This window comes from Bufo gargarizans, chromosome 2 (genome assembly GCF_014858855.1).
Source record: "Bufo gargarizans isolate SCDJY-AF-19 chromosome 2, ASM1485885v1, whole genome shotgun sequence".
NCBI lineage: Eukaryota > Metazoa > Chordata > Amphibia > Anura > Bufonidae > Bufo > Bufo gargarizans.
This window is the reverse complement of record NC_058081.1, coordinates 54835138-54896085: the sequence shown is the minus strand read 5'-3', so window position 1 is coordinate 54896085 and position 60948 is coordinate 54835138. Positions and strand designations below refer to the sequence as shown.

General features: G+C 44.6%; 2 protein-coding genes across 2 annotated transcripts; one reads left to right on the top strand and one right to left on the bottom strand.

Annotated features, from left to right (window-relative positions):
• The first annotated feature begins 9043 nt into the window (after positions 1-9043).
• Positions 9044-27968, top strand: RTBDN (retbindin). The gene is made up of 6 exons (XM_044283081.1): positions 9044-9099; positions 15818-15971; positions 20963-21044; positions 21121-21249; positions 25241-25328; positions 27001-27968. The coding sequence occupies exons 2-6, from the start codon at positions 15824-15826 to the stop codon at positions 27277-27279; spliced, it is 726 nt and encodes a 241-aa protein (XP_044139016.1). The 5' UTR covers positions 9044-9099; positions 15818-15823; the 3' UTR covers positions 27280-27968.
• A 13544-nt stretch (positions 27969-41512) lies between these two features.
• Positions 41513-56525, bottom strand: RNASEH2A (ribonuclease H2 subunit A). Its single transcript, XM_044282916.1, has 8 exons — positions 56367-56525; positions 54340-54411; positions 49545-49671; positions 48918-49005; positions 46851-46988; positions 46228-46315; positions 43977-44100; positions 41513-42751 (listed from the first exon to the last, which is right to left on the bottom strand). The coding sequence occupies exons 1-8, from the start codon at positions 56491-56493 to the stop codon at positions 42613-42615; spliced, it is 903 nt and encodes a 300-aa protein (XP_044138851.1). The 5' UTR covers positions 56494-56525; the 3' UTR covers positions 41513-42612.
• Positions 56526-60948: the final 4423 nt, after the last annotated feature.

Genomic DNA, 60948 nt, shown 5'->3' with positions numbered 1-60948 from the left:
CTGCCTTTAAAACAGAAAAAGATACCGGTACCTCATAAAATAGTTATTACTTAACATTCCCCATAAGTCCACATTATGTTAGCATCATTTTGTAAATGTCATTTTAATTTTTTAAAAGCAATTCTTAAAAGAATTTCCCAAACCCACTTTTTAAGGACCAGTTCAGGTCTGAATTCACTTTGTGGGGCTTACATAGTGGAAACCCCCCATAAATGACCCCCCCCCCCCCCCCCATTGCAGAAACTAACCTCTAAACTGATTTTACAAACTTTGTTACCCCTTTAGAATTAAAGAAAAATGGAGATGACATTTCTAAATTTGACTTTTTTGGCAGATTTTCCATTTTAATCCATTTTTTTCTTTAACACATGGAGGGTTAATAGCCAAACAAAAATCAATATTTATTACCCAGATTCTGCAGTTTACAGAAATACCCCACATGTGGTCGTAAACTGATGTACGGGCACACTGCAGGGCGCAGAAGGAAAGGAGCGCCATATGGTTTTTGTAAGGCAGATTTTGCTGGACTGGTTTTTAGATGCCATGTCCCATTTGAAGCCCCCCTGATGCACCTTACAGTAGAAATTCCCAAAAAGTGACCCCATTTTGGAAACTAGGGGATAGGGTACCAGTTTTATTGGTACTATTTTGAGGTACATTTGATTTTTAATTGCTCTATAATACGTTTTTTTGTGTGGAAAGGTAACCAAAAAATTGCACCATTTTTATTTTTTACAATATATATCTGACAGGGTAGATCATGTGCTATTTTTATAGAGCAGGTTGTTACGGACGCAATTATTATCAAATATGTATACTTTCTTTGTTTGTTTGCTTCTGTTTTACATAATAAAGCATTTATGAAAAAAAAGAATATGTTTTTGTGTCTATTTTCTGAACACCTTATTTTTTATATTTTTCTGCAGACAGAGTTGACATTTTTATTGGTACCATTTTTGGGTACATATGATTTTTTGATCATTCATTATTACACTTTATGGGGCAAGGTGACCAAAAAAGTGGTTGTTTTGGAACAGTTTTTATTTATTTATATTTACAGCATTCACCTAAAGCGGTTAGGTCCTGTGACATTTTTATATAGCAGATCATCTCCATGTTCTGAGAGCTATATATTTTATTTTTTTAGCGATTTTCTTATGTAGGGGCTAATTTTTTGCGGGATGAGGTGACAGTTTTATTGGTACTATTTTGTGGGACATACGCCTTTTTGATAGCTTGGTGTTGCACTTTTTGTGATGCAAGGTGACAAAAATATATTTTTTTTACACAGTTTTTTTTTTTTTTATCGGACGGGGTGTATCATGTGATATATTTATAGAGCTGGTCGTTACGGATGCGGTGACACCTAATATTTTTTTCTTTTTTTAATCTTTTATAAATGAGCGGATATAGGAAAAGGCAATTTAGTTTATTTTCAATTTACATTTTTTCTATTTTATTTTTTTTCCACACCTTTTTATCAAGTCTCACTTGGATCTTGAAGATCCGGTGGGGCTGATGGCAGTACTATACTTTGCAATGCTCTTGCATTGCAAAGTATAAGACTATCAGTTTTACACTGGTAGATGGCAACACTAGACGCCTTTGCAAGGCATCCAGTTGCCATGGCAACCATCAGGCCGCTGCCATCTCAGAGCAGCAGCCCGATGGTTAGGAGAGGGAGCCCCCTCCCTCTGTTAACCCCTTGGATGCCGCTGACTGCGGCATCTAATGGGTTGCAGCAGAGTGTCAGCATACAGCTGACATTCGCTGCTGATGGTGGCGGCTCAGGAACGGAGCCGCCGCCATCAAATACAGCAGAGGAACGTATCAGGGGCAGGGCATTGCCGGAAAGGAGTGGGTACGGCCAGCATGGAGGGGGCACAGCACGAACAGAGGGGGCACGGCCGTCAGAGAAGAGGCACGGCCGGCACAGAAGGGGCACGGTAGGACACATGAGGGGGCACAGATCCGCTAATGCCTGATTTCAGGCTCTGATCTGCAGAGTGCAGATCAGTGCCTGAAACCAGCATTTTCTACACTGCCACTCACCGATTGGTTAGTCTGCATAGACTAACCAATTGGAGCGATCGCCAACAAGGGACAACTCTGATTGGTCCCTTGCCTACGTACTGGACTGTATGCTGTCCCTGACAGCAGCAGTGCAGGGGCAGAAGCTTTAATCCAAGCGCCCTTATTTGGAGATAAGGGTTATTAGATAACAAGCACTTTGTGACAGAATGGCTCAATATTTTTTCATAAAGGCCAATTGAAAAAAATAGTTTTAGCCCAAAATTAGTAAAAATACAATGCACATTTTAATAATAAAATCTGCTGATGTGCCAAATAGATAAAAGTTGATCATTCTGGGATGTCTTTGGAAAATCCATGCGCCGGGAAAAAAAATAAAAAACTTGGCGCAGATTTGTTTAATGTTCACTAGTATTCTGGAAGTGTGTCCAGGGAGATCCGAAAACACATCCGTGTTCCGGCTAATAAACTCCCTGGCCTCCTGAGCCTGCTTAGAGGAGAGGCTGTCAGCAATTCTTACTGTGGCAGCCGCTTCCCTTGCTTCAGACAGGGGGTCCGAAACTGCTTCCCCTAGAAAACCTGGCTGAGGGCTGTCTTCAGTACAGGTTTCACTATCCTTCCACGGTTTGAGAAGATTCACATGGTACACCTGCTCCGGCTTTCGCCTCCATGGCTGGTGTACTTTGTAATTAACCTCTTCAATTTTTTCAAGTACCTTGTAGGGCCCCTGCCATCTAGCCAGGAACTTACTATCCATGGTCGGCACCAGAACCAAAACCCGATCACCCGGGTTAAAGTTCCAGACCCGAGTCTGCCGATTATAGATCCGACTCTGGGCTCGCTGAGCGGCCTCCATATGCTCCCTGACAAGAGGCAAAACGGTCTCTATCTGCTGTTGCATCTTGGTAACATACTCAGGGACACTTTCATGTGGAGTGGGTTGCTGTTCCCACGCCTCTTTGGCGAGGATGTCTGCCATATAGCAATTTGAAGGGCGAGAACCCAGTAGAGGCCTGGGGCACCTCTCGCACAGCGAACATGAGATAGGGCAGAAGAAGGTCCCAGTCCTTGCCATCCTTAGACACCACCCTTTTTAACATGGTTTTTCAATGTTTTATTAAATCTTTCAACCAGATTCTTAGTAGCCTAGTAGCGCTCCACCAGGTCCAACATTTCCAGGGCATTGCCAGGAGACACCTGGCCAATCCAGTGCTGGAGAGGGTGTGGCAGAGCCCTCCAAAACACATCAGACAATAGTCTATCCAGCATAGCTGTGGGACTCAGGACATCAGGCAGTAGCCACTTTTGCAAGAGGTTGAATAAGTCATAATACTGGGGTCTCGCAGGCTCCGCCGGCTTAAACCCCCACTGATTACCCAGTCTTGCCAAAATCTCACCCTTTACTTTTTGGTAGCCGCTTGATCGTCCAGCAAGTCGAAATACACTCACTGGGAATCGGATGCCAGGAACAGAGTGACAACCTTAGCCCACTGGTCTCGGGGTAGCTTCTCCCTGATGGCCACTTTCTCGTACATCGCCAGGTAGGTTTCGATGTCGCCTGTGGGGGTAATCTTAGGAATCGCAGCACGGACTGCTTTCCGGGCATCGTGGACGTTCAGGTTGCTCCTGCTGTCTGCAAAGCCATTACATATTGTAGCAGCAACTGGTTGGTCTCCTGCTGCTGCTTATTAGCCTCACGTTGGTGCAGGTTTGTCTCTCGCTGCTGCAGATTAGCCTCCATGAGGGCCTTCACAACAGCCTCCATTTTGTTGTGGGGAACTGGTTGTAATACAGCTGGTTTAATGTACGACATACAACCGGGCCTGGAAAAATGCAGAACCCAAAAATATCGGCGTTCACACCAGCCTCACTGCTTTAGCCCGCATCCTCCACCAATTGTGGGGATTCGCTTTGGTAGACAGGGTGTGCGGACGCAGTACAGAGGCAAATTACCATTTCTTAAATCAAACTTCCGTGTTTATTCACACATAAAGCAAAAACAAAACATCACTTTGCAGTCATGGTGTTAGTTCACACACAAAGGAAAGTCTACATAGCAGAAATCGCCTTGTTGGCAGTTCTACCTCCAGCAGTCCAAACGGGTCTCAGCCCTCCAGCACGGCACAAGCCTCAGATCCCAGCACACACACCTCCTGAGCTCCACTGTCAGACTGAGGTAATCCTCCTCACCTGGCAGTGCTGGCTGTTTTTTAGGCCTGGCAAAACTTGGCCTGGAACATGGGGAGTAGTCACCCACCCAGCACTTTGACTACTCCCAGGATCAGCTATACAGCTATACTAAGTATTAAGGTGTGAAACAGCAACTGCTGCTGAGACATAAAAACCGGCTCTTACTCCACCGAGGCCAGGAACCTCGGTGACACGTACCCATCATCCACAATGATTCCTTGTACCTTCTTACAATACATATTACATTACTATTATATTTACCCCATGAGACCATGTGGTCATTGGGATCAGATCCTACCTTGAACTGATATCACAAAAAAATAAAAAAAAATAAAAAACACTTGGAAATGTTTTTTTTCTTTTTTATTAATGACTTACAAAGAGCCTGCTATTCCTCAGATAAACACCGGGTGGCAGTCTTGATTCACAATAATAATTTTGTGTCTACTTAGCGCCACCATATTAAATAGCACAGTACAGAGAACAGCTTGCCGCTGGTGAATGCGTCAGCAGAGCTAACAATCTAAACGGAAAGCTGATAGATTGGTGCATCAGTGTGTTTTGAAGATACCTTGTAAGGCTTCATCTGCCTAAAATGAACAGTATCTTTCATCCATTACAAGTAATCACAATCAGACTTCCGCAATAAGCTTATCAATAATAGGAGCCATCCTGGGCAGGGGTTGTCAAAAATGGACAATCCCTTTAAATGGCACCCCCTACCCTATTTTTGTCCAGTCCATACATGTGGTGGTAGTCTGCCATGTGGTCATGAAATGTGCGCCAAAACTTCCTGCGGTTTTATTTTTATGGGACAACCTAAGAGTAGCTGTTTCTGTTCAATTTCCTTAAATTGGCAATTTGTTACTTATATCGGGCCCAGGGAAAGTTGATTGACAACCAATATGGCGGCCACTTCAGCTTACAAAGATTGGGCGGGCTGAAAATATGTTACTGACCATCCGTGTCACATGATTCAAAAAAGTCACATGATACAAGTCTAGATGTACAGACCCTATATTGCAGGTTTTCTAAAATTTTGGAAAATCCATTTAAGCTGGGTGTCACATGGTAGAAGTCGCCGTAGTCCTAAGACTACAAGGACAACTCCATTACATTGCGGTCTACTACATGCACATTAACGTGAGAGAAAATCAGAAGTCAGCTCCAATCAGATATCTGCACATAGACCAAGAGTTAGTGACTTCTTTTTTTCTCTTTTGCACATAAACGGTTAAACTATATTCCTTAGTAAAAATGACCAGTCCACACAACACCATGAGGGCCCCCCCTGAGCAAAGGTTGAATTTAAAATAAACGTTACTTTTTTAAAAGCATTAACTTTGATTTCTTTCAACATATTTTTGGTTATATGGCAAAAAAAATATTGCTTCCGGGGGGGCGGGATCCAGGGGGTCCAAGTAAATTCTTGCCCAGGGTCCAATCAATATTAAAGACGGGTGAGGTACATGGTGACTGGTGACTCATGGTCTTCAGTCACCCTAAGGGGGAAAAACTGGTGTAAAGGAAAACTGGCTTAGTTACCCACAGCAACCAATCAGACCCCAGACTAGACCCGCTGATACAAAAAAAAAGACCTAGGATTCGTAAATTAAGACCACCGGACCAGGCACAGCCAAAGGGGCTCTAAACTAATACAGATCCCAGACTAGACCCTATAAATTAATACAGAATAAAACCCCAAAACGAACACAATACCCTGACTAGACCCAAAAAACTAATACAGACCGCTGACTAGACCCCTTAAACTAAAACAACTCCAGACTAGACCCCAAAAACTAATACAGACTTCAGACTAGACCCCATGAACTAATACAGACTCCAGACTAGACCCCAAAAACTAAAACAGACCCCAGACTAGACCCCAAAAACGAATACAGACCCCCGACTAGACCACAAAAACTAATACAGACTCCAGACTAGAACCCATAAACTAATACAGACCCCAGACTAGGCCCCATAAACCAATACAGACCCCAGACTAGACCCCATAAACTAATACAGTCTGCAGACTAGAACCCAAAATCTAATACAGACCCCAGACTAGACTACATAAACTAATACAGACCCCAGACTAGACCCCCATAAACTAATAAACTAATACAGACTCCAAACTAGACCCCAAAAATGAATACAGACTCCAGACTAGACCCCATAAATGAATACAGACTCCAGACTAGACCCCATAAACAAATGCAGACTCCAGACTAGACCCCATAAACAAATACAGACTCCAGACTAGAACCCATAAACTAATACAGACCCCAGACTAGAACCCATAAACTAATACAGACCCCAGACTAGACCCCAATAAACGAATAAACTACTACAGACTGCAGAATAGACCCCATAAACTAATACAGTCTCCAGACTAGACCCCAAAATCTAATACAGACCCCAGACTGGACCCCATAAATTAAAACAGACCCCAGACTACACCCCCCTGAACAAATATAGTTCCAGACCGCTAAAAAGATACAGATCCCCAAACCCCTCTGAGAAAATACAGATTCAAGTCAGACCCTCTAAATACAGAACCTCTTAAAGGGCTTCTGTCACCCCACTAAAGTGATTTTTTTTTTTTGGGCTGGTGAAATTAGTTATATTGCGATATATCACAATATAATTGTGTTACTTACTTTGATCCAGCAGTTTCTTCCAAAAACGAAGTTTTATCATATGTAAATTAGGTCTCTAACAGCAAGTAGGGCGGCTACTTGCTGCTGCAGAAATCCGCCCCCTCGCCGTGTTGATTGACAGGGCCAGCCGGGATCTCCTCCTCCGGCCAGCCCTGTCGGCATTTCAAAAATCGCGCGCCTCTGTGGGTTCGGCGCAGGCGCTCTGAGATGAGGAGGCTCGTCTCCTCAGAACTCCCTCAGTGCGCCTGCGCCGATGACATCACCGAAATAGAAGACGTCATCGGCGCAGGCGCACTGAGGGAGTTCTGAGGAGACGAGCCTCCTCATCTCAGAGCGCCTGCGCCGAACCCACAGAGGCGCGCGATTTTTGAAATGCCGACAGGGCTGGCCGGAGGAGGAGATCCCGGCTGGCCCTGTCAATCAACACGGCGAGGGGGCGGATTTCTGCAGCAGCTAGCAGCAAGTAGCCGCCCTACTTGCTGTTAGAGACCTAATTAACATATGATAAAACTTAGTTTTTGGAAGAAACTGCTGGATCAAAGTAAGTGACACAATTATATTGTGATATATCGCAATATAATTAATTTCACCAGCCCAAAAAAAAAAAAATCACTTTAGTGGGGTGACAGAAGCCCTTTAATTATTAGACAACAAACTAGACTCTCTAAACTAATTCAGACCCCACACCAAACATGAGACAGACAGATGATAGATAGATAGACAGATAGATAGAGCTAATCCAGACTCTCTAAACTAATACAGACCTCAAACTAGACCCTCTAGAGCAGGCATGCTCAACCTGCGGCCCTCCAGCTGTTGCAAAATTACAACTCCCATAATTCCCTGACAACCTACAGTCATATCCTACAGAAGGGCATGGTGGGAGTTGTAGTTTTACAACAGCTGGAGGGCCGCAGGTTGAGCATCCCTGCTAAAGAAATAAAGAACCCAGACAAGTCACCTAAATAAATACAGACTGTCATCTCAGCTCCTCTCCAGTGAATGAAGAGAGCTGCAGTACCAGATACAGCCCTCGGATAATAGTGGCGCGGTTTGTTAAGGAAAATTCTGGACATAGGACACTGATAGATAGATAGATAGATAGATAGATAGACATAGGACACTGATAGATAGATAGATAGATAGATAGATAGACATAGGACACTGATAGATAGATAGATAGATAGATAGATAGACATAGGACACTGATAGATGGATAGATAGACATAGGACACTGATAGATAGATAGATAGACATAGGACACTGATAGATAGATAGATAGATAGATAGATAGATAGATAGATAGATAGATAGATAGATAGACATAGGACACAGATAGATAGATAGATAGATAGATAGATAGATAGATAGATAGATAGACATAGGACACTGATAGATAGATAGATAGATAGATAGATAGATAGATAGATAGATAGATAGATAGATAGATAGACATAGGACACTGATAGATGGATAGATAGACATAGGACACTGATAGATAGATAGATAGATAGATAGATAGATAGATAGATAGACATAGGACACTGATAGATAGATAGATAGATAGATAGACATAGGACACAGATAGATAGATAGATAGATAGATAGATAGATAGACATAGGACACAGATAGATAGATAGATAGATAGATAGATAGATAGATAGATAGATAGATAGATAGACATAGGACACAGATAGATAGATAGATAGATAGATAGATAGATAGATAGATAGATAGATAGATAGATAGATAGACATAGGACACTGATAGATAGATAGATAGATAGATAGATAGATAGATAGATAGATAGATAGATAGATAGATAGACATAGGACACTGATAGATAGATAGATAGATAGATAGATAGATAGATAGATAGATAGATAGACATAGGACACTGATAGATGGATAGATAGACATAGGACACTGATAGATGGATAGATAGACATAGGACACTGATAGATGGATAGATAGACATAGGACACTGATAGATGGATAGATAGACATAGGACACTGATAGATGGCTCCTGTAGAGCAGGTGGCTTCTAGCGGCCGGTCCAGCAGGGGGAGGAGGAGGAGGAGATAAGGGGATATGATGTAGGGGGAGGGGGGATGCAGGAAATCTTTAGCTACAGGAGGCAGGATCACTGCATAGGGAAGACACAAGACAGTGACGACGCCAGGTGCCGGCCTGCAGCCCAGCAACACAGCACCAAGGTGAGAGCTGCATGGAGAAAATAAGAGTGGATGATGGGAGTGATGACACAGAATGCAGAATGTGGATGCTAGACAATAGGCAGCAGGTAGGAAATGGAGATTATTCTAAGGCATAAATATGCACAAAGGTCTCTGAATGCAGCTGAGGATCAGAGCAACAGGTGACTATCATACTGCTGTACAATAATAGCTACAAAATCAGCCATTTACCACCATAAGCTGGGGCTGTTCTGAGCCACAATGAGTGCGACTAGAGGACAGGTACTAAAAAACGGAGAGCATGACAAGTAGCTTGTATTAAAATAAATCCCAGTGTTAATCTGCAGGATAAAGTGTTTACAACCTGCGGTGATAATGTAGATAGATACGTCACATATGACTCACGGAGTATCACACAGACACTTCCTATAATACACCGGAGCTGGGTAACCGTTAGGGGTAAAAAGAGTCTGAGTGGCCAGGTTACTGTAATAATAAGGGGACTTTCACACTAGCGTTTTTCTTTTCCTGCATAGAGTTCCGTCCTAGGGGCTCTATACCGGAAAAGAACTGATCAGGCATATCCTAATGCATTCTGAATGGAGAGTAATCCGTACAGGATGCATCAGGATGTCTTCAGTTCAGTCTTTTTGACTGATCAGGACAGAGATAATACTGCAGCATGCTACGGTTTTATCTCTGGCCCAAAAAACTTAACACTTGCCTGAATGCCGAATTTTTTTCTATAAAAATGTATTAGTGACGGATCCGGCATTTATAATACCGTAATGCTGGATCCGTCCTTCTGGTCTGCGCAGAAGCAGACCGAATAAAATGTGAAAATAATATATGACGGATCAGTTTTTCCGGACAACACCTGGAAAGACAGATCTGCCATTTCAATGCATTTGTAGGACAGATCAGGATCCTGATCAGTCTTACAAATGCCATCAGTTGGCATATGTTTTGACGGATCCGGCAAGCAGTTCAGTCGACGGAACTGCTTGCCGGATCACTCTGCCGCAAGTGTGAAAGTAGCTTAACATGTTACTGGGGTAATAAAACACTTCATGCCCCGGTCACTGTAATAATATGTTACAGGGGTAATAAGAGGATCAGGAGTCGGGTTACTGTAATAAGATGTTACAGGGTAATAAGAGAATCAGGAGCCGGGTTACTGTAATAAGATGTTACAGGGTAATAAGAGGATCAGGAGCCGGGTTACTGTAATGAGATGTTACAGGGTAATAAGAGGATCAGGAGCCGGGTTACTGTAATAAGATGTTACAGGGGTAATAAGAGGATCAGGAGCCGGGTTACTGTAATAAGATGTTACAGGGGTAATAAGAGGGTCAGGAGCCAGGTTACTGTAATAAGATGTTACAGGGGTAATAAGAGGATCAGGAGCCGGGTTACTGTAATAAGATGATACAGGGGTAATTAGAGGATCAGGAGCTGGGTTACTGTAATAAGATGTTACAGGGGTAATAGGAGGATCAGGAGCCGGGTTACTGTAATAAGATGTTACAGGGGTAATAAGAGGATCAGGAGCCGGGTTACTGTAATAAGATGTTACAGGGGTAATAGGAGGATCAGGAGCCGGGTTACTGTAATAAGATGTTACAGGGGTAATAAGAGGATCAGGAGCCGGGTTACTGTAATAAGATGTTACAGGGTAATAAGAGGATCAGGAGCCGGTTACTGTAATAAGATGTTACAGGGGTAATAAGAGGATCAGGTGCCAGGTTACTGTAATATGATGTTACAGGGTAATAAGAGGATCAGGAGCCGGGTTACTGTAATAAGATGTTACAGGGGTAATAAGAGGATCAAGAGCCGGGTTACTGTAATAAGATGCTACAGGGTAATAAGAGGATCAGGAGTCGGGTTACTGTAATAAGATGTTACAGGGGTAATAAGAGGATCAGGAGCCGGGTTACTGTAATAAGATGTTACAGGGGTAATAAGAGGATCGGGAGCCGGATTACTGTACTAAGATGTTACAGGGTAATAAGAGGATCAGGACCCGGGTTACTGTAATAAGATGTTACAGGGTAATAGGAAGATCAGGAGCCGGGTTACTGTAATAAGATGCTACAGGGTAATAAGAAGATCCGGATCCAGGTTACTGTAACAAGATGTTACTGGGGTAATGAGAGGATAAGGAGCCGGGTTACTGTAATAAGATGTTACAGGGTAAAAGGAAGATCAGGAGCCGGGTTACTGTAATAAGATGTTACAGGGGTAATAAGAGGATCAGGAGCCGGGTTACTGTAATAAGATGTTACAGGAGAAATAAGAGGATCAGGAGCCGGGTTACTGTAATAAGATGTTACTGGGGTAATAAGATGCTACAGGAGTAATAAGAGTAATCCAGCTCCTGATCCTCCTATTACCCCTGTAACATCTTATTACAGTAACCCGGCTCCTGATCCTCCTATTACCCCTGTAACATCTTATTACAGTAACCCGACTCCTGATCCTCCTATTACCCCTGTAACATCTTATTACAGTAACCCGGCTCATGAGCCTCTTATTACCCTGTAACATCTTATTGCAGTAACCCGGCTCCTGATCTTATTACCCCTGTAACATCTTATTACAGTAACCCGGCTCCTGATCCTCTTATTACCCATGTAACATCTTATTACAGTAATCTGGCCCCTGAGCCTCTTATTACCCTGTAACATCTTATTCCAGTAACCCGGCTCCTGATCCTCTTATTACCCTGTAACATCTTATTACAGTAACCCGGCTCCTGATCCTCTTATTACCCAGTAACATCATATTACAGTAACCCGCCTCCTGATCCTCTTATTACCCTGTAACATCTTATTACAGTAACCCGGCTCCTGATCCTCCTATTACCCTGTAACATCTTATTACAGTAACCCGGCTCCTGATCCTCCTATTACCACTGTAACATCTTATTACAGTAACCCGACTCCTGATCCTCTTATTACCCTGTAACATCTTATTACAGTAACCCGGCTCCTGATCCTCTTATTACCCTGTAACATCTTATTACATTAACCCGGCTCCTGATCCTCTTATTACACCTGTAACATCTTATTACAGTATCCCAGCTCCTGTTCCTCTTATTACACCTGTAACATCTTATTACAGTAACCCGGCTCCTGATCCTCTAATTACTCCTGTAACATCTTATTACAGTAACCCGGCTCCTGATCCTCTTATTACCCCTGTAACATCTTATTACAGTAACCCGGCTCCTGATCCTCTAATTACTCCTGTAACATCTTATTACAGTAACCCGGCTCCTGATCCTCTTATCAGTGGCGTGCCTAGGGTGTTTGACACCCAGGGCGGGTCCTTTCTATGGTATTCCCCATCCCCCAATACTTTAAAAAATGTTTACCCCCTCACAGTAGTATTGCCCCCATTGTACAACCTTCACAGTAGTTTTCTACAGATGTGTACCCCCTCACAGTAGTTATGTCCACATTGTGCCCTCTCACAGTAGTTATGCCCACATTGTGCCCCCCTCACAGTAGTTATGCCCACATTGTGCCCCGCTCACAGTAGTTATGCCCTGTCTGTGCCCCTTTCACAGTTGTAATGCCCTCTTTGTGCCCCCTTCACAGTAATAATCCTCATTGTGTCCCCTTCACAGTAATAATGTCCATTGTGCCCCCTTAATAGTAGTAATGTCCACTGTGCTAGTAAAGCCCTCTGTGCCCCCTCCATAGTAGAAATCCCCATTGTGCCCTCTTCATAGTAATAATGCCCACTGTGCCCCCTTCGCAGTAATAATGCCCACTGTATCCCCTTTACAGTAATAATGCCCTCTGTGCCCCTTTGATTGTAGTAATGCCCTCTGGCTCTGTGCCCCCTCCATAGTAGAAATGCCCATTGTGCCCCCTTCACATTAGTAATGCCCTCTGTGCCCCCCCCCCCATAGTAATAAAGTTCTCTGTGCCTCCTCCATAGTAATAAAGTCCTCTGTGACCCCTCTGTATTAAAAAAACAAAAACAACAACACAGTAACTACTAACCTTGTCCCGTTCCTGAAGATCACAGTCCTCTCTTCCCTGCAGGCACAGATCGCTCTGCAGCACTGTGTGGGCGGAGCTTATGCAGACTTCCGGGCTTTAGGCTCCACCCACACAGTCTGGCAGCGCGATCTGTGTCTGCAGGCTGAATTGTGGAGTGGGGAGAAGTCTTCCTGCTTCACCATTCTGTGTGCCGCTGGCCTGAAGGAGGGGATCAGCGCGGGGAGCTGAGCGGTGTGTTACAGGACCGTAGCTCCCTGCGCTCCAGCAATGAGCGCTTCCATCTGTATTGATGGAAGCGTGGAAGTGCTCATTGCTTCTGGACTCTGGCAATCCCTGAGAGCCGGCACCCGAGGCGGACCACCCCCCCCCCCCCCCCCTTCCCCTTACTACGCCACTACCTCTTTTTACCCTGTAACTTTTTCTTACAGTAACCCAGCTCCTGATCCTCTTATTACCCTGTAACATCTTATTACAGTAACCCGGCTCCTGATCCTCTTATTACCCTGTAACATCTTATTACAGTAACCCGGCCCCTGATCCTCTTATTACAGTAACCCGGCTCCTGAGCCTCTTATTACAGTAACCCGGCTCCTGAGCCTCTTATTACCCCTGTAACATCTTATTACAGTAACCTGGCTCCTGATCTTCTTATTACCCTGTAACATCTTATTACAGTAACCCGGCTCCTGATCCTCTTATTACCCTGTAACATCTTATTACAGTAACCCGGCTCCTGATCTTCTTATTACCCTGTAACATCTTATTACAGTAACCCGGCTCCTGATCCTCTTATTACCCCTGTAACATATTATTACAGTAACCCGGCTCCTGATCCTCTTATTACCCTGTAACATCTTATTACAGTAACCCGGCTCCTGATCCTCTTATTACCCTGTAGCATCATATTACAGTAACCCGGCTCCTGATCCTCTTATTACCCTGTAACATCTTATTACAGTAACCCGGCTCCTGATCCTCTTATTACCCTGTAACATCTTATTACAGTAACCCGGCTCCTGATCCTCTTATTACCCTGTAACATCTTATTACAGTAACCCGGCTCCTGATCCTCTTATTACCCTGTAACATCTTATTACAGTAACCCGACTCCTGATCCTCTTATTACCCTGTAACATCTTATTACAGTATCCCGGCTCCTGATCCTCTTATTACCCTGTAACATCTTATTACAGTAACCCGGCTCCTGATCCTCTTATTACCCTGTAACATCTTATTACAGTAACCAGGCTCCTGATCCTCCTATTACCCTGTAACATCTTATTACAGTAACCCGGCTCCTGATCCTCTTATTACCCTGTAACATCTTATTACAGTATCCCGGCTCCTGATCCTCTTATTACCCTGTAACATCTTATTACAGTAACCCGGCTCCTGATCCTCTTATTACCCTGTAACATCTTATTACAGTAACCCGGCTCCTGATCCTTTTATTACCCTGTAACATCTTATTACAGTAACCTGGCTCCTGATCCTCTTATTACCCTGTAACATCTTATTACAGTAACCCGGCTCCTGATCCTCTTTTTACCCTGTAACATCTTATTACAGTAACCCGTCTCCTGATCCTCTTATTACCCTGTAACATCTTATTACAGTAACCCAGCTCCTGATCCACTTATTACCCTGTAACATCTTATTATAGTAACCCGGCTCCTGATCCTCTTATTACCCCTGTAACATCTTATTACAGTAACCCTGCTCCTGATCCTCTTATTACCCCTGTAACATCTTATTACAGTAACCCAGCTCCTGATCCACTTATTACCCTGTAACATCTTATTACAGTAACCCGGCTCCTGATCCTCTTATTACCCCTGTAACATCTTATTACAGTAACCTGGCTCCTGATCCTCTTATTACCCCAGTAGCATCTTATTACAGTAACCCGGCTCATGATCCTCTTATTACCCCTGTAACATCTTATTACAGTAACCCGGCTCCTGATCCTCTTATTACCCTGTAACATCTTATTACAGTAACCCGAATTCTGATCCTCTTATTACCCTGTAACATCTTATTACAGTATCCCGGCTCCTGATGCTCTTATTACCCTGTAACATCTTATTACAGTAACCCGGCTCCTGATCCTCTTATTACCCTGTAACATCTTATTACAGTAACCCGGCTCCTGATCCTCTTATTACCCTGTAACATCTTATTACAGTAACCCGGCTCCTGATCCTCCTGTTACCCCTATAATATTTTATTACACTAAACCAACTCCACCTCCTCTTATTTTAGGATAATATGAGGGTTTGGTTATTATTAGTGTTGATCGAATCAAACTTCAGATCACAGATCCGAAGTCTATTTGTTCAAACACCTCGTTTAATGCTGTACAGTCTAGCATTGAAATGTCTTGCCTCCGTTGAGGCAAAATTTGTTTCAGCATTAGTCGCGCGAGACTTCGGTGAATAAATTCGGTATTCAGTTCTACAAATTAGCAATTCGAAGTCGGGTTTGGGACCGAGGCAAGAGCCTGTACCAAACTCTACTTCGGATTCCGAATTTGAAATGTTTTTAAAGATGTAGAACTGAATACCGAATTCATTCACCTCAAGACAAGGTGTTTGAACAAATCGACTTCAGATCTATGATCCGAAGTTCTATTCGCTCAGTGCTAGTTATTATGATACAACATTACAGCGTGCATACTATTCTAATGTATCAGTATCAGCTTTAATAATATTTTCTTCTCCCAGGAAAGAATGTCTCCACTGTTCCTCTGCCTCTTCTCCTCGTTTCTTATATTCACCCAGTCCATTGGGTCTCCAGACACTTGCCTAGTAAACAGAAAGCAGAAGTTGACTGCCAGCCCTGAGCCCGGGCTGACCAAGTGCCAGCAGTATTCGAGCTGTGAGTATAAACTACAACATGGAGACTTGGGGGTTGGAGGCGGGAAGTGTTATTATAAACAGGCAGGTCACCCAGATGACATGTAGCTCTCTCATAGTGCAGTCAGTGTAGGTTACTTTACAACCGCACCCACACCCATAATTTCCCAAAAATCAACCTGTATACACATTCAATAGCTGTCGGGTGAACGATTCTTCTCTCCCAGCTTCCCCATACACACTCAGCTCGGCCGGATGTGTAAGGCTCACATCACCATTTTGTTTTCCGTTCTTCAAATCCTTTATTTTGTGCATCCGTTGTTGTCAGTTCCGTCAGAGATCCGTTATTTTAGACGACAGAACTTTTTCTCCAGTCTGAGGTCTGACATGGATGCAAAATGAAGGCACCAGAAGCTCAAAATAAAGAATGTTTTTTGTTTGTTTTTATTCTTCTGATGGATCAGAAAAACTGAAAACAAAACAGCGACGTGAACCCGGCCTTAAGTGTATTCTATGGGAAGAGGGTCTAGTAGCAGCATTTTGCCCGATCCTTGTCTCCCCCGATATCATCTGGGGAGATTTGGGAGCTCCCCACACTTTAGAGTGTCAGCCGGACCCGCCATTCTTGCTAGGTTCGACTGACAAATACTAATATGTATGGCCGGCTTTAAGAGGCATTTACATGAGTTAAAAATGGCTGTGTGATGGCCTTTATATTAAAGGCAGTTTTCAGAACAACATGGGGGGAATTTATCATCTCGTCGTGCCCGAAAAGTGGAGGAAAGTCTTTGTGTCTTTATGCCATCCTCACCACTTTTCCAAAAGGGGTAACGGCGAGGGTGGAGAGGGGCCGCAACAAGATCATCTTTATTTTCTCCAGTTTTCTGGAGAAAATGAAAACAGAAATCTACAGCAGGTCTGAGTTGTTATAGACTTCTGTTTAGTCGCATGGACTGCCGGAGGAGGCGCCTAATTGATGATGAGGCCTGCACCTCGTCATGTATTAGGCCCATCTTCCGGCAGCGCAGAAAGCACCAGTCTTGATAAGTCTCCCCCTATAACTCTATGGGTATATTCACATAGGACATGTCCTCCTTTGGCAGTTTTTTCTCGGACCGATAGCCCCCTTACATTTGAAGGGAGCTGTTTTTAATGCCAGTGTCTTAAAAATGGACAATTTAAAGGGTAAGGTCTCTTTCACACGAGCGTGACAGATTGGCTCCGGAGGGTGCATTCGGGAAAACTCGCACCATTTCGCAAGCAATTTCAGTCAGTTTTGTCTGCGATTGCGTTCAGTGGTTCAGTTTTTTTCACGCGGGTGTAATGTGCATTGAGGCGTTTTTCACGCGCGTGAAACTTAATGTTTACAAAGAACATCTCTTAGCAACCATCAGTGGAAAACACATCACATCCGCACTTGCTTGCGGATGCTATGCGTTTTTCAAGCAGCCCCATTCACTTCTATGGGGCCAACTTTGCGTGAAAAACGCAGAATATAGAACATGCTGCGATTTTCACGCAACGCACAAGTGATGCGTGAAAAACACCGCTCATGTACTCAGACCCATTGAAACGAATGGGTCTGGATTCAGTGTGGGTGCAATGCGTTTGCATCACGCATTGTACCTGCGCGGAAAACTCACTTGTTTGAAAGGGGCCTAACTGTCATATTTATTTTTATTTGCTAGTTTATTAGAGCTAGGCCTGTATACCTGAGTCAGTCTGTCAGTGATTGTCCAAAGATCTGTAATTACCCTATAATAACAGCTTTCATTAATGTCCTCTGTCCCTTTCCACTGCTCCCGTAAAAGACCGTTGCTATGGCTTGTCTGTCTCTGGCTAAGAAGACAGGAAGACAGAGGGGCGGTCCTTCACACTGCATGCCTGCATTAGGCTTCAGAGTGAGGAGGCGTGTCTCTCAGTATGGGAAGTGAGGGAAAGCAGTTTTGGCCTCAGAGAACTGGCAGCGGAGCCATCTTGAGAAGGTCCTCATATTGTAAATGTTTAAACAGCCGTAACTAAGGGGAAAACTCAAGGAAAACGGTGGTATGTGAAGAAACCAAAGATTGCTTTATGCATTATGCTGCTGCAGCAGTAACATATGCTAAAATAGATTTTTTTATAAAAACGTGACAGTTACCCTTTAAAAATTGACAGTTTTTGCCATTTTTAATGGCCACGGAAATGTACCCTAAGACTATATGGAAAAGCTCCACATACACTGCCACAGAGCTGCTCCAGCATAGTTACATCCATGAGGTAGGTGTCACGGATGATGTTGCAGATAGCTGGAAGTTATGAATAAATGTCCGACTGGCTTGATCCCAAACTAAGGAGCATATAGGTGACCCCTATAAAACCCTAAGAGCTCACCCTGACTGCTAAGCACATACAAGGGTCTCAGAGGTAGATGATTGCATGCCCACGTACCTAAGACTGTGTGACATCTGAAAACCCTATAATAGTGAGGGGACACGACGACACCGGCTCCCTGCACTTCATACGGAGGGAGTCAGGGTCACCTAGAATCAAGCCAGCAAGGAAACACAATATACGAAAGGACTTATCTGAACAAGCAGCAGCAGCAGCCTCCAGCAGTGAACACTTCATCCAGGAAGTGGTATAAACCGCAAAGTGAGGCAGTATGGGAGGGAATATAAAGGAAAGAGGATTAGTCTAAATAGGTGACAGCTGGGAGAAGGAAATGAGATGAGAAAGTGAAACCAAAACAAAGAACATCATGCAAGAGGTAGAAAAGGACGTCTGTCAGACCTTCTAACAGAAGTGGCGGTGACAGTAGGTCAGCTGGTCTTCAGTGTCCCAAGGCCAATGTGTGATAAGTGTATTGATATATTGATGAGATGCCTTGGAGTACTGACATCGTGCATGTCCTTAAAGGGCATCTGTCAGCAGCTTTGTCCCTCTGACACTGGCTGACCCGTTACATGTGCGCTTGGCAGCTGAAGGCATCTGTGTTGGTCCCATGTTCATATGTGCCTGCATTGCTGATAAAAATTATGTTTTACTATATGCAAATGAGCCTCTAGGAGCAACGGGGGCGTTACCATTATTCCTCGAGTCTCTGCTCTCTCTGCAACTGCCACGCCCTCTGCAATTTGATTGACAGGGCCAGACAGGAGTGATCACATTTACAGTGTCTGCTACTGTTAATCAAAGTGCAGAGGGTGTGGCAGTTGCAGAGAGAGCAGAGCCTCTAGGAGTAATGGTAACGCCCCCATTGCTCCTAGAGGCTCATTTGCATACATTAAAACATCATTTTTCTCAGCAGTGCAGGCACATATTAACATAGGACCAACACAGATGCCTTCAGCTGCCAAGCACACATGTAATAGATCAGCCAGTGTCATAGGTACAAAACTGCTGACAGATGCCCTTTAAAGGTGCCTTTAGATGGGACAATAGAAGTGTTTTTTTTCCCCCAGCAATCGCCTGGTAGTCAGCGGAGGAGACCACTGTATTTAAATGCAGTTGTCTCCTCCACAGTATGGGAAGCAGTAATCATTAATGCCATGGCTTGTCCCCATACAGACTCGTTGTTAGCTGGCAGCAAATTAAATTTACACAGCATGATCTGCTGTCGGCAAATGACAATTCTTGGGTCTGCACTAATAATCCATTACCCAATGAACGAGCGTTCATATGAACACTCGTTAGCGATTATCTGGCAGATACTCGGCCTGTGTAAAGGACCCTTTTCTATAAATAAGGGTCCATTCACTAGTCCGTAGAATGGGTCCGGGTCCGGATCCGTTCCGCAACGTTGTGGAACGAATCCGGACCTATTCATTCTCTATGAGGCAGGAATGGATGCAGACAGCACACAGTGTGCTGTCCGCATCCGCATTTCCGGAGCGCGGCCCCGAACTTCCGGTCCGCGGCTCCCGAAAAAAATAGAACATGTTCTATTTGCCGACAAGAATAGGCAGTTCTATGGGGTGCCGGCCGGGTATATTGCGGATCCGCAATACCATACAGACGTGTGAATGGACCTTTACACCTAGCACATAGTAGATGGCGTACATAGAGAAGGTCCCCATAGCAAGGATCAAACCAAGCCCCCCACACAGGGCAGAAGGGTTTCCGCCTAAACCCATTTCAATGATCCTTGGGCCATTATTCCACTGCTTCATTTGCTAAAAGCTGTCCCTTTAGAGGGTAGAGTCCTGACCAAGCTTTCACCCACAATAGAAGAGGAGAGGATCCCAACTAAGACTGGGCGCCATAGCAGTCGCATGGTCTGCCGCTATGGTAGTTACGCCCCTGCACATAGTGTTGTGGAGCCTTCAGTATCCTGTGTATAGGGGATAATTTAATATAACCGGAATTCCCCTTTAAAGACTGAGGCAGTAGAAGGATAGGACATTTCAGAAGCTCCCATTCCTGGGACCCTTAAGGTAATTTCCATCAATATCCTGAACATGGGGGTTGTGTGCTCAATTGTGTGAAAATGGGGGGTCTTAAAGAAGCTCCCTCCCTACTAAGGAGGTCTGCCATGGAAGGTTAATGGATTCAGTATTTCAGCCAGAAGCTAGGTGAGAACAAATCCTAAGGCCAGGATTAGGATGAGTAATAGGGGAAAATATTATCGTAATTCAGGAGATTTCATGGTAAACCGACCAAATTTAACCAGCACCTCTGGGGATGGAGGGAGTTTAGTCCAGAAGACAATATTAAAGAGAAGCTGATGACCATACACGTTAGTCGTGGTTGTCCATGAGCCTAGACCCTCAAGGTTCAATAGATCTTGGGTTTCACATGGCTAGTTTGATGGTGAGTAGACCACTCCCATGGAAAGTAATATCAGTATTGTTAGGACACTGTTTTACTTCTGCTTGTGACCACATTAAGGGTCCTACAAGAACATCCTGTCTTGGATTTGGATCTCCATCCATCTCGTTTCCATTCGTTCTCCCTTCTACCCACAAAACCTAAGACACCACCAAGTATAACTACCAGCCCGGTGACCATTATTCGCTTTTTCTCCCTCTCTAGATTCATGCTGCTCTCAGGAACATCTAGACGCAGCTTCTTCTGTCCGCTTCCCCTGGTCAGGCTGTGGATCCCTCAGTTCTAGGTAACTGTGCGTCTTTGTTGTTTCTAAAGCTTGCTTACATCATTTACTGTAAATGACCTCATGCTCTATGTTCTAGGTGTGAGGAATACGTCAGCCGAGTGCAATGTATGTATCTCTGCTGTCCACACATCTCCAAATGGAGTCTCCCTGGCTCTGCTGCTGGAATCCATGAGCTGCCCCTCTGTGATACCTTCTGTGATAAATGGTAAGACGCCGGCCCGCTCCTCTCACATACCGTTCCATGAGGGACAGTGTCCAGTAGTTGTATCATAGGACATAGGAGTCAGGATAAGGGTACATTCACACAGCAGTGTCGTTCATGCAGTTTTTTTTTCAAAATCAACGTTACTTCCAGATTTGGTTGCACCAGAAACTGCATTTTTTATGTCAACCGATCCGGGGATTGGGCTGGCCGCTCCATAACGTCAATCTTGTTGGTCTGGAACCAAGATGTTGCACGTTTACTGGTGTGTTTGGGGTCGTTGTCTTGTTGGAACACCCATTTCAAGGGCATTTCCTCTTCAGCATAAGGCAGCAGGACCTCTTCAAGTATTCTGATGTATTCACACTGATCCATCATCCCTGGTCTGCGATAAATAGGCCCAACACCGTAGTATGAGAAACATCCCCATATCATGATGCTTGTCCACCATGCTTCACTGTCTTCACAGTGTACTGTGGCTGGAATTCAGTGTTTGGGGGTCGTCTGACAAACTGTCCGCGACCACTAGACCCAAAAAGAATAATCTTACTTTCATCAGTCCACAAAATGTCTCTTTAGGCCGTCAATGTGCTCTTTGGCAAATTGTAACCCCTTCAGCACATGTCTTTTTTTCTTCAGTGGGACTTTGCAGGGGGCTTCTTGCAGATAGCTTGTTGGCTGAGTCCTTGCCATTATGGCTATTCTTCTATTCATTTGAATGGGAGTTTTTTGCTTTCTTCCATGTCTTTCAGGTTTTGATTGCCATTTTAAAGCATTTGCCATCATTTTAGCTGAGCAGCCTATCATTTTCTGCACTTCTTTATATGTTTTCCCCTCTCCAATCAACTTTTTAATCAAGGTACGCTGTTCTTCTGAACAATGTCTGGAGCGACCCATTTTCCTCAGAATTTCAGAGAGAAATGCACTGTAACCAGCATGTACAACATGGGCAATAATTGCCACCTGATTTTCAACGAATGAATGACCTCACTAATTGAACTCCACACTGCTATTATTTTGAACATGCCCCTTTCAATTAGTGATTCAATTACACAGAATCAGCAGCATGCATGTCATGACTGTTGGATTTCTATTACTCTACTACACCTGCTAGTAAGTTATTTGCCATGTAGAAATATCATTTCTACCAAAAACTGTGATTGATCAGGTTAGTGATGTCTGACTGCTATTATTTTGAACACAACTGTATATAGCGCTGACATATTCCACAACATGTTACAGACATTACCATTGCTTGCTGTCTCCAGTGGAGCTCACAATCTAAGGTTACTTTCACATCAGTGGCGTGTATTCTCTGCCAGAGCAGCCTGCCGGAATTCTCCAAATGTGACACTGCCGGATGCAAATGGAATGCCCGCTGGATCCATTAAGTATAATGGGGACTGGCAGAGATCCGGCCGCATTCCTGCAAAAATGCCGCTGCACGCTGTGGCTTGGGTCCGGCCGATTCTCAACATACTCTGCCGGATCAGGCAGCCGGATCGCACTGCTGTGGATGCAAAAGTAGTCTAAGTTCCCTATCAGTATGTCTTTAGAGTGTGGGAGGAAATCCCCGCAAACATGGGGAGAACGTACAAACTCCATGCAGATGTTGTCCTTGGATTGGATTCAAATCCAGGACCCTAAAGCTGCAAGGTACCAGTTCTAATCACTGAGCTACAAATTTTTGTACATAGGAGGCAGTATTATAGTAGTGCTATTCTTGTACATAGGAGGCAGTATTATAGTAGTTATATTCTTGTACATAGGAGGCAGTATTATAGTAGGTATATTCTTGTACATAGGAGCAGTATTATAGTAGTGCTATTCTTGTACATAGGAGGCAGTATTATAGTAGTTATATTCTTGGACATAGGAGCAGTATTATAGTAGTGCTATTCTTGTACATAGGAGGCAGTATTATAGTAGTTATATTCTTGTACATAGGAGCAGTAATATAGTAGTTATATTCTTGTACATAGGAGGCAGTATTATAGTAGTTATATTCTTGTACATAGGAGCAGTATTATAGTAGTTATATTCTTGTACATAGGAGCAGTATTATAGTAGTTATATTCTTGTACATAGGAGCAGTAATATAGTAGTTATATTCTTGTACATAGGAGCAGTAATATAGTAGTTATATTCTTGTACATAGGAGCAGTATTAAAGTAGTTATATTCTTGTACACAGGAGCAGTATTGTAGTATGTTCCTGTACATAGGGCATTCCTGTCAGAAGTGTTGTGCAAACGCTTTCTGCATTACATCTGTTTAGAATACAAGTAAATACAGTAAGGCTACATGCACACGACCGTATGTGTTTTGCGGTCCGCAAATTGCGGATCTGCAAAAAAAAAAAAAAAAAGGATGCCGTTCCGCTCCATTCACACATCCGCAATTCCATTCTGCATTTTGCGGAACAGAATTGTGGACCCATACACGTCGTGCGGCCCGATCCGGAATTGCGGCCCCACACTTCTGGGTCCGCAATTCCAATCCTGAAAAAAATAGAACATTGTGACGAAACCAACCTCGCCACAGTGTTTTGGAGGGGGCTGGTTGCCAGCCTCCTGCCTCAGGATTATGGCCCATACTAACTTTAAAGAAGACAGGCCGGCCGCACAGCTTAAATCTGTCTTTGGAATTGTATTTTGTTATGTGAGGGCACCCAGATGGCTAGTTTAATTGTATTCGTGTGGTCTGAGTGCCATTCGCCTAATGATATGCACTCAGACTTGAGCTATCTGGGAATATGTTAAATGTCTGTGGTTGCTGGGAGGGTGTGACATTGTGTGTTTAAATGGTGATGTCTGTCCTGTTGTCTCCACATGTGTATTGGCGATCTCCCCTTTGTCCTGAGAGATAATTGGATTATCCCTCGGTTGTCTCTGGGGCAGAGAGGAGGAAACCATGATGCATTGTGGGGATGTGTTGTATCTGTTCGGTGTGTCGCAGTCTCCATTCTGGTCCCCTGGGGGCGTGTCCACCAGATGGGGACCTGCATAAATACGGGCGGGTAGCCCTCAATAAAGGGTTCCTGTTTTATCCTTCATCATGCTGAGACTGGTGTTTGGATAACTGATCAAACTGGGGGATTGATATACGCTGAAGATTTGCTATACTCCCCTGGCTATTACTACTAGCTCTTGTAAGAGCTGTTCCTGCTCTCTGGCTGTAGGAGAGGTTCACCCACTGGAGCCTGGAGCCTTGTAGTAGGTCCAGCGTGGGTGGAGGACGGTGAGTCCCCAACCAAGCTACGGCGGTTCGTGGGGTCTGCAGTGCGTACGGTGTCAAGTGGAGTGCTTGGAGTCCTCGGAAAGCACTAGGAGCATCTAGCAACGGAGGCACTCAGTCGGGGTGCCAGGTGATCCGTTACAAACATGTCCTATTATTGTCCTATATTCTCTTAGTGCCGGCAATGTGCGGTCCGTAAAATGCGGAACACACATTGCTGCTGTCCATGTTTTGCGGATCCGCAAAACACACACGGATGTGTGAATGGACCCTAATGCCCATCCTTGTCCGCAAACTAGAAAAAAATAGGACATGCACTATTTTTTTTGCGGAGCAACGGAACAGACATACTGATGCGGACAGTATGATGCGGATGTTTTTTGCGGACCCATTGAAATGAATTCGTCCGCATCCTATCCGCCAAAAAAAAAATGGAACGGACACAGAAAAATACCTTCGTGTGCATGAGGCCTAACCTGTTACCTACACAGAATCTGCAAAACCATCAGCAGAACACAAGTGCAGTCTGTATATGATCTATAGAGCATTAACCACAGGCTGTAATAAAACAGTGATCAGTCTTAGATCTGCTGACAAATAGGAGGGGAACAGTCAGGAATTGGAAGTGTCTGCAAGTGTGGAAGTTGTTTTCTTGATTAAGGAGATTATGTTAAGTACAGTTTATGTTATATGGCAATTACTGTGTAAGCAGAGAGTAAACTGCACCGCTCAGCCATTCTATTCCTTCTCCCTTACAGGTATGACGCATGTAAAGAAGATTTAATATGTTCAGAAACTATAGAACTCAAAAGAAACTGCAGCAAAGGCTGCATCACATACAAACAGGTGGGTGCATGTACCCCATACAGAGATACATTTATATTCCCATCGTACTCGGCCATTTCCCATCTCAGGAGTAGTACTGCGTGCGTGCAGGCTGGGGCACCAGAAACCATTAGCTGACCAGTATCAGCCTCATCATCTCCAAAAGGAATTCTTACAACAATCCTAACATGCAGCATGTAGTTCTGTGTGATTCCATTAGGCCGGGTTCACATCACTGCTTCGTTTTATGTTCTTCTGATCCGTCAGAAGAGCAGAAACAAAAAAAACTAAAAAAAAGATTCTGTTTTTTAGGCATCCGTTTTACCCATTTCCGCCTGAAATCCGTTATTTTAAATGAACAAAACATCCTGCATGGATGCCTTTTTTTTCCCATCTACAATAACGGATCTCAGACAGAAATGGCTAAAAACGGATGTCAAATGTGCATGAATGAACATGATGGATGCTTAAAATAAATAAAGTTTTTTTTCTTTATTTCTATCAGAAGAATTGAAAAATAAACGGTGATATGAACCCGGCCTTATCCTAAAGCAGGGATGCTCAACCTGCGGCCCTCCAGCTGTTGTAAAACTACAACTCCCAAGATGCCCTTCTGTAGGATGATAGTTGTAGGCTGTCAGGGAATGATGGGAGTTGTAGTTTTGCAACAGCTGGAGGGCGGAAGGTTGAGCGTGCCTGTAAAACCAATCCTTTCTGTGAGTGGCACTTATCCCAGCCTGAGGATGGGGTGGTCTGGACCGCTGATCCTATTAGGGTCTTGGAACTGCAAAAGCCTTTTCTATCCCATCAGTGTGAAAAGCCTCTGTGCACCTTCTGCACAGTGTAGACTGGACACTGATCCCACAGAATCCCTTTTAGTTGTTTTTTTTTTTATTTTTTTTCTGGTGTTTGTTTAGGGGTTTCACTGTTTTTGGTGTGTTTCTTTGGCTGGCGGTTTCTGCATGTGTTTTTGTTAGGAAGGTTGTGTGGAAGTCTATGGGAAATAACGCAGGACAAATAGGCCTTATTTTTTTACATAGTGTTTTTTGGGGTCAGTGGTAGTTTTTTTTTAAATTTCAGCATGCTATGGGCCTGATCTATTTTTTTCAGAGCTTAAAAAAAAAAACATATGTAAAATCTGCATTTTTAATGGCATTATTGTACCAATGTAATTTTCCTTTATAGAGAAAGTGACAACACCTAATTTCCTATTTAGAAAAATAACAAAAAAATAAAGAAAAACACTAAGTAAGTCAGGCATTGGGCCTGTGTATGACAGCGCCCTAAAGGAACGCTCTGGGATTACAAACTAGGGAGGCTGTAAGCCTGTATGCAGTAAGCTCTTCAGCACCCTCTAGTGGAAGCCAGCATGTTGTCTTTCAATCTGATGTACAGGGAATATTGGAGCAGTGTATCAGAAAAACCGGTATCCGACTACAATAAAATTGACATAAAATTTTTGCTTTAAAAAAAAAATACATCTGTGGTACAACGTAAATGCAAGTGTGCTAGTACTGTCATAGAGAGATACATGGAGAGAATATTGTCATTGGCAAATGTAGCAATGGCTTGGCTTCGTGCATTTGTGCATTTGTCTGGAAATAACAGTTATTAATACAAGCAAGCGTTTGTGGTGAATTCAATTCAGGATGTCATTTGTTAATAAACCAATATCCCGATGATTCCCTTGCAGAAATTTAGATCAGGAGATCAGATGTGTGACACCATCTGGAAACATTCGTTTGTAACAATGACCGAGCAGTGCTTCTGCATCACCCCACCAGGAGAAGGAGCTGATGCTGCACAGCTAGGCTCCACCCATGCAGAGCTAGACCACACCCAGGAAGGGTCATCCGGATATCCAGAGATGTGTTTTCAGGACCCTCACAATATTCCACGGGTGAAAAGAGCTTTGCGTAAGAGAAGTGTCCAACTAGATCTGGATGGTAGTGGCAGCGGTAACGGCGTTTAATGGAAACCAGGTTCCTTGTTGCAGTCTCACCCACCTCCCCATTTCCTTCCCCAATACCATTCCCCTAAAAGACCTTCGCATTGCCTAAAGTTTTACCAAAGTTGAAGACAAGATAGACCTGACCGGACTCCAGCAGCAGAACCAAGACACATCTCTGCAAGCACAATCACAGCCAAAGAGCTTTTAATCATACATGCCAATGCTCTGTGTGACCCCCCTATTGCCCATTCATGGACTCCCCCCCCCAAGCAATCTCTTTGATCCTAAATTTTCACCAGCGAGCAGAGGTGGCCTGTAAAATGATGTTTGGAGGGACGTACATACCTCCATCAAATCAGAAAATATTAATAAACACATATATAATTGAAGTATGCTTCTGCCAAGCTTGGTCTTTTTCTAGCAAGCCGCGTCAGACATCGCACAGTGATCCTGGTGGGAACACCCCGGACTCATTGACCTCATGATGGGGCTGGATGTGCATAGAGGTGCTAATTAAAATGGCAGATTTTTTTCCGTGGGACAACCCCCTTAATTCTGTGGGCCACAGTTACGCCAGTCTAAATATAGATAGTTGCAAGTTTAGCACATGAGACCTGAAAATCAGAAAATTAAATCCAAGCCGACTGTGAGCAAAATATTTGCACCATCTTCTGGCTCTCTTCTCTAGACTTGTACCTATGAACCCGGCTGACCCGTTACATGTCCGCTTAGCAGCTGAAGGCACCTGTGTTGGTCCCATGTTCCTATGTGCCCGCATTGCTGAGAAATATTATGTTTTAATATGTGCAAATGAGTCTCTAGGAGCAACAGGGACGTTACCATTACACCTAGAGGTTCTGCTCTCTCTGCAACTGCCGTGCCCGCTTCATTTTGAATGGCAGGACCAGACAGTATAAATGTCATCACGCCTGGTCCTGTCAAAGTGCAGAGGGCGTGGCAGTTGCAGAGAGCGCAGAGCCTTTAAGTGTAATGGCAATGCGGGCACATATGAACCTGGTACCAACACAGATGCCTTCAGCTGCCAAGTACACATGTAGCAGGTCAGCCAGTGTCATACTTATAAGGGCTCATGCACACGGCCGTTGTGTGCCCGTGGTCGTATTGCGGACCGCATATGGCTGGTACGCAATACAGGGGCAACGGCCCGTGTGCACTCCACATCACAGATACGGTCCCATTCACTTGAATGGGTCCGCAATCACAGAGATGCGGAACGGAAGCACGGATCGGAGCCCCACGGAAGCACTACGGAGAGCTTCCGTGGTGTTTCTGTCCGTGCCTCCACACCGCAAAAAAAATGTTCAAGTCTGACTGGTGGTGGTCTGACCACAGGTGACCTCCACCGATCATGAAAATGGGGGTCTTAGGGCAATGCTGTCAAGGGATCCTGCAGACAGCACTGTATGCAGGAGTGCACAGACAGCACTGTATGCAGGAGTGCACAGACAGCACTGTATGCAGGAGTGCACAGACAGCACTGTATGCAGGAGTGCACAGACAGCACTGTATGCAGGAGTGCACAGACAGCACTGTATGCAGGAGTGCACAGACAGCACTGTATGCAGGAGTGCACAGACAGCACTGTATGCAGGAGTGCACAGACAGCACTGTATGCAGGAGTGCACAGACAGCACTGTATGCAGGAGTGCACAGACAGCACTGTATGCAGGAGTGCACAGACAGCACTGTATGCAGGAGTGCACAGACAGCACTGTATGCAGGAGTGCACAGACAGCACTGTATGCAGGAGTGCACAGACAGCACTGTATGCAGGAGTGCACAGACAGCACTGTATGCAGGAGTGCACAGACAGCACTGTATGCAGGAGTGCACAGACAGCACTGTATGCAGGAGTGCACAGACAGCACTGTATGCAGGAGTGCACAGACAGCACTGTATGCAGGAGTGCACAGACAGCACTGTATGCAGGAGTGCACAGACAGCACTGTATGCAGGAGTGCACAGACAGCACTGTATGCAGGAGTGCACAGACAGCACTGTATGCAGGAGTGCACAGACAGCACTGTATGCAGGAGTGCACAGACAGCACTGTATGCAGGAGTGCACAGACAGCACTGTATGCAGGAGTGCACAGACAGCACTGTATGCAGGAGTGCACAGACCGCACTGTATGCAGGAGTGCACAGACCGCACTGTATGCAGGAGTGCACAGACCGCACTGTATGCAGGAGTGCACAGACAGTACAGAAATTGGGACCTTTTAGATTAAAACAAAGTACTCATACCCCTTGAACTTTTCCACATTACACCCACAAACTTAAATGTATTTTATTGGGATTTTCTGTGATAGACATTTACAGAGAAAAAATATGGTGCACTACAATATGCAATTGACAATATATGGCTAAACCCTCACACTGATATTAAAATAAGACTTTTGACGATTTATATTCTTATATCAAGAACATACCGGAGCCCGCGCACCCCGTCAAGGTCTCTCAAAGTGGCACAGGACCCAACGCTAACCTATCTATGCCATATGAGCAAATATGGATAGGGGCATAGAGTCCGACTCACAGCCAGAAGCTCCCAGTTACCTCCAGCGTGAAATCACACATACGGTGGGAGGAGGCTGTGAGCACCACCCATCACTGGCTCAAGTAACGCAGGCCACACAGGTGTACCTGAATGTTACCATCAAATCAAAATCAAGGCACATTCAAACCTGGAGTTGCCATACCTCCAGGTAAGCATGTACATGCTCTGTAAATGTTTGCTTTATATACCAAATTACATCCACACATTTGACTAGTGTAGGATGTCTCTGTGGTACATGTGGTCCGCTGCCGGCATCCTCCACCGTATGCATTTTTGCTGGGGATTGCTGTTAGCAACAGATCACATGTGCAGGATTTGCTCCCCCGATTATATACACTCACCTAAAGAATTATTAGGAACACCTGTTCTAGTTCTCATTAATGCGATTATCTAGTCAACCAGTTGCTTCAATGCATGTAGGGTTGTGGTCCTGGTCAAGACAATCTCCTGAACTCCAAACTGAATGTCAGAATGGGAAAGAAAGGTAATTTAAGCAATTTTGAGCGTGGCATGGTTGTTGGTGCCAGACGGGCCGGTCTGAGTATTTCACAATCTGCTCAGTTACTGGGATTTTCACGCACAACCATTTCTAGGGTTTACAAAGAATGGTGTGAAAAGGGAAAAACATCCAGTATGCGGCAGTCCTGTGGGCAAAAATGCCTTGTTGATGCTAGAGGTCAGAGGAGAATGGGCCAACTAATTCAAGCTGATAGAAGAGCAACGTTGACTGAAATATCCACTCGTTACTACCGAGGTATGCAGCAAAGCATTTGTGAAGCCACAACACGCACAACCTTGAGGCGGATGGGCTACAACAGCAGAAGACCCCACCGGGTACCACTCATCTCCACTACAAATAGGAAAAAGAGGCTACAATTTGCACGAGCTCACCAAAATTGGACTGTTGAAGACTGGAAAAATGTTGCCTGGTCTGAGGAGTCTTGATTTCTGTTGAGACATTCAAATGGTAGAGACCAAATTTGGCGTAAACAGAATGAGAACATGTATCCATCATGCCTTGTTACCACTGTGCAGGCTGGTGGTGGTGGTGTAATGGTGTGGGGGATGTTTTCTGGGCACAATTTAGGCCCCTTAGTGCCAATTGGCCATCGTTTAAATGCAACGGGCTACCTGAGCATTGTTTCTGACCATGTCCATCCCTTCATGACCACCATGTACCCATCCTCTGATGGCTACTTCCAGCAGGATAATGCACCATGTCACAAAGCTCAAATCATTTCAAATTGGTTTCTTGAACATGACAATGAGTTCATTGTACTAAAATGGCCCCCACAGTCACCAGATCTCAACCCAATAGAGCATTTTTGGGATGTGGTGGAACGGGATCTTCGTGCCCTGGATGTGCATCCCTCAAATCTCCATCAACTGCAAGATGCTATCCTATCAATATGGGCCAACATTTCTAAAGAATGCTATCAGCACCTTGTTGACTCAATGCCACGTAGAATAAAGGCAGTTCTGAAGGCAAAAGGGGGTCCAACACCGTATTAGTATGGTGTTCCTAATAATTCTTTAGGTGAGTGTATATATATGTGCTACAGCATATGGGATTTTGAGCACTTCTCTGCCTTTTATGACCACGTTATTTTGTTTTTTCTGTGATAGACCAACACAAAGTAGCAAGTATGCGTAAAGTGAGAAGAAAATGATACATGATTTCCAAAAATTTTAATAAATAAAAATCTTGGAAGTGTGGTGTGCATTTGTATTCAGCCCCGAGTCAACACTTTGTAGGACCATGTTTTGCTGCAATTACAGCTGCAGGTCTTTTGTGTTATGTCTCTACCAGCTTTATACATCTAGAGGCTGACATTTTTGCCCATTCTTCTTTGTACAATAGCTCGCGCTCAGTCAGATTGGATGGAGAGCGTCCGTGAGCAGCAATTATCAAGTCTTGTCCCAGATTCTCAATGGGATTTAGGTCTGGACTGTGACTGGGCCATTCTAACACATGAATATGCTTACATCTAAACCTTCCATTGTAGCTCTGGCTCAAACAAAACAATGGCTGATCTTAGGGAGACCAGCTACAGAAAACACTGTGGAGCCTCATTTAAGAGTCTCGACACAGCAATCCAAAGTGCAAAGCAGTTATGGGTCTTCAACACAGTGATAGCCAGATATCCCTCAAAGGAAAGAAACCGAGTAGCTCTGGCTGGATGTTTAGGGTTGTTGTCCTGCAGGAAGGTGAACCTACGCCCCAGTCTCATCTTTTGAAGCCTCTACCAGGTTTTCCTCCAGGATTGGCCTGTATTTAGCTCCATCCATCTTCCCATCGGCTCTGACCAGCTTCCCTGTTCCTGCTGAAGAAAAGCTTCCCTGCAGCATGATGCTGCCACCACCTTATGTCACGGTGGTGATGGTGTGTTCAGGGTGATGTGCAGTGTTAGTTTTCTGTTGCACATAGCTGTTTGCATTTAGGCCAAAAAATTTAGATTACACTTACCGGCAATCGGTTTTCTTTGAGCCTATGACACCACCCCTGGAGAGACCGCCTCCTCCTCCTCCTCAGGACAGGAAACAGGAACCAGAGTCGCTTTAAAAGAGGGTCCACCCCTTCTGTCCCCAGTCCTTTTCCAAGAACTAAGGAACACAACATCATAATAAAACCTTCTTATATTCTATCCAAATTTCTTATAATGAAACTTTCATTTATTTATTTATTTATTTTTCATAGAGAAAGCATTTTTAGGGAAGGGAATTATGCGGTGCTGTCATAGGCTCAAAGAAAACCGATTACCGGTAAGTGTAATCTAAATTTTCCCCTTAGCCTATGACAGCACCCCTGGAGAATAGGCAAGAATCCTATCTAGGGTGGGACAACAGCTTGAAGCACCTTACAACCAAAAGTAAGGCCTTCATTAGAAGGAAGCTTAAGTCTATAGTGCCTAAAGAAAGTGTGAGTAGAACTCCAGATGGCTGCTCCACAGAACTGCTCTATGGAAGCGGAAGCCCTCTCTGCCCAGGAAGTGGAGACTGACCTAGTAGAGTGGGCCCCGAACCCTGAAGATGAAGGAACTCACTTAGAAGAATATGCTAAAGGCAAAAGCCTGCCTAATCCATCTAACTATGGTCTAGGAGGAGACAGCAGGATCCTGATATAGGAGCAACAAATGGGAGGAGGACCTCCATGGTTGCATGACCTGCAGATACTGAACAATGCTTCTCCTAACGTCCAAACATTGGAATACTGACTCTTATTTTTAGAAGAGCAGAAGGATGGTAACACTATCCCCTGCGAACGGTGAAACCTAAAAGAGACCTTTGGTAAAAAAAAGAAGGATCAGGTGAGATAACTACCCGATCCTCCAAATTACTGCTGGTTAATGGAAAGAGCAGCAATATAACTAACCCTCTTGGCAGAAGTAATGGCCAAAAGGAAAGCAAGCTTAAGCGAGAATCATTTTAGGGAGATCATACTGGTAGGTTGAAGTGAGCGATCTGAAGTGAGGGCCGAAAGAACCAAGTTTAGATCCCAAGGAGGAATCCTAATTTTACAGACCTGGGACAACTTAGAAACTGCTGCCACAATCTCCTAACCCAGGGATGGGCAAACTGCGGCTCTCCAGCTGTTGTAAAACTACAAATCCCATCATGCCATGCTGTAGGCTGATAGCTGTTGGGAGACTGGTCATACTGGGATTTGTAGTTTTACAACAGCTGGAGAGCAGCAGTTTGCCGATCCCTGTCCTAACCCAAAGGTGTTCTGCCAACTTAAACTCAAAGAGAGCATCCTTCCTGTAAGAAATCTAATACAAGTGGAATGTCTGGCGCGGCCAGCACCTCCACTGGTCTGTTGGCAATCTGTAAAAAGCTAGTCAAACTCTCAGATAAATGGAAGAGGAGATCTCTTTATGACTGGCCAACAGAGTGGTAATATCTTCAGAAAGCCCTCTCTTAAAATCTGCCAGCCAGGCGGGTGATCACCCATATACACTCCCTGATCACCCCCTGTCATTGATCACCGCCCTGTCACTGATCACCCCCCCTGTAAGGCTCCATTCAGACGTCCGCATGATTTTTACGGATCCATGGATCGGATCCGCAAAACACATGCGGACGTCTGAATGGAGCCTTACAGGGGGTGATCAATGACAGGCGGGTGATCACCCATATACACTCCCTGATCACCCCCCTGTCATTGATAACCCCCCTGTAAGGCTCCATTCAGACGTCCGCATGTGTTTTGTGGATCCGATCCATGTATCCATGGATCCGTAAAAATCATGCGGACGTCTGAATGGAGCCTTACAGTGGGGTGATCAATGACAGGCGGGTGATCACCCATATACACTCCCTGATCACCCCCTGTCATTGATCACCCCCCTGTAAGGCTCCATTCAGACGTCCGCATGATTTTTACGGATCCATGGATAGGATCCGCAAAACACATGCGGACGTCTGAATGGAGCCTTACAGGGGGTGATCAATGACAGGCGGGTGATCACCCATATACACTCCCTGATCACCCCCCTGTCATTGATCACCCCCCTGTAAGGCTCCATTCAGACGTCCGCATGTGTTTTGTGGATCCGATCCATGTATCCATGGATCCGTAAAAATCATGCGGACGTCTGAATGGAGCCTTACAGTGGGGTGATCAATGACAGGCGGGTGATCACCCATATACACTCCCTGATCACCCCCTGTCATTGATCACCCCCCTGTAAGGCTCCATTCAGACGTTCGCATGATTTTTACAGATCCATGGATACATGGATCGGATCCGCAAAACACATGCGGACGTCTGAATGGAGCCTTACAGGGGGTGATCAATGACAGGCGGGTGATCACCCATATACACTCCCTGATCACCCCCCTGTCATTGATCACCCCCCTGTAAGGCTCCATTCAGACGTCCGTATAATTTTTACGGATCCATGGATCGGATCCGCAAAACACATGCGGACGTCTGAATGGAGCCTTACAGGGGGGTTATCAATGACAGGGGGTGATCACGGTGATCAGCCCCCTGTCACTGATCACCCCCCCTGTAAGGCTCCATTCAGACGTCCGTATAATTTTTACGGATCCATGGATCGGATCCGCAAAACACATGCGGACGTCTGAATGGAGCCTTACAGGGGGGGTGATCAGTGACAGGGGGCTGATCACCGTGATCACCCCCTGTCATTGATAACCCCCCTGTAAGGCTCCATTCAGACGTCCGCATGTGTTTTGCGGATCCGATCCATGGATCCGTATAAATTATATATTATAAAATCTCACATGGACGCACCATACCCCTCACGGAATCCAAATGCGTAAACATTTTTAGACATTTATATTCCAGACTTCTTCTCACGCTTTAGGGCCCCTAAAAAGCCAGGGCAGTATAAATACCCCACATGTGACCCCATTTCGGAAAGAAGACACCCCAAGGTATTCCGTGAGGGGCATATTGAGTCCATGAAAGATTGAAATTTTTGTCCTAAGTTAGCGGAAAGTGAGACTTTGTGAGGAAAAAACAAAAAACAAAAAAAAATCAATATCCGCTAACTTATGCAAAAAAATAAATAATTCTAGGAACTCGCCATGCCCCTCATTGAATACCTTGGGGTGTCTTCTTTCCAAAGTGGGGTCACATGTGGGGTATTTATACTGCCCTGGCTTTTTAGGGGCCCGAAAGTGTGAGAAGTCTGGGATCCAAATGTCTAAAAATGCCCTCCTAAAAGGAATTTGGGCCCCTTTGCGCATCTAGGCTGCAAAAAAGTGCCACACATCTGGTATCGCCGTACTCAGGAGAAGTTGGGGAATGTGTTTTGGGGTGTCATTTTACATATACCCATGCTGGGTGAGAAAAATATCTTGGCAAAAGACAACTTTTCCCATTTTTTTATACAAAGTTGGCATTTGACCAAGATATTTTTCTCACCCAGCATGGGTATATGTAAAATGACATTCCCCAACTTCTCCTGAGTACGGCGATACCAGATGTGTGACACTTTTTTGCTGCCAAGGTGGGCAAAGGGGCACATATTCCAAAGTGCACCTTTTGGATTTCACCGGTCATTTTTTACACATTTTGATTGCAAAGTTCTTCTCACACATTTGGGCCCCTAAATTGCCAGGGCAGTATAACTACCCCACAAGTGACCCCATTTTGGAAAGAAGACACCCCAAGGTATTCTGTGAGGGGCATGGCGAGTTCCTAGAATTTTTTATTTTTTGTCGCAAGTTAGTGGAATATGAGACTTTGTAAGAAAAAAATAAAATAAAAAAAATAAATCATCATTTTCCGCTAACTTGTGACAAAAAATTAAAAGTTCTATGAACTCACTATGCCCATCAGCGAATACCTTAGGGTGTCTACTTTCCGAAATGGGGTCATTTGTGGGGGTTTTCTACTGTTTGGGCATTGTAGAACCTCAGGAATCATGACAGGTGCTCAGAAAGTCACAGCTGTTTCAAAAAGCGGAAATTCACATTTTTGTACCATAGTTTGTAAATGCTATAACTTTTACCCAAACCATTTTTTTTTGCCCAAACATTTTTTTTTTATCAAAGACATGTAGAACAATAAATTTGGCGAAAAATTTATATATGGATGTCGTTTTTTTTGCAAAATTTTACAGCTGAAAGTGAAAAATGTCATTTTTTTGCAAAAAAATCGTTACATTTTGATTAATAACAAAAAAAGTAAAAATGCCAGCAGCAATGAAATACCACCAAATGAAAGCTCTATTAGTGAGAAGAAAAGGAGGTAAAATTCATTTGTATGGTAAGTTGCATGACCGAGCAATAAACGGTGAAAGTAGTGTAGTGCAGAAGTGTAAAAAGTGCTCTGGTCATGAAGGGGGTTTCACCTAGCGGGGCTGAAGTGGTTAAGGAGTCCACAGAAGCATCAGCCAAAAATCCAAAGCATTATCAATAGTCGGGAAGGAGAAAAGCAATTGCTCCCTAGGGGTGCCCCCTTAATTGTGTGGCTTCAATTCCCCCACCAAAGTTTTAGGGACCTACCAACGGAAATGGCAGCAATGGCAGGCTTAAATGCTGCAACAGAGGCTTCCCAAATTATTATATTTTTTTAATCTCTGCCCCTTTATCCATCAGATTATCCCATATCTTCAAATGGAAGCGCTCTCTTCCTGGACATTTTGCCTTCAGGGGCATCAAGCTTAGGAGCCCTATCCCAAGATGCAGAAACCTGTTCATCAAAAGGATATTAACATTTAAAGGGATTCTGTCACCAGGTTTCACCCCGGTCAGCTAAACATATGCTGATGTTCAGGGCCTCCTCAGGATTCCTAATGTGGGCTTCTAAATGTGATCTGTAGCCTTATTTTGCTAAAAAACAGCTTTTACTAACCCGTCACTCAAAGAAATAAGGTGCCCAAGGGCAATGGATGCAAGGTGCCGGCCGCACCCACCACTGTTCGTGCCCAGCGCCGCCTTTCCAGACTTCTGCGCCGCCTCTCGCTCTCCCTCTCCCTCCTCCCGCTGTAAGATCTCGCGCGTGTGCACAGGGCTCTGCCTGATGCGCCCGTGCGGACTTCTCCATTTGGCTTCTTACAGCGAAGTGCGCATGCGCCGGCACTTCGCTCAACCCATGTATGCGCGATATCTTACAGCAGGAGGAGGGGGGAGGGAGGGAGAGCGAGGGGCGGCACAGAGGATTAGGAGGCGGCGCAGAAGTCTGGAAAGGCGGCACTGGGCACGAACGGCGGCGGGTGCGGCCGGCAGCTTGGATCCCTTGACATCCCCTTGGGCACCTTATTTCTTTGAGTGACAGGTTAGTAAAAGCTGTTTTTTAGCAAAATAAGGCTACGGATCACATTTAGAAGCCCACATTATGAATCCTGAGGAGGCCCTGAACATCAGCATATGTTTAGCTGACAGGGGTGAAACCTGGTGACAGAATCCCTTTAACAGACGATGGAATAAAATTAAAAATTTATTTCAGGTTTCTTCCACTCTTTGGAAATGACAGCCTGAATATTTTTATGGACGACAAAAAAACTCTCTCTTTCTAGGACCTAGGTCCTCAAACTGGCATTGACTGGCCCACAGGGGTACAGGTGGACCCCTAGTCTCTCACCTCCTGCACAAGTGGCACATAACACAGTAGACTTACTGCACTACATACGTTCAGTGTACAGCACCACAACCAGCCTATTTTCATATTTAAAAAAACTGATAGATTATTAAAGAAATGTCCCAGTTTATTATTATAGACACGACCAGAGCTGAGATGACTTCTAGGTGTAGAGGAAAGCCACCAGTGTCCTCTTGTCCCCAGGACCTACCTTCTTAAAGTTGCTGCAGGGACAAACACATTCAATCATGTGGTAGCATCTTGCTGCTGTGTGAGCAAGTAATATTTGAATGTATCGATACGATGGGCCCCCAAAATAAATTTTACTGGTGGGCCCTAGGCACCCCAGTCCGACACTGTCCACAAACAGAGTTCTGAACGGATTGTGGTAATTTCTCATCATCTAAACCCACAGAAGCTCTAACTGCTTTAACCAGGACATTAGTGTTCTCAGCATGGAAGAGCGGCTTTCCTGCAGACTCGTCCTCAGAAGAATCGTTAGGAGATTGCAATTCCCCTCTTCCTCCAGATAATACATCACTGTCACTGGAAGGGGGTTAGATGCAGCCACAGAGGTACTAGGGTGATTTTTAAGCAGGCCGCTAACAGATTCTTTAACTTCATCACAGATCATCTGCTTGATACTGCCCATCAGAGACGGAGCTTCCTCCCCCCCATTAACTTGCTTATGCATGCTTGATACAGGGGTTTAACCCAGGCAAATGGTAACTTTCGTTACAAACAGCACATCCCCTCTCCTTTGATCTGGAGACCTTCCTAGAAGACTCATATCTAGGCATAGAAGACGGTCCACATGAGCAAATACATGATGTTAATGGGGAACAACCCCTCTTACCCCACCCTGGTACCGGTGTATCATTGGTGGTTTCAGCATGCTGAGCCTGCTCCATAATCATACAGCCATAATGGAGGAACGGTCAGCCTCTTCTCCACCGGCATGACAGTGAGCTGGCTGGGCTTTTCTCCTGGCGCACGCTTCTCCCCACTACCGGTCTGCAGCACAGCGCTTCCTCCCTCTGCCAACCAGAAGCGAAGTCCATTCTACATGTGCTGGCAGCCGGACATGCGAAACACAGCCCACAGAGGTCCGCTGCACCCAGGAAGGCCGTAACCCGCCCCGGCCGGGAAGGAGACCAGAGTGGGGTAGGAAAAGAAAGGAGCCCAGTCTTGTCGCAGCGGCTCCTAGAGGCTTACGCCGCCCGGTGTAACCCTCCTAATACTTGAAAAGGCCAGGGCCCCCGCAGCTCTCATTCTTTCAAAACAGCGATTCCAACTCCATCTGTCCCTTAAGAACAGAACTGGGGATACAGGGGGTGGACCCTTTGTTTAAGCGATTCTGGTTCCCGTTCCCTGTCCTGAGGAAGAGGCAGGCTCTCCAGGAGTGCTGTCATAGGCAAAGGTTCAATTTTGGTTTCATCTGACCAGAGCACCTTCTTCCAGGTGTTTGCCGTGTCCCCTACATGGCTTGTAGCAAACAGAACTTATGGCTTGCTATCAGTAATGTCTTTCTTCTTGCCGCTCATCCATAACGGCAGATTTTTGGAGTACAAGACTAATAGTTGTCCCATGGACAGATTCTCCCACCTGAGCTGTGGATCTCTGCAGCTCCTCCAGAGTGACCATGGGCATCTTGGCTGCTTCTCTAATTAGTGCTCTCCTTGCCTTGGCTGTCAGTTTAGGTGGACAGCCATGTCTTGGTGGGTTTGCAGTTGTGCCATACTACTTCCATTTTCAGATGACAGATTAAACAGTGCTCTCTGAGATGTTCAGAGCTTGGGATTATTTGTTTATAACCTAACACTGCTTTACACTTCTCCACAGCTTTATCCCTGCCCTGTCTGGCGTGTTCCTTGGTTTTCATGATGCTGTTTGATCACTAATGTTCCATACCAAACCTCTGAGGCCTTCACAGAACAGCTGTAGTTATACTGAGAATACATTACACACAGTGGACTCCATTTACTAATTAGGTGACTTCTGAAGACGATTGGTCTCAGTGGATTTTATTTCGGGGTATCAGAGTACTGGGTACTGGCTGAATACAAATGCACAACACACTTTTCAGATTTCTATTTATTAAAAACTTTAAAAACAGGCGGTGAAAGACCTGTGGTGCTACTATATCAAAATTTAACTTCTGAAGCTCCTGTGTGGGATAATATATGCGGGTAAGTTGGAAGGCAGTGAATTCTGGCAGGGTAATGTGATGCGGTCAGTTGGGGATATATACAAGGATGGAACGATCCCATCATTTGTACAAATACAATAATTATATGGGATCCCACATGAGCGCTTTTATTCTTACAACTATGCCATGCACTGCAGACGCAATTGTTGGGAAATCAGAGGGTGATCTCAATGTATCCCCTAATAGTCTTTACTACTCAGGGCCCGCATGGTATTATTTCCATGCTGTATACCTACCTGATTAATTCTAGACTGTCTTTTGCACCACTATCAGCAGCTGCCAAATGGAAGGAACACATTCCTTCTTTGTCCAGTGAAGATTGGAAGTAATACAGAAATGTACTCCCCACTGCTGGTTTCCCCATCTGTTAATAACAAACTGATACAGTTGTTCATTCTGGACCATTGCTATCTACAGAATAAGCCATCTTTATCATACCAAGGCCTCGTCCACATTTCCGTGTCAGTGACACGGTGGTACGCGTTTAATCCGTGAAGGTTCCGTGGTTGGGCCGTGTGTCCATTTTTACCATCTGTGTGTCATCCGTAATTAACTGACGTTGTTCAGCTGAAAATTAATTTCCAAAGAATCTCCTATCAGTCTTCAGTGAAAAACAGACACCACAGATGCCATGTGTGTTGTGTCCGTGATTTTCACAGACCCATAGACTTCTATGTGCCTGCTTGGTCCGAATCATGTATCAAAGTAGTGCATGACTCAGTGATTAATTATTATTTTTTTATGATCCAGTCAGTAAAACAATATACTGAAATGTGAACAGAAACATTTAAATCAATGGGTGTGCGCTGTCCGTGGAAAATGCGGACAGCACATGTCAGTGAAAAACTGAACTGTTATAGGTGTGGTGCCCATCGAATAGGTTTCCCCTCAAAAAGATTCCATCATGGTGTGGCCATAATTCCTTGGGCAAGATGCCCAATAGACAAAGCTCTGGGTCAGGAGGGGCTGGGTGCAGCAGGACTCTTGAAAGTATATCTACTACCTCCTTCCAGAATTACCGTAACTTGCATAATTCCTAGTGCCCCGAAAGCCCAACTGCTCCACCTTCAGCCAGGATTCTATATAACTGCAATTTTAGATTGAAGTCCTACTGTGTATAATTTTCACACTATAATTAATTATTCTTATTGAGATTTTTGATCGGCAGTGTGCCGCTGACTTTGACCTTCATGTATATGCCATACTGCTTTATACAGGTTTAATAAAATAAGTAAAAAAATAAAGTTAAAAACCATGAATCATTTTCTTTTCACACATACTCACTATGTTATGTTGTTTTATCACATAAAATACACTTAAGTTTGTGGGTGTAATGTGAAAAATTTCAAGGGGTAGGAATACTTTAAGGTACTGTATTATACATCCATACAAACACTGCAAGATATCAAGAATCTACAAATACTAACCTTTATTTAAACGAATAATTGGAAAAAAGTCATTAAGGAGTTCTCTGAGATTTTGATACTGATGGCCTATTCTCAGGATAGGTCACCAATATCTGATAAGTGGGGGTCCGACTCCTGGCACCCCTGCCGATCAGCTCTTTGAAGAGGCTGCGGCATCGACCAGACTCTATTTAGGCCAGTGACGTCACATTCATCAGTACGTTCATCCAATGGACAGCGCTGGGCTTGTTAAGCTGCAAGGAGGCTGCGGCCTCCACAAACAGCTGATTGAATAGGTCATCAACATCAGAATCTCCCAAAACTCCTTTAACTAAAAAGAGGCATCAAAAAACACATCATATATAGCAGTGATGCCCAACCTGCGGCCCTCCAGCTGTTGCAAAACTACAACTCCCAGCATGTCTGGACAGACCACAGCTATCGGTCTACAGCAGGTCATTGTGTAACAGCTGGAGGGCCACAGATTGGGCATCCCCGATATATAGCAAGTGTAAAACGAGGAGCCCATAGAACATGGCAGCACACAAATTGCTCCTAGACAGTGTCAAATGCAAAATGAAGGTGACAAGAGTACTACAGCCCTAGCCAAACTCATCCAAGAGAAGGCAAATGCCGATGTTAATGCAGATTTAAAGAAATAATTGCTTCTACAATGTCATCCGTTTGCTTTCCGCATCCCGATGGTCACACAGATGATACACATCTTGCAGACCATAAAATACACGTGTGTGAATGTACTCTAATGGTCGGAAAACCAAATTTATGCCTGTTAGGAGTAGTAAATGTGGGACAATGTTTAGATTTAAAAATAAAACATGGCTGCCTTCTTTCAGAAAGAGGGTCACTGTTGTCCAAGGTCTGGATCGGATACGTGGCTGTGGCGCAATACCAGATAATGGACAGGAGTGGCTCCGTTTCTGGAGGAAGAAAGCAGTTTATAGTAGGGTACAGGTTTGGCAAATTTCCCCCCTTTTAAATAAGATGGGGGGGGGGGGGGGGGGAGCAGAATTTTGATATGATACTAATGTGTTGCCAGTCTTATGACAGGTAATATTCTTGAGATACTTAATAGTAAATCTGTTCTACAAATCAACCAGGGGCTCCAGCTGTCTCTCCATGAAGAACCTGTGACGTTGGGGCTTTGAAGATTCCTTCGAGGCACCAAAGTAGGAGAGCAGGGAATGTGAGGAAGATTTACCTGCGTCCTCTTCATCGTCACCCCTGAGTAAAGATAGAACACATATATAAGTAATCATAGACTGATCATATACTGACACTGATCAGCAGCACCATTAGAAAAAAATATATATATATGCACTCAAGGTTGTGCTCTTCATCAGTAATGTGGTAAGGATGGGGGAGGGGGGATAGTCTATACACCCAAATCCTCTTTAGCAGGACACAAGGTCTGCCTGACCTCCCCTCCCTTCATCACCCGCATAATCTGACACTGCTAATCAGTGTAAATGTTACCAACAAGCAAGGCCATCGCTGACTGAGCAGGAAACTCATCACCCACCGTTACTGCACATGTGAGCATTTAAAGGGAGAGGAGCATCTGTTCCTGTAAAGGACAATACTCATGTACTTGGCCTCTGTTGCCCTCTGCTGGTTCTGTACAGACATTTCCATTATCATAGCTAGTGAAAACCGTGGATAATATTCACGTTGCTTAAGAAAAAAAAATTGTGCAAAGAGTTAAGAGGAGGAGGAAATGGTTAAATGTTATTAAATAATGTTTAGAATACAATAATCTATATCCCGATTTACTGAACTCTCCTACGTGGTCCAGGAACATTTATCCTCCACCTTCTAACAACTCTACACTGGGGTCCATTAAAGGGTTTGTTCACTCCAAACACCAGCTATAAATAAGGCTAGAAAAGCATTGACAAGAGGAAAAGGGCTCCGACTAAAGCTCCATTGCAGCGTCGGGGCCCTATGCCTGCTCCTTCCAGTACCAGCAAGGGAAGTATGAAGTCCCATCCGTGATCACGTGCGCTGCTACCCAGACAACCTTACACCTGCGCAACTGCTCCGAGTAGCTGTGCAGGCGCAGAGCCTCTGCTTGTGCTGCAGAGCAGGAACTGTGTATGCGCCGCTGCTACAACTGGTTTTGGGGGTCGGACAACCCCTTTAAGTGCAACCTACTACTTACCACATACTCACCATACCCATTACACCAGTACCCTCTTCTAGTATGTAACCGTAGATTACATACTAGCGCACTCTCTGCGTTAGAATACTGGTGACAAGCGGTTGCTAATTTCTGTGCAAGTCTCATGTGAAACAATCTCACTATGCCCACTACACCCGTGCCATTCTCTCTCTCCACACCTCCTATGCCCCCTATAACAGTAAGGTATCCCTGCTCACTTTCCGCACCCTAACCAGGCCGACTTAATCTGCACCCTCTCCTCTCTTTACGTCAGTACCTCGCACTCACCATAGAACAGGGGCAGCTTTGCTTTCTAGGATTAATTGCGCAGTGCTCCAGCTGAACCGAACAAACTGGGGATATCCAAATACAGGGTCCAGATGTTTAGCCAACCATTCCTTAGTCTTTGGGTCTGATGGATGAGACAGAATGAGACACGAGTGGTTAACCAACAACCTAAAGCCGTAGCCTCAGGATTAAAAGCATGAAGTGCACCTTAGATGACAAATGCACCTTAGACTCTGGTTCCACAGCCAGATCAGGTCAGCCGCAGGGCCATGTAAACTCACTGCATTGCCACTACTTAAAGCTTCTGTACGCTGGAAAAGTCACAAATTACGATGTCACAATTATTCTGCAGTAATGCTGTGATGTTATCAAGCCCAGATGCCGCCATGACAGATGTGTGCCTAAAGCCTTCAACAACCAATCACATGCTACAAGACAAAACCGGGCTGGTGCGATCATCGCTGCCAGGTTCCCACATGTCATCCCAACATGGGAGATGCTCAAATAACACAGATTAACGTTACAAACACTGCGGGGTCACTGTGTTACATGAGGCCCCTTCAGGATAAAAATCCAGAGAGAAGCGTTTTCATTCTACTGAGGAATGTGCTGATGAATCACGTAACCATACAGAAAGAGAAAAACAGACTGCAGGAATCCAGAAATATCACTTATGTGGCACTGCCTCTATGTATACCCTGAGAGCCACAGTCACAGCATGTTGGGGGTTGTAGTTTCAACAGCTGGAGAGATGCAAGCTGGAGATCAGTGCTTTATATTGCCCAATATGTGGGCAGATTATCGAGGAGAACATTCCTGCGAAAGCTTGTTCCCAACAATGTGCCCGTCTAAATGTAAATGTGCCGCCAATCGCCCGATGAATAAGCAAAACGTTTGTTCATTGGGTGATCCCGTTGTTCGTGCAGGCACATTATCGTTTCTGGGCAGCAGGTCATGCAGTATAAAGAGGGATCTGCAGCACAAGAAACAAAGCAGCTGCATAGGGACGAGCGATCCCTCATCCTCATACTGTGGAGGAGATCGCTGCAAGTAATGCTGCAGTCACCGCCACTGAATGAGAAGCCGACTGCCCGGAAGGAACGCTTCCTCACCGACAATCGGCTTTAAGCTCATCCCGTGTAAACCCACCTTTACTGATGCTCCTGGTAACAGCAAGCACTACATGAGGAGCGCCTGCACTAATGTTTCTGAAGATGCCAGAAAATGTTATTTTTGCATGTTATTCTGCGATGCCTCCCTGGAGATTCTCTTACCTGCTGCTGGTCACTTTCTAATGAAATCTTACCAATGTGTGAGGGGATACGTCAGGCATGCTCAACCTGCGGCCCTCCAGCTGTTGCAAAACTACAACTCCCAGCATGCCTGAACAGCCTAAAGCAGGGCATTGTGGGAGTTTTAGTTTTACAACAGCTGGAGGGCCGCAGGTTGAGCATGCCTGCTATATGTAACCCCCAAAAGGGTCACTCTTTACAGTAGAACAAACCATAAAGCCCCCTGCTGCCTTTGGGTAAGCAATAGTGGAGGTGGTGTCTGCCGTGTCCACACTACCCAAGATAATGGCAGTCATGTGCTTTACCCACAGAACCACCTCACCAGCTGCGTTCTCTTCTGTGCCAGCACAGAACGCAATCGGCGCATGCGTATATACAGGAAAATATGCTGCCTGTTGCCATTCATGCTTCGGAAGATTTCAAGGCCGGCCATAAAAGAAACCAGCAGGTGGATAAATCAGGTCACTGACATTAACTTAGGAATTCTAGACATGGCAGCCGCTTAGTCCAGTGTTCACACAGAGGACTTGTCAGCAGAGGGGGGGCAGGAGTGTTTCCCTATGGAGGAGAAAGCTAAAAGCAACTTCCAACAATCTCAAGTACCCCAACCATGTCAGAATTTTTTGCGACTGTTGCTTATCTTTTTTTGACAATGACCTTGTGCGACACTCCCAGGAGTCCTGTGGAGACCTCATATTAAATCACATGATCAAAAAGTTTGATTATTTATCTATGGTAAATGGGATGACCCCTATACAGTCATTGGTGGTAACCCCCTCTTTCCACATCATTTAGGGGTCATCCTTTGTGACGGGCTCTCTGCAGACCTGGGGCTTCCCTTCTGCTACTGGCGGCTTCCTTTGATAAGCTCATTACTGAGTAACCTACAAGCTTCCTGTAAAAGGATAAAGCCTCCGGCCTTAGATGGGAAAGGAGATTTACGTCTTTACTTAACTGACCATTTGGGTATCCAGAGCCGTAATCAACATTGATTTCACCTAAGTCCTCCAAGAACTTCCAGCCTTTTACCACTCTATCCCTGGCAACCTAAAACATAGAAAAAACACGAATGTGAACTCAAGTTATATTAAATCCAATTATTATCTGTCAGTAGTAGAGAGCAGTGCTCCGTCACGGAGGAGATCAGCACCCGGGCAGCCACTTTTCTCATACAGAGCTGAGAGGCGAGAATGTAATACTACATCCCCCCCAGCAGAGGCCCCTGCAAGATAATGGCTGAGCACCATCTCCAAATACTGTATAGAGTTTGCACTTAACAAAGTTAAATAGTAACATTCATCTCTACCTATATACAGTGTGCAAGAGGTGATGTCGCCCCCTAATGGGAAACAGCAGAACTACACAAATCAGAAAGGGCAGATATTTAGCAGCACAGAACACTCCCTCCATGTCTTAGGAATTGAATATTACCGGCTCAAAAACATCCCTGCCTCCCCCTATAATCATAGCTTTATGTCACATACCTCCATTGCTGAGAACTTAGGGGCTGGGGGGGAATCTACACATCTGATGACTATACGACAGTTCATGTTATTCAGAACAGGGCGGCCATATCCCTTACCTTTGCACAGATACTTGCTGCACTGACCACAGGGAAAAGGGAATCAGCTTTGGGCTTCACAGTCACTTCTATTCCAGGGAAAAGCTTACTCAGTTTTTCTTGATATTTATCGGCAGGACCCACAGTATCCACAAACACCTGTAGGAGGAAGACGTGTATTAGTTATAATCAAAAGCCAAAAGGAACGAAGGGTAGAGAAGAATAAAACTATAACAATGATACTGCTCCCCTATGTACAAGAATATAGCTACTATGATACTGCTCTCCTATGTACAAGAATATAGCTACTATAATACTGCTCCCCTATGTACAAGAATATAGCTACTATAATACTGCTCTTATGTACAAGAATATAACTACTATAATACTTGCGCCTATGTACAAGAATATAACTACTATAATACTGCTCCTATGTACAAGAATATAACTACTATAATACTGCTTCTATGTACAAGAATATAACTACTATAATACTGCTTCTATGTACAAGAATATAACTACTATAATACTGCTTCTATGTACAAGAATATAACTACTATAATACTGCCTCCTATGTACAAGAATATAACTACTATAATACTGCCTCCTATGTACAAGAATATAACTACTATAATACTGCCTCCTATGTACAAGACTATAACTACTATAATACTGCTCCTATGTACAAGAATATAACTACTATAATACTGCTCCTATGTACAAGAATATAACTACTATAATACTGCTCTTATGTACAAGAATATAACTACTATAATACTGCTCCTATGTACAAGAATATAACTACTATAATACTTGCTCCTATGTACAAGAATATAACTACTATAATACTGCTCCTATGTACAAGAATATAACTACTATAATACTGCTCCTATGTACAAGAATATAACTACTATAATACTGCTCTTATGTACAAGAATATAACTACTATAATACTGCTCTTATGTACAAGAATATAACTACTATAATACTTCCCCCTATGAACAAGAATATAACTACTATAATACTGCTCCTATGTACAAGAATATAACTACTATAATACTGCCTCCTATGTACAGGAATATAACTACTATAATACTGCCTCCTATGTACAAGAATATAACTACTATAATACTGCCTCCTATGTACAAGAATATAACTACTATAATACTGCTCCTATGTACAGGAATATAACTGCTATAATACTGCCTCCTATGTACAGGAATATAACTACTATAATACTGCTCCTATATACAAGAATATAACTACTATAATACTGCTCCTATGTACAAGAATATAACTACTATAATACTGCTCCTATGTACAAGAATATAACTACTATAATACTTGCGCCTATGTACAAGAATATAACTACTATAATACTGCTCCTATGTACAAGAATATAACTACTATAATACTGCTCTTATGTACAAGAATATAACTACTATAATACTGCTCTTATGTACAAGAATATAACTACTATAATACTTCCCCCTATGAACAAGAATATAACTACTATAATACTGCTCCTATGTACAGGAATATAACTGCTATAATACTGCCTCCTATGTACAGGAATATAACTACTATAATACTGCCTCCTATGTACAAGAATATAACTACTATAATACTGCTCCTATGTACAGGAATATAACTGCTATAATACTGCCTCCTATGTACAGGAATATAACTACTATAATACTGCTCCTATATACAAGAATATAACTGCTATAATACTGCTCCTATGTACAAGAATATAACTACTATAATACTGCTCCTATGTACAGGAATATAACTGCTATAATACTGCCTCCTATGTACAGGAATATAACTACTATAATACTGCTCCTATATACAAGAATATAACTACTATAATACTGCTCCTATGTACAATAATATAACTGCTATAATACTGCCTCCTATGTACCAGAATTTTACAAATTTTCTGTTCTGTATGGAGAAAAAAAAAAAAATACAGATATGAACCAGTGAGGCATTTCCCTCGTGATCAGATTTGCTCTTTAGGATTTTCGTAGCTAGCGTTTCTGGACTTGCCTGTACTATTGTGGTAGGAGTCCCCTTTATACGCACCTCTGTAACTTGGACACCACTGTCCAGAGCATGCTGAACCAGGCCTATTGCAGTGTCATGGGATAAGGCATTGAGATTATATTTTGCTCTAAAAGTGGAGAGAGAAAAAAAATTAAAATTGCAAATGTCAGCAATAAAACCAGGACTATAAAAACCTATAAACCATTCACTAGGTCTAGAAACTATAAAATCCCCCTTAAAGCAGCAGGTTTTGCTCTCTGGCAGGCAGCGGCTCTCCAGCTGTGTAAAACTATAACTCCCACCATGCCCTGCTGCAGGCCGATAGCTGTAGGTAGTCTTGGCATGCTGGGAGTTGTAGTTTTGCAACAGCTGGAAAACCTTGGGTTGGGGATCCCTGGTCTCATGCATTCAGCTCCAGGTGGAAGCACCCCGACCACACAGATCTGACGGTATGCAGCGCTATCTAGTAGAAATGATCACACCCTGCCGGCATACAGAGATCACAGCAGAGGCCATGGTGACCGTGCTGCTCGGTGGCATCTGAAGCTTCCTGCCAGCAGGGGGCAGAGTGCAGGAAGCCGAGTACCTGGCAATCATTACCACTCGGATGGCGCCCAGCACGAGTTGATCGGACGGGTTGCTTATGAGAGTTTACAGAGCCCTCACCTTTGCTGCATGCTGGTGGAGATGACGTTGGGAGACAGTATATGCAGAGCCCAGCCGATGAAATCCGAAGAACCATCCAACTTCTTAAAGAGCCGCTCCCTCTCAGGCTCACTTAACGTCTTGGAGTCTAAAATATAAAATGAAAGGACAATTTCAAGACGGGGGTGATTTCAAGTATGGAAAGTTTAAAAGGGGCATTCTGGTTAGAAGTAATTATTCCCTATCCACAGGACAGGGTTTGACCCCCTGGGACCCCCACCAATAGCAAGAACATGCTCTAAAGTGGATGGGAGTAATTGGCACTGACTCAAAAACCCTGACACTAGCTGGAGGGTTATGTTAAAGGGGAGGTCTACAGGTGGCACCCCGATAAGCATTGCTACTCTTGTCTATGAGTAGTATCGGGGGTTTAAAGGGGTTCTCCAGGATTTACATATTGTTGGCCTTTACTCAGAGTAGGTAATCATTAGGGATGAGCGAATCGACTTCGGATGAAACATCCAAAGTCGATTCGCATTAAACTTCGTTCTAATACTGTACGGTGCTCCTGCTCCATACAGTATTAGAATCCTGGACGCCGAATCTGTAGTCTGCTCCCTCGCACCACACAGCTACCGGCCGGAGCAGCGTGAATGCTGGTAGGTGAGCAGTGAAGATTTACTTTTCCTTACACTTCCCTACACACGGGAACCTTCATCTAGCTACTCCACTCGATTTGTTATATTTCTACCGACCAGCGCCAGTGTAAGTTTGTACCGTAAGGTAATAAACATTTAACCAATTCAGTATTAGAATGTATTGGCTCCAATGAGCCGAAGTTATTGCTTCATGAGACTTTGCACAATATGGTAACTTCATAAATTAATTTTCCTGTAAAAAAAAAAAAAAAAAAAAAAATAACATTTCCCGAACTCGGGTTCGGTTCCAAGTGGTACTTTGGAACTGTACCCGAGTTCGGGAATTGTTTTTTTACAGTAGAAATCAATTTATGAACTTATTACCCAAAGTCTCGTGAAGCAATAACTTCAGCTCATCAGAGCCAATACATTCTAGTACTGTACGGTGCTCCTGCTCCGTACAGTATTAGAACAAAGTTTAATGCGAATCGACTTTGGATGTTTCATCTGAAGTCGATTCGCTCATCTCTAGTCATTATCAGATCGGCGGGGGTCCAGCGGCCCAGCGATCACCCGTATGAAGAGGCCGCAGTGCTCCGTGAGCGCTTAGGCTTCTTAATAGGACAGTAATGTCACGTATATCAGTAATGTGGCCTAAGCGCAGCTCAGTCCTATACAAGTGAATGGGGCTGAGCTGCAGTACCACGCACAGCCACTATAAAATGTACGGCGCTGCGCTTGGTGAGCTGTAGGAGTCAGCAACGAGCTGATATTCAATGCCTAACCTGAGGAGAGGTCATTAAAGGGAATCTCACCTATTTTGACCAAATAAAACCGCTAACATAGCAATGTGCAATAAAGTACCTTCTTTCTTTTATTCAACTTTTCCTTCTTATTAAAAAGCGATTTTCTGATATGCAAATTAAGTCTCAAGGTGCCCAGAGGGGCGTTCTTACTCTGCTCTAGTGCCCAGTAACGCCCCCCTGCAGTGCCCAGCGCGCCTTTCTTCCAAGCCCAGCATGCCGCCTAAGAAATAAATGTCCTCCCACATACTTGCTGAACGGCGCAGCCCCCTCCCCACTACGTCATTCAATTAATTCACTGCACGCACCGGCCCTTGCTTCCTCCTCTAAAATATCTCAGAGGCAACATCGCTCTGATTACGTCACTGGGCTCGGCGCATGCCCAGTGACACTAGTGAGGCTGTTGCCCTCTGGAGCAGGAGTATCGTGCAGGCGCAGGCACTCAGCGATACTGCACCTGCGCAGGATTTCGGAGGACAAGAGAGGAGGAAGCAAGGGCCGGTGCGTGCAGTGAATAAATAAATAAAAAAATTTGAATTGTTGATCAAGTTATTCAATTTTTTTTTTTTTTTTTTTTTTTTAGAGGTGAGGGACAAGGTGAATAAAAACTGGCGAATCAAATGTTACAGCATTCACCACACAGGAAAAATATCTTTATACTTTAATAGTTCAGACACGGTGATACCTGTGAAAGTTTATTTTTTTTATTGTTTATATATAAAATTGGGGAAGGGGGGGGGGAAAGACTGATTTTTTTTTTACTTAATAACTTTTAGTCCTCTTAGCGGGCTATAAGCTGTGATCTGATCCCATAGACCATAATGGAAAACGATTATGGTCTATGGGATTTTCATTGCCTGCCTGAGAAGCTGTTCCTCTTGCACACCTTCACAGGCAGTTAACCATGACAGGTCTGAGAAACTTCAGCGGTCCCCAGGCCGTCATGGTAAGGCCTCTTTCAGACGAGCGAGTTCCATGCATCGGACTCACAGCGTGTGTATGCGGCAGCTCCCGTCCTGACCTCCCAGCACTGCCGGGGTCGCGTAGCATTATAGTGATTTATGATGCTATGTAACCCTTAGGCCCCTTTCACACGGGCGAGTTTTCCGTGCGGGTGCGATCCGTGCGGCGAACGTATGGCACCCGCACTAAATCCTGACCCATTCATTTCTATGGGGCTGTGCACATGAGCGATGTTTTTAACGCATCACTTGTGCGTTCAGTTGAAATCGCAGCATGCTCTATATTGTCCGATTTTGACGTGACGCAGGCCCCATAGAAGTGAATGGGGTGTGTGAAAATCGGATGGCATCCGCAAGCAAGTACGGATGCCGTGCGATTTGCATGCACGGTTGCTAGGAGACGATCGGGATGGAGACCCGATCATTATTATTTTCCCTTATAACATGGTTATAAGGGAAAATAATAGCATTCTGAATACAGAATGCATAGTAAACCAGCGCTAGAGGGGTTAAAAAAAATAAAAAATTATTTAACTCACCTTAGTCCACTTGCTCGCGAAGCCCGGCATCTCCTTGTGTCTCCTCTGCGCTGAGCGGCTGAACAGGACCTGGGGTGAGCTGCTCCATTAAATATCGGTTAAGGACCTTCGATGACGTCACTCCGGTCATCACATGGTCTTTTACCATGGTGAATCACCATGGTAAAAGATCATGTGACGTACCATGTGATGACCGGAGTGACATCATCGAAGGTCCTTAACCGATATTTAATGGAGCAGCTCACCCCAGGTCCTGTTCAACTTCATGCTGGGGCTCCGATCGGTAACCATGGCAAACAGGACGCTACTGCAGTCCTGGTTGCCATGGTTACTTAACAATAGTAGAAGCACACTGGCCACCAATGTTATTAATACAATAGAGGGAGGGAGGGAGGGGGGGCCGGGGGAGGCCGCACATTGTGCCACCAATGTTATTAATACAATAGAGGGAGGGGGGGGGGCCCGCACTGGCCACCAATGATATTCAAACTGGGGAGGGAGGGGGGGTCTGCCCCCTGCTGCCTGGCAGCCCTGATCTCTTACAGGGGGCTATGATATGCACAATTAACCCCTTCAGGTGCGGCACCTGAGGGGTTAATTGTGCTGATCACAGCCCCCTGTAAGAGATCAGGTGCTGCCAGGCAGCAGGGGGCAGTCATGTACACAGTTTGTAGTATATTCTAACTAGAAGCGTCCCCATCACCATGGGAACGCCTCTGTGTTAGAATATAATGTCGGATATGAGTTTTGACGATGCAACTCAAATCCGATGGTATATTTTAACATAGAGGCGTTCCCATGGTGATGGGGACGCTTCAAGTTAAAATATACCATCGGATTGGAGAAAACTCTGATCCGATGGTATAAAAGGGACTCCTGACTTTACATTGAAAGTCAATTGGGGACGGATCCGTTTGCAATTGCACAATATTGTGTCAACGTCAAACGGATCCGTCCCCATTGACTTGCATTGTAATTCAGGACGGATCCGTTTGACTCCGCACGGCCAGGCGGACACCAAAACGATTTTTCTCATGTCCGTGGATACTCCGAAAATCAAGGAAGACCCACGGACAAAAAAACGGTCACGGATCACGGACCAACGGAACCCCGTTTTGCGGACAGTGAAAAAATACTGTCGTGTGCATGAGGCCTAACAGTGACAGCATTATGTCAGTGCTATACAACACATTCCAGACCTCTTAGGGATACATAGCATCATAAATCAACATAATGCTATGTGACCCCGGCAGTGCTGGGAGGTCAGGACACAATGCGAGTCCGATGATTGGAACTCGCTCGTGTGAAACTGATCGGAGCCTTGCTATTTTCCTGCAGGGTGTCCAATTGGGATACCCCTCCCTCTGCTTAACCTCACAGATGCTGCAATCAGTATAACCAGCTTCAGCATCATCACCGATCCTGGTCATTGCGGCCAGGTGCCTGCTGTAATACACAGCCGGAAGCCGCCATGTGTGGAGCCACACGAGCCCATGCACATAATGCCGTACATGTAAGCAGATAAACAGCTCTCTGTGGCCCCTACGCTGTAGCACCTTAAATGGTAGTGTTGAACCCTTTACAAGTGATGGCCTATTTTCACGGTTGGGCCATCACTATCTGATAGCTGGGGGTCTGACACCCCACTGATCAGGCGCCAGAACTCCACAGCACCTTCCATTGTGCAGTGGCTGGAGCTGGTAATTGCAGCATCGCTTCTATTTGAGTCTTACTGCAGTAAACGGCTCCGTCCACCACACAACGGATGAAGAGGGGTATTACTGCCTATCTGACACAGCTGATTGGAGGCGGTACGGGGTGTCGGAGTGAACCACCCCCTTTGATGAAAAAAAAAGAAAAAAAAAAAAAGTCACCTGCAACTTTCAGCTCCTCCAAGTCTTTCTTCCGCGAAACAGGACAATAGCAGATGCCGTACACCATGGGACCTGCACAGAGGGGACACGGACACAAAAATCAGTAACACGTCACTTATTACAATCTCCTACACACATCCATGGAATACAGCATCAGATAGTCCGGCACCAAAGAAAAGCCTCCTCCAATGTACACCCTATAAAAAGGGTTTGTCCAGACTGGCGGGGTCCAATCTATTTTATGGCATATCCCCTTTTCCGCGAGAAACCCACACTAACGGTCCATTCACACGTCCGCAAAATGGGTCCGCATCCGTTCCGCAAAAAATAGAACATGTCCTATTCTTGTCTGCAATTGAGGACAAGAAAAGGCATTTTCTATGAGTGTGCCGGCGATGTGCGGAACGCACATTGCCGATGACAGTGTTATGCGGATCCGCAAAACACATACGGACGTGTGAATGGACCCTAAAGCCTCATTCACACATCCGTGTCCGTGCTCAAATCTGTGAGCAGGTGGTCAGTGATGCATCCGTGAAGCTGTCTGCGAAGGATCCGTGGGTCTGTGTTTTGCTGTCCGTGTTGCATCCGTGTTTCACTGACACTGAACAGCTGAATAATTATTTTCAAAGCATCTCTTCTTAATGATCCGTGAAACACGGATGGCATCCATGGTTTTCACGAACCCATAGACTATAATTGGCATGAATGATCCGGGAACAAGAACCAAGATAGGACATGCATCCGTGCTGAAAACACGGACCGTGCTAAAACACTGATGTGTGAATACACACATTTTAATTGAATGGGGATGTGTGCTGACCGCAGAGAACAAGTCCGTGAAACACGGACGTGTGAATGAGGCTTAAGGTCCCTTTCACACGAGCGAGTTTTCCGCGTGTGTGCAATGCGTGACGTGAACGCATAGCACCCGCACTGAATCCTGACCCATTCATTTCAATGGGTCTGTGTACATGAGCGTTGTTTTTCACGCATCAGTTGTACTTTACGTGAAAATCGCAGCATGTTCTATATTCTGCGTTTTTCACGCAGCCCTGGCCCCATAGAAGTGACTAGGACTGCGTGAAAAACGCATTGCATCCGCAAGCAAGTGCGATGCGTTTTTCACTGATGGGTGCTAAGAGATGTTCTTTGTAAACATTCAGTTTTTTATCACGTGCGTGAAAAACGAATCAAAACGCATTGCACACTGAACGCATCCGCAACGCCCGTGTGAAACCAGCCTAACAGGGAGGGTGGGGAAGCCCTGAGCATCTGGCAGTGGGAATCATGGAGGAACGGGAGACTTCTTTTATCCAGATATATGATTAGGGGGATCGTAGAGGAGGGACCCTCACATATCAGCCACATATGACATACCCAGAGTTACCGTGGATTTGCCACGTATTTCGCATTAACTGACATGCTTACCCTCGGAGTCCTGCCATGACTTAGCTTTAAAGGGGCACTCAGGTAATTTGAAATTATCCGCTATCCAGTCACGGTAGACGGCGATCATGTGACTTATCACATAATCAGCGGACCAACTGGTATCACTAGACTCAGAACATACTGGGGCAGATTTATCAAAACTGGTGTAAAGTAGAACTGGCTTAGTTGCCCATAGTAACCAATCAGATTCCTCCTTTCATTTTGGACGGCTCCTCTGGAACATGAAAGGTGGCATCTAATTGGTTGCTATGGGCAACTAAGCCAGTTTTACTTTACACCAGTTTTGACAAATCTCCCCCTGTGAGCCTCATGTATTAAGTGTCTTCAGTGACAACGTGACCTTGTTGCCCATAGCAACCAATCCCAAAGTATGCACTGGGAACACAAGGTCTAAATTCTGATTGGTTGCTGTGGACAAAGCCAGCCCTGAGGCCGCTGTATGTGACTGAGCCCAGGTAGACTAGAGACACCGCTGCCGCTGACAGGACTGCTCCTGGTAGACCCGGGACTTGTAGTTCCTTTTCACAGCATAGGTGGTTGTGTAGCTACACGTGACATGCATAACTTCCGCTCACCGAGTACGGGTCCCCGGCCGGCTTCATCTATCCCCAGGCAGCACGGCTCCTCCCGGCACTGATCCGGTACCGGAGACGCCAGGAGACAGCTCCGAGTATTGTCCTGCTCGAACTTCTCCAGATCCATGCTGACAACGCGACTTCCGGCAACAAGCCTTCTTGGCGCCAAAACGGCGTCAGCCGTCAGCCAATCAGAACGAGCCGCCCTTCAACGAGCTTTATTGACACACTGTGCAGGATCACAGCTCATACTGTATTATCATTAGGTTGTATTGACGCACACACCGCCATTGCTGACTGAGCCCCAAGTGCTAGTTACAGTGCCATGTGTGATGGAGTCAGACATAATATTGGCTTATAGAAAAGTGCAAACTATAGAAGTACCCCATAAACAGTTACCGCCATGTATGATGGTGCCCACCATGATTATAGTGTGCCACATGATAGTGCCCTCCTAGAACAGGAACATCTATAATACCGCCACCTGTAGTAGTGCCCTATGTGATGGTGACATCTATAATACTGCCACCTGTAGTAGTGTCCTATGTGATGGTGACATCTATAACACCGCCACCTGTAGTAGTGTCCTATGTGATGGTGACATCTATAATACCGCCACCTGTAGTAGTGCCCTATGTGATGGTGACATCTATAACACCTCCACCTGTAGTAGTGTCCTATGTGACAGTGACATCTATAATACCGCCACCTGTAGTAGTGCCCTATGTGATGGTGACATCTATAACACCGCCACCTGTAGTAGTGTCCTATGTGATGGTGACATCTATAATACCGCCACCTGTAGTAGTGCCCTATGTGATGGTGACATCTATAACACCTCCACCTGTAGTAGTGTCCTATGTGATGGTGACATCTATAATACTGCCACCTGTAGTAGGGCCCTATGTGATGGTGACATCTATAATACTGACACCTGTAGTAGTGTCCTATGTGATGGTGACATCTATAATACTGACACCTGTAGTAGTGTCCTATGTGATGGTGACATCTATAATACTGCCACCTGTAGTAGTGCCCTATGTGATGGTGACATCTATAACACCGCCACCTGTAGTAGTGTCCTATGTGATGGTGACATCTATAATACCGCCACCTGTAGTAGTGCCCTATGTGATGGTGACATCTATAACACCTCCACCTGTAGTAGTGTCCTATGTGATGGTGACATCTATAATACTGCCACCTGTAGTAGGGCCCTATGTGATGGTGACATCTATAATACTGACACCTGTAGTAGTGTCCTATGTGATGGTGACATCTATAATACTGACACCTGTAGTAGTGTCCTATGTGATGGTGACATCTATAATACTGCCACCTGTAGTAGGGCCCTATGTGATGGTGACATCTATAATACTGACACCTGTAGTAGTGTCCTATGTGATGGTGACATCTATAATACTGACACCTGTAGTAGTGTCCTATGTGATGGTGACATCTATAATACTGACACCTGTAGTAGTGCCCTATGTGACGGTGACATCTATAATACCGCCACCTGTAGTAGTGTCCTATGTGATGGTGACATCTATAATACTGTCACCTGTAGTAGTGTCCTATGTGATGGTGACATCTATAATACTGACACCTGTAGTAGTGTCCTATGTGACGGTGACATCTATAATACTGCCACCTGTAGTAGTGTCCTATGTGACGGTGACATCTATAATACTGCCACCTGTAGTAGTGTCCTATGTGACAGTGACATCTATAATACTGCCACCTGTAGTAGTGTCCTATGTGACGGTGACATCTATAATACTGCCACCTGTAGTAGTGTCCTATGTGACGGTGACATCTATAATACTGCCACCTGTAGTAGTGTCCTATGTGACGGTGACATCTATAATACTGCCACCTGTAGTAGTGTCCTATGTGATGATGACATCTATAATACTGCCACCTGTAGTAGTGTCCTATGTGATGGTGACATCTATAATACTGCCACCTGTAGTAGTGTCCTTTGTGATGATGACATCTATAATACTGTCACCTGTAGTAGTGTCCTATGTGATGGTGACATCTATAATACTGCCACCTGTAGTAGTGTCCTATGTGATGGTGACATCTATAATACCGCCACCTGTAGTAGTGCCCTATGTGATGGTGACATCTATAACACCTCCACCTGTAGTAGTGTCCTATGTGATGGTGACATCAATAATACTGCCACCTGTAGTAGTGTCCTATGTGATGGTGACATCTATAATACTGCCACCTGTAGTAGGGCCCTATGTGATGGTGACATCTATAATACTGACACCTGTAGTAGTGTCCTATGTGATGGTGACATCTATAATACTGACACCTGTAGTAGTGTCCTATGTGATGGTGACATCTATAATACTGCCACCTGTAGTAGTGTCCTATGTGATGGTGACATCTATAATACTGTCACCTGTAGTAGTGTCCTATGTGATGGAGACATCTATAATACTGCCACCTGTAGTAGTGTCCTATGTGATGGTGACATCTATAATACTGACACCTGTAGTAGTGTCCTATGTGATGGTGACATCTATAATACTGTCACCTGTAGTAGTGTCCTATGTGATGGTGACATCTATAATACTGACACCTGTAGTAGTGTCCTATGTGATGGTGACATCTATAATACTGCCACCTGTAGTAGTGTCCTATGTGACGGTGACATCTATAATACTGCCACCTGTAGTAGTGTCCTATGTGACAGTGACATCTATAATACTGCCACCTGTAGTAGTGTCCTATGTGACGGTGACATCTATAATACTGCCACCTGTAGTAGTGTCCTATGTGACGGTGACATCTATAATACTGCCACCTGTAGTAGTGTCCTATGTGATGATGACATCTATAATACTGCCACCTGTAGTAGTGTCCTATGTGATGGTGACATATATAATACTGCCACCTGTAGTAGTGTCCTTTGTGATGATGACATCTATAATACCGCCACCTGTAGTAGTGTCCTATGTGATGGTGACATCTATAATACTGCCACCTGTAGTAGTGCCCTATGTGACGGTCACATCTATAATACCGCCACCTGTAGTAGTGTCCTATGTGACAGTGACATCTATAATACTGCCACCTGTAGTAGTGTCCTATGTGATGGTGACATCTATAATACCGCCACCTGTAGTAGTATCCTATTTGATGATGACATCTATAATACTGCCACCTGTAGTAGTGTCCTATGTGATGGTGACATCTATAATACCGTCACCTGTAGTAGTGTCCTATGTGATGTGACATCTATAATACTGCCACCTGTAGTAGTGTCCTATGTGATGTGACATCTATAATACTGCCACCTGTAGTAGTTAAATATAAAAATCACGTGTTGATCACGGCACTCTATCTGAGGCTGATAGGTTTAGGGTGCACGTCTAGGTGCGTTCCTTGCTCCACCTCGCGGAACTAGTAAATATTTCAAATAATTTAGACAGCACTCCAGTATGCGGTTAATGCTTTTTAGTTGCCGGACATAAGGGTCCTTTTTTAGGAACTGAGGCAAAGTTTCGGGCAAAAACACATGCCCTTCATCAGGCTAGTTGCGTGCCGGCCCTCCATGCATCCATGCACGCAACTAGCCTGATGAAGGGCATGTGTTTTTGCCCAAAACGTTGCCTCAGTTCCTAAAAAAGGACCCTTATGTCCGGCAACTAAAAAGCATTAACCGCATACTGGAGTGCTGTCTAAATTATTTGAAATATTTACTAGTGCCACCTGTAGTAGTGTCCTATGTGATGGTGACATCTATAATACTGTCACCTGTAGTAGTGTCCTATGTGATGGTGACATCTATAATACCGCCACCTGTAGTACTGTCCTGTGTGATGGTGACATCTATAATACTGCCACCTGTAGTACTGTCCTGTGTGATGGTGACATCTATAATACTGCCACCTGTAGTAGTGTCCTATGTGATTGTGACATCTATAATACTGCCACCTGTAGTAGTGTCCTATGTGACGGTGACATCTATAATACTGCCACCTGTAGTAGTGTCCTATGTGATGGTGACATCTATAATACTGCAACCTGTAGTAGTGTCCTATGTGACGGTGACATCTATAATACTGCCACCTGTAGTAGTGTCCTATGTGATGGTGACATCTATAATACTGCAACCTGTAGTAGTGTCCTATGTGACGGTGACATCTATAATACTGCCACCTGTAGTAGTGTCCTATGTGACGGTGACATCTATAACACCGCCACCTGTAGTAGTGTCCTATGTGACGGTGACATCTATAATACTGCCACCTGTAGTAGTGCCCTATGTGATGGTGACATCTATAATACTGCCATCTGTAGTAGTGTCCTATGTGATGGTGACATCTATAATACTGCCACCTGTAGTAGTGTCCTGTGTGACGGTGACATCTATAATACCACCACCTGTAGTACTGTCCTGTGTGATGGTGACATCTATAATACCGCCACCTGTAGTAGTGTCCTATGTGATGGTGACATCTATAATACTGCCACCTGTAGTAGTGTCCTATGTGATGGTGACATCTATAATACTGCAACCTGTAGTAGTGTCCTATGTGACGGTGACATCTATAATACT

What these genes read in the sequence shown, in the direction of transcription:
- RTBDN (XM_044283081.1), top strand. Translation starts at nt 15,824, where the DNA reads ATGTCTCCACTGTTCCTCTGCCTCTTCTCCTCGTTTCTTATATTCACC. An exon ending in GTGCCAGCAGTATTCGAGCT is followed by an intron (nt 15,972 to 20,962) that starts GTGAGTATAAAC and finishes CTCCCTCTCTAG; the next exon opens with ATTCATGCTGCTCTCAGGAA. An exon ending in GCTGCATCACATACAAACAG is followed by an intron (nt 25,329 to 27,000) that starts GTGGGTGCATGT and finishes ATTCCCTTGCAG; the next exon opens with AAATTTAGATCAGGAGATCA.
- RNASEH2A (XM_044282916.1), bottom strand. Translation starts at nt 56,493, where the DNA reads ATGGATCTGGAGAAGTTCGAGCAGGACAATACTCGGAGCTGTCTCCTG. An exon ending in GGAGGAGCTGAAAGTTGCAG is followed by an intron (nt 49,672 to 54,339) that starts GTGACTTTTTTT and finishes TTTATATTTTAG; the next exon opens with ACTCCAAGACGTTAAGTGAG. An exon ending in CGGCTCTGGATACCCAAATG is followed by an intron (nt 44,101 to 46,227) that starts GTCAGTTAAGTA and finishes CTCATCCATCAG; the next exon opens with ACCCAAAGACTAAGGAATGG.